The following is a 60,948-nucleotide window of genomic DNA, read 5'->3' on the forward strand; positions in this document are numbered from 1 at the left end:
CGACTGTCAATGACCTAGTACCCCTTAAAAGATGGATCGAATCGACAGAGTGAACTAAGGAACTAGAAAAGTACAATAAGCCAAAAGGCAGCAGTGCTTGGAGATGCTAATTTCCTTCCATCATCATCATTATCAACACCATACCGTGGAATGTCTACTTCGTGCACCTCTCTCGGTGGGAGAATTGCCTTACGGAAGGGATTATACTGCATAAGGACTAGTGCTCTTGATGGGGTCGGCATGTTTCTCTCACTGATTGATAAGAGAAAGTTAAGATGGCAGCGGCCAGTTTAGAGGCCTATAATTTTTCCCAAATCTTGCCTGCTGAGTGACAGGGATACCTTCGCCTTCCTTATTGAGAGATTTACAAATCTTTTTGTGTTTTTGTCTAGCGCTCAAGTTTTTCTTTTTCAAGCCACTTTTTCCAGCTCTAACTTTATCCTGCTATATCTCATGGATGAGTTGGTTGCCCCCTTTTTTTTGCTAGTTGGTCACCCTGTTCTTTTCCTTCTATACCTTCATATCCGAGAACCCATGTGTTTCAACCTTTTTGTGTTTTGCTAGGGCCAAGTCAATAGCATTCCCAGACTAGTTTGAACCTAAACATACTCGTATTTAGTGCCTTTGTATTTGCTGCCTGACTGTCGAATCCGTGCACCTTTTTCCATCGGGCGCTGGGGTAATAGGAGAACCCAAGTCTATTTTTAAAAAAATTATACTATTTTTATGTCATGATCCTCTCGAATTTGCCTGCTAAAGTTCAAATTTAAATATTGTAACCCTTAATAACAATAATTATTCATTTAATATCCTAACTCGTAGATTTTTAATAGAACCTTATGATTTATTTTGGCCCATTTATTGAACTAGACTGATCTGGCAAATGGACCAATGGACGAATTAATTGCTGTGTACTAATAATTATATTATTATAATTGAATCACAAGCAATACAACAAATTAACAATCTATTTATTTTAATTATTAAATCTAGAATGATTTATTCATCAGAATCGCTGGAAGAGGTCATTAAATCAGGTCACCCGGAGGGGGTCATTAAATTATCATCAAATCATTACAAAAGCTTTCATCCTTGGTAATAATTATTTTATTTGGGGTTGTAAGAACTTAATTAATTATCGTTGTTTTAATTTTGACTGATGGAAGTACGGCTTTGACCCTGAAACGATAAAGTTCGTCGGGCTAAGTGATTTTATTTAATTAATTTTTTTTTTTTTTTTTGCAGCCACGACAGAGAACAACCTTTCACGTTCCAGCTCGGCGTCGGCCAAGTAATAAAGGGTTGGGATCAAGGCCTAGAAAATATGTGCGTTGGCGAAAAGAGGAAGTTGACCATCCCACCAGAATTGGCCTACGGTGATAAAGGTGCTGGAAACGTCATCCCAGCCGGTTAGTAACTTCTTTTTATTTATTTTTTGGGGGGGTCATGTAAATCTTTTCTATACAAATTAAATATAATGATTCACAGGTTGTTACAGAAGCTTGTAACGTTTTAATTTTGCAGAATATACAATTGAGGTGAAAAGTTATGCTTGGCACAAGGGGTGAAGTTACTTAGGCGTCTTTTTTTTACTCGTTCATACATTATAAAGTTTACAAGCATATTGAGTCTGGGAAATTTCTTCAGATTTTTCCCTCGCTCAATTAAAACTACTAGAAAAACTTTTTTTCGAAAAAGCCGGGGTCTGTGGAAAACGTTTTGTCTTAACAAATTAGCCATGTTGCGCCAGGTTTAAATCGACAATGTTTTGCCTAATAATTTACCTTCTTGGCCAAGTTTTTGTCTTCCGATTCCTAATTTCTTGAATGATTTTCATACAATGCTGTCGTGACCTTTCTGTGATTATTTCATTTCACATATAAGCTGTAAAGCACAGATAAAGCTCTGCTTTGCAATATAAAACCAGAAAAGGAGAAGATTATTGACGTAATGTGCAGTGGTGTATCATCTCTTAAGAAAACGGAAACAAGATTGCAATGAGAACCGTAGAATCGCAACTTCCAATTGGATCAGGCGAAGGATGGAAAAATTCACAGCAAGTCCACTTAGCAACAAGTTTTCTTCTTCAAGATCCAAAACGGTTCATCAACAAATAGGTGTGTTGTTGACAAGAGATACATCGGTAGCTGAGTGGTCAGATTCTTGGCTAAGTAGATCCCGCGGTCGCGGGTTCGATTCCCACACTGGAAAATAAATTTCGTCAATATGACGAGCCCCCAAAATGGGAGAAAAGATTTGTAACATTGCTACCACTTCAAACAGGCAACTATGCTGGTTACTACTATTCAAGTAACAGTGTAGCGCGCATAGTTGATCAAATCACTTGTTCGAAGGGCATGTAATTTATTTCTAAGATATTACAATTAATTAAGGTTTTTAGTTGAGATAAAAAAGTCAATGGCACGAGCGGGATTCGAACCCACGATCTTCGGCTTGATACGCCGCTGCTCTACCACTTGACACCAACTTCCCATCTCAACCCCACCTTTTGAATTTTTATCTCAACTGAAAACCTGAAATTAATTGTAAGATGTTAATTGGTCAAGCGGACCACGAAACTAGTGAAATTAATAATAAACTTCAATTAATTATTTATGGAAGGTCTTGGTTGAGATGAAAAAGTTAGTGTCACGAGAGGGATTCGACACCAACTTCCCGAGTGGAACGAGGTCACGTTAGCTCAAGTGGTAGAGCAGCGGCGTATCAAGCCGAAGATCGTGGGTTCGAATCCCGCTCGTGCCATTGACTTTTTTATCTCAACTAAAAACCTTAATTAATTGTAATATATTAATTGGTCAAGCGGACCACGAAATTGGTGAATTTAATTTCTAAGATGGTTTAACGTGATTTTATTCTCTAAAAACAAGTATATAATCAATAAACACCAAAAAAATTAAATATAAACAATAAAAAATTAAATAATATTTATTCGGAAATCGTGAGATGCGGTCTAGTGTGAAGTAGGTTTTAAAAAAACATTTTCTTTTTCGTACCAACGTTTCGATCTTTATTGAGATCATCTCCATAGCTCAAAGTGTTTGTTTTCTGCGTAATTGTGTCATTCTTGGGCGTCGTGTGGGCACTCACAACACGACACACAAGAATGACACAATTTCGCAGAAAACAAACACTTTGAGCCCTGAAGATGATCTCAATAAAGATCGAAACGTTGGTACGATAAAGAAAATGTTTTTCTAAAACCTACGTCACATCAGACTGCATCTCACGATTTCCGAATAATCATCGACTAACGGTCACTAATCACCACACATAAATAATATTAATCCATATATGTTTAGCGGTCATAATTGACGATAGCTCAAGTGGTTAGAGCAGCGGCGTATTGAGCTGAAGGTCGTGGTTCGAATCCCGCTCGTGACATTAGCTTTTTCATCTCAACCAAGACCTTAGTTTAAAAAATTAATTGAAATAATTAATATTAAGATGAATAAGGTGATAGCAATGTTCTCAATATATCAACTCTCGGAGTACCGGTGTTTTAAGAAAAAAAATAGCCCTGATTCGAACCCGGGAACTTTACCTTACAGAGATGAGCTCCTGTCAACGTGTTAAACGTTGCGGCCAACGACGCCTCTTCGTTTCTTATTATTCTTATCCATTTTCATATATCTCAGACGACAACTTGTAACAGATATGTTTATGATATATTGGTAGATGCATCATTTTTGCTGGACTGGAATCTATTCATCCGGCCCGGAGGACCATACATTTTAAAACGATTCTCCAATACTTTCACACAAGCAAGCTTTTCGCGTCTTATTCCGAACAAAGGGTTGTTTGCTTCTACTAGAAGAATATTGGCAGGTGTTGACGTCAAAACACAAGCTTAAGGAATTGTTCTGGATTCAGTTTAGCTTTTTGATATAGGTCTCGGCAGCGTCAAGAAAAAACTATAGTCTAACCTCAGCAATTCGTATGTGAGGTGAGAAAGAACTAAAAGACTTTCTGTTCATCCGGCCCGGAGGACCATAAATTATAACATGACTCCCCAGTACTTTCACTTGACCATATTTTTCGGGTTGCTTCTTATCTTACGGGAGAGAGATGGGGGAAGAGAGAGAGTAAGAATAATCAACCTTGACGTAGGTAACTGACGAGATTTTCTGTTCATCCAGACCGGAGGACCGTAAATTATGACATGCTTCTCCAATATTTTCACGTGACCGTATTTTTCGTGGTGCTTCTTATCTGACGAGAAAGAGAAAGATAGATAGATAGAGAGAGAGAATCACTAATTGCAGAAATAGAGTAGAATATTTTTTGCGAGCACAAAGCAGGCAGAATTTTTATATAAATATGTATAGATTTATCAAAAGTACTGTAAATTGTTTAGCATTTTTTTCTCTTTTGCAGGAGCTACTCTCACCTTCGAAGTTGAACTGCTCAACATCGGGGACCACGCGTCCACCACGAACGTCTTCAAGGAAATCGACTCCGACGCCGATTTGATGCTGTCCAGGGAGGAGGTGAGCGAGTACCTCAAGAAGCAGATGATCGTCGCCGGCGAGGGTGAGGAACTGAAGCAGATGTTGGACGGCCACGACAAACTGGTCGAGGAGATCTTCCAGCACGAAGACAAGGACAAGAACGGTTTCATCTCCCACGAAGAGTTCTCGGGTCCCAAGCACGACGAGCTCTAAAAGGAGTGGGAGCTGCAAATAAAACACGCACACAATACAAAGACTAAGAGGAAAACAACACGAAACCTATGTGAATATGTACAAAAATGAATTTTTTTAAAAATAGGGAAGAGACAAAAATAAAATATAAAAAGACTTTTTACTGTGGCTATCACTGAACCCCCCCCCCCCATTGTATACCCGATGCTCAACCAGTACAAGCGAACAAACACCGATGTGTACATATCACCGGCGGGATTTATACATATAATTTTTGTACAGACATTTAAAGAAAAAAATATTTATAAAAATTTGTTGATGTTTTACAAGTTTTAATTGTGTTATAGTTTACAGTTTCGGTTACCTTTTAGTTTCAACTTTTGTTTAAAAACTACTGGTACTCTCATATAATTGAGGCTGCTTTTATTTTCTATATTGTGAAGTAACTCAAAAAGGGAAATTTGTGTAATCCATGTTGTGTTACTTATTTCAATGTGCAATTAATCATATTCGATAAATGTACTGTTTAAACAAGTTTGGAATAATGGTTTATTAATAAAATTTGTTACAAAAAGCGTTAAAATATTTTAAGTTGTACCTATTACCAAAGGCGATCCTCCGATCCTCAATTGAAACCACCATTTTAAAAAGGTAAGATATCAAAGGTAAAGAAAAACCTGAAAATACATTTCTCAATGTGAAATTGGTAAAACAAATTCCTTTTTACCCCCTTGTTTCCATTTGTGAGTTTTTATTAGTGATAATGGCCCAGTTAGAAGAAATATCAACAATCTTGCCATTTTATGGAAGAATACATTTCAGCAGTTTGTCATAGATCCCGGATATCTTAGTCATTGCAAATGTTGTTTTCTGTCGTTTAACTTCTAAACCCTGTGACTTAAGTAAAATGATATTTTCCAATTATATTTTGAACTTTTTTAATATTTCTTTTCTTGATTAAAGGACATCTAGTAAAAGTTTTAAATAATGAATGTAGAGTAAGGATCCTTGAATAATTTTTCAGTTTATCATGACTGCAAAGCTGCTAATGCTCTGATTTCATTGATTTTCCGTCCATCAAGAAACACGATGGCTCATTAACCATGGGTTAAAATTTTTGACTAGTCAGTAGATATAACAGAAATTTACTCAAATCCTTACAAACTGGGTATAAATACAAACGTAATACGTACCCTGACCAGTGTAAATCCCAGCTCATTACACCGCTCTCCAAACCTGAAGGGATCACGAAGTGGATCATTTTACGCATCCCTGTTCTTGGTAGACTCTTAGGCGCCTGCTATAACTATACAGGCAGAAATGCGACTCATCAGTAAACATAACAGCATTCCATTTGGTGTTCTTGCTGCACCATAATCTCCTGAGTTGCTGTAGGTTGGCTCAAAGGGGCATACAATGTGAGGCCAAATTCCCACAAACGATTACAAATCATTTGTTTGATGCCTTGCCAAAACATCTTGTACTTCATTTAGGATCTGGCGGGCACTATCAAAAGGATTCCGTCCTGCAGGAAAGACAATATTTCTTCCTCCCTTGGTGTCATAATGGGCTGAGATCCACTACCACTTGGCACTCTCAAAATTGGGCTAAAGCCCGGGAGACCTCGCTCTGAGAAACGCCAACTGCCTCTGCGATATCCACTCGCCTTGGTGACCTCGATGACTCTTTCTCACAATAATATTGCAAACTTCCGGTTCAAAAAGATGTCTTTCAATGGTTGAAGAGAATACAACTGGATTAAAATGGAGAAAAGGTGTTTGTTTAAAAAAAGAGTAATCTTCATATTTACTTTTCTTAAGTATATTGATTATTAAAAATGAGAATTAACATTTGTTTTTTCTTTTGTATATTCTATTTTGATTTATCACTCTAAAAGAATATATTGGTTAATTTAATAGAATAAAAATAAATTCCAAATATCCCTATTCACTTTTGAGCAGTTTATATTAACAAAGATTGAAACAAGTGTTTCCATACTTTAGTTTGCATTTGTAGACATAGTTGTTGTTTAAACTTTCATCTATTGTATCTGACCTCTGTTAATGGTTTTATTTATTTATTTATTTATTTATTTATTTATTTATTTACAGATCGAAATCCACTATAAAAAAAGACATTTTACAATAACAAAAAATATAAATGATATATGTAAAAATACAAATAATATACATAAAAAGAATAAGGACGTATATACATGGTAATAATATAAATGGTAAATATAAATTATAAATATAAAAATACAATTAAAGAGTAAAAACTTTTTTTTTTTTATTAAATTTATTTATTAAAACTGGTCTTATTAGACCAACCATTAATTTTACAATAATATTATAGAATAAATAAATAAAAAGAGTAAAAACTGAACAACAAAAATGAAAGACATAATTACTAACCAAATAAGGCAGAGGAAACAAAATAAAACTGAAAGACAATTGAAACTACAATAATTAGGTACATATTTAATGAAAATAATGCTCTTTGTAAATATATAATAAGACAAGAGTGCGAGAATTAGTTGAACCAGTAAACGAAATAAATTGTAATAATTTTGTACAGTATGAAATATAAAAGCATTCAACTAAGGTTGTATGATATGGTTTTCACAGATTGCACAGAACTATTGAAGAAGTCAATGCTATTGCAGATGTTGTTACTCTTGATCATCATTCTGTGTAGAGGAGAAGAGAGCATGTAGTTAGAGCTTTGGAATTCAATATAAAATAATTTATAGGTTTTAAGAGAGTGCGAAGGGACATGTAGCTGTAGTTGAAAGAGGAGAGGTCTATCAATGAGATTGTTTAATAATTTAAATACAAAAGCAATATCAAAGCAATCCCTTCTTAGTGCCAGTTCGAAAAGTTTAAATTCAGAGCAGATTCCGGAGGAAGATTGAGTTTGTCGGAAAGTTTTTTAAAAATTTGTTTTGTACAGATTGAAGAATTTTTTGATAATTTAGATAGAATGGGTTCCAAACAGGTGTAACATATTCTAGTATGGGTTGTACAAATGCTTTATAAAGATGGACAAAACATAGAGGATTTTTAAATTCATAGGTGTTCCGGATGATGAAACCTAGCATCTTCATAGATCTATTTTTTATTGAAGAAATATGTTCTTTAAACTTGAGCTTTTGATCAAAAAGTACACCAAGATCCTTTACGACCTCAACTCGCGTTAAAAGATCATGGAGAGTATAGAGATAAATAAAAGGTTGTTTCTTATGAGAGAATGTAATTGTGTAGCATTTGGAAACATTAAGAGCAAGTTTGTTATTAGAGCACCAGGTCAGCACATTATTGATAGAATTTTGTAATTGTAAGCAATCGGAAGAAGTGATTATGGAATAGATTTACAGATCATCAGCAAATAATAAAAATTGAGCAGAAGGGAGAGCAAGATGGATATCATTAATAAATAAGAGAAACAAAACTGGTCCAAGATAAGACCCTTGCGGGACTCCCGAGGAAGCCGCAAAGGGACATGATTTAAATTATTTTATTTTGACTATTTGTTTTCTGTCGGAGAGAAAGCTGGATAACCAATTCAAGATAGTTCTGGTCAAACCATAATCCATTAGTTTCCTTAACAGTATTGTGTGATTTACTTTATCAAAATCTTTAGAAAAATCAGTATACACTGAGTCTAATTGGTGTCCAGAGTTTATTGCATCTAAGATGTAATTTTGAAATGTGAGCAGGTTAGTAACAGTTGATCTATTAGAGCAGAAACCATGTTGCTGAGGTATAATAAAAGATTTAATGTCGTTTTTAAGTTTATTACAAATAATAGAATCAAATATCTTGGAGAACATGGATATTGGTCTGTAATTGAAAACATTAGATCTATCGCCAGCTTTATGTAGAGGAATGACAAAAGTGCTTTTCCAAGTATTGGGGAAAATACCTGTTTTTAACGATTGGTTCATAATATAGTGTAAAGGAGCAATAAGAGCCGCAGAACAATTTTTAACTAATATAGGGGGTATGCAATCGGGACCAGAAGACTTTTTCACGTTGAGTAATGAGATAGAATTTAGTATTTCATTGTGTGAGATATAGTAATTAGAGGTAGAATGAGAAGATGGCATAAGGAGAGAGGTTGTTTCAGGTAGGGAAGTGGGAAGATCAGAACTATGGTCATAGACTTGGGAGAAATATTTAGCAAAGAGATTAGCAATGTCATGGCCATTAGATGAAGATTCATTTCCTAAACGCATGAAAGAGGTCATGGCCTTAGTGTTGACAGAATTCACATAATTCCAAAACTTTTTAGGTTTTCTAATGCTATTGGCATATTTCCGTTTCTTTAATGGAGTACAGTATTCTTTTCAGGGGTGTAGCATTGAGGTCTGGTTCGTGGTTAAGTACGTCATCCTTACATACCTATTGGCTGTTGCGTAGGTTATGTTCTGTTGCCTCCGTCTCCTCTAGACATGGTCAATTTTTTTTACCATTTAATTCCTTAAAGTTAAATAAGAATCTCATTTTTTTCCATTGGATTGTGTTTGCAAGGTCCAAAATGTGTTGGAGGAAGGGGCTATCCTTAATTGGCAGCAACGCTCCTCACCTTTGCTAGTTCGCCAGAACCTGTTCCTTCACATTGACTCCCTGACAGAATCAGGACGCGATGTGAAGAAAGATAGATTAAGTTAAACTAAATTAAATTAATATGATATATATACATTGGACGATAAAGTTAATTTAATTTACATAAGTTCAACAATAAAGTGACCTGGCCAGGGTCAATAGATTAAAGAGAATAGTGACAGACTTATTACAGAGAATTAATCAAACTATACAAAAAACTTGGTTTTAAATGTTTTTCACAGTAGTTAACAATTAAGAGAACAAACACTTCAAATTAAAGTCTTATTAGAAGACATGAGCAGCCGAAAGGAAAGATTTGACCTATGAACAGCAAAATGATGTGCGGTGAAGAATTGCAGGCAATGTGATTCCACAGCGATGAGCGGGCGAAGAGAAAACAAATAACTTTGTAATCCGGCGGGGTACTCGTCAATTGTAACTTCGATCACAAATCGAGATATAAAAAAAAATAATTAAACAAACGCGTTCGTCCACTCTCCAATACTAACTGGCCAGCTGGACCCCCCGAGACCTTTTTTTTGTTTTTCGTCTCCATGGATATTTGAATAAATAAACAAAATTTTAAAAAATGAATAAAATTATCTTCGGCGTAAACATACCGCCCACCAAATTTCAATAGAAATTTCACTAAGAGAAGAGACGTTGCAGAGTGGAAGAACCGGATTGAAAAGATTCAGGGTTCAGGGAGCAGAGGAGATAGACGTGTAACCGGGCACGTATATTCTCCTGAGGGGGTTTTTATGCGCACAACTCGTAACACCCCTTAGCTCATTCCTGGCATATGTCCACTGAATTTGTTGTGTTCTTTGGTAACCCAAGATTTCATTTTTCTTTTTTTAACGTGGCTATAATTTATGCTACAGAATGAATTTGGGCCTATGGTTTGTACCTACGACTACCTTTTTTTATCTGTCTGCTGCCTTGTTGCCTGAAATTCCCTCAGGACCTGGGACCAACTTTAGCATTAGGTTATTTGTAGATGCAAGTTTTTCCAAACTTTTAGTTTTCTTAATTTCACAAATGCCATATTTTACAAATATAAGGAAGTACAGAATCCTTAGGTTTGATGAAAACTGTACACGTAAAAACAAAAATTTCTTTATGCATTTCCACATACAACAGCAAGAAAAAGAAAAAAAGGAGAATTTTCCAGGCGTAAAAATTGTATTTACATCAGATGTATACCTTCAATTCAACAAACAATAAAAATAGCAATTGCAGTTTAATTTAATCTAAAGTATAGGCAATTAAGTTACTTTTAACACAACAGATTATGGCATTGTAGAAAATATGGTAACCAAAAATAAATATTTCCTGTTTAAAAATATGGCTAAAAGTTATAAAATAAAAACTCAACAAATACATGTTTACATTAATTTTATCTAGTCAAAAATTATACAATAAGCAATACATTTAAACAGATAGTATATCCTTTTGGTTTTGAGAAATCTTGGTTTCTGCGTATTTTTCTTTGATAGGAAAAATAGGTGTGCCCATGGACGGAGTGAATGAATGCCTCACAATACGCCTCACCTTTCTTGACCGAAGAAACTTATTCCATGATATGTACATTTCCGCAATTGCGATGAGTAGCGTGAAAGCCAGGGCAGCAAGAAGTCCCAAGATAATACTATTGTCTTCGATGTAGAAGCTCTTAGAGTAGCGTCCCACACGGTTGATGTCGATGATTATTATCTTGCTCGAAGACTGTATCACGAAAACATCCCGTTGCCCGTTGAAAAGGATGCTGTTTATATTTTCTTCGATGGCCATTGGAATATCAAACAGATTATTTGTTTGGTTACTCATAAGACTTGAATTGTACGCAATATCGGCCAGATTCTGAGCCAGTGCTAATGTAAAATTTTCACGCTGCTCACTTTTCAGATCGACCGCTGATTCTACGCATTTTAAAATCTGGTGGATGAAAGCAGACCATTCGCTTGTGTTCGTGTATGAAAGGACGCATAAGTTTTCTACCGGAGCTGAATTTCCGAACCCAATGAATGCTATTAAGAGAACAGCAATGGACACGCGCGTACTATTTGCCATGTTGTACGCTTAAAAGAAACCTGATTTTTTTAAACTTATATAATAATTTTTACATAAATTTCTACATCCTTTGTCTGATGAAAAATGTAAATAAACTACCAAGTGTCAAAACAACTGATTCATTGCTTGTGTCTGTAAATGTACAAAAGAGATTGTAAACCATATGGCCAAACAATTTTGAAACAATTGAACTATTTAATTAATTATATGTAATTTTTTCTTAATAAAATTTTTAGCAAAAATCCCACACCATAGAAGAAATTTAAATTTGAATTCATAAGAATATAATTTTTATAATAGAATATAAATCCTAAATGCATTAAGAGCATGAGCAGGCGCAGTGTAAATTTGTATAACTGGCTAAAATTTTCAAAATACTGACTTTTGGAATTATTTTTCCTAAATGTTCATTTTTCAGCCTTTTGAAATTATAAAGTAAATACAACCGTCATTCCTCACAATAAGGACCAATAAAAGTTTATTAACCAATTTAAAATGGTTTACTTTTTTATAACCATATTCGCAAACTTAGTATAATAATACAATCCTAGAAATAATTACACAAAGTTTGTAATAAGCTCAGGCTCAGTGTGATCTCAGAACTGAAAAATAAATTCTCCACTGACCCGCTGACACAAGCCATTTACGAAAAGGTAGCCAGACTGGGTCGGAGTCGCGAGGTTGTATTCGACTGGAGAAAGAAAATGCAGAACAAGAAGTAAAAGAAAAATTAAAAATATTAGTTACCAAGCTGTTGGATTGAAATGACCAAAAACAAGTTTAAAAAACACACCACACTGTGGCTGTGGTGATTACCTACAGTTACCACGGTAGCCACTAGGTGTCACCAGCATTTCTGGAATAGCCTTGGTTTCCGCTTTGCAGCCAGAATGGAGCAGTTCTGTCCATAAGCAGGGGGTTCTGCAGCTCTGACTTCTGACTCATCTACTCAACTAGCTCGCACTGTACACCTTGGGACTCGTCTCCCCCAACAAGGTCTCAACACTTACTCACTAATGGAGCAAGGACACTCGCAGCAACAGCCTCGACCTCGCCTTCTCACTTCCGCTGTTGGGTCAACCGACAATGGACTGATCATGGCCCCAGACCTCAGCCAATGGCTCTCTTGGTCATGGACCTCTACCAACAGTACACACACAGTCCCGGCCTCATCTACCGGCTTTAGACTTCATAACAACACGAAAATTCCCAGTCACTAAAGTGGCCCTTAATATTATGCAGGCGACCAAGACCCGAGGGGTTAAAAGCCTAGGTATGCCCGTACCCCAAGTGGCCCTTAAAGAAAATATATTAAAAAAAAATTACATCAACAAAACTGAGGATGGGCCACACCCGACACACATGACTATCTTCTGGTCATCAGTCAACAATGCCCGGAATGCGATTAGCCCATGACAGTACTACTAGTAAAGTGTGAGGGGTTATGCTGTGACATACTCTCGGGTCAAAGAAAAACTTTAAAATGCAGCAGTAATTGATCAGGAGAAATTATTCAACGTTTATAAACAGTGAATCTATACGAATATAATCTGCCCATTCCCAGATTATTTTCTCCTACTTTTGTATGAGTTTATGTAAAATGTATTTTATTTTTATGGCGAGAATGAGTATAACAAATATTTCTGAATGTTGATGGCCAACATTTAGTTGTGTGCGTATAAATGAAAAATGGTTGTTTCTTCATAACAGCAGAGGTCATATCAACCCTTGGAGTGTTGGTGTTTTTGAAAAAACCATTTGTGTCAGGTTCAAACCCGGAACCTTACAGTTATGAGCACGTTGACATCTAAACCATTGTGGCCACTGACACCCCCATAAATAGTCTATTTAGTTAACATGAGAAACTGTATTTACCAGCAACAGGGATGGGTTCTGTAGGTATAAATGTTGTATTGCATAACCATACTCAGGAATCGGTGGAAACACCTTAGCTATACACAGCAAATCACTCCTATGGTCTTACATATGAAGACAAGGCCTGCAAGTTCCAAGAATTTAATTCAGTAAGTATAGTGGAGTAGAGACCTAAGATTGTCCCAGACGAGTATGGCTGAAAGGACTCCATGCAGTTGCCCAGTACAAGTATCTTTCCCAGTGTCATTCTAACATTGCAGAAACATATTCCCAGGAAGTCATATAATATTTGGCTGAGGATCGCACCCGAAAGCCAATGTTACTTTTTAGTCAAGAGCCTACCCCCCACATAGCCAAGGGTAAGCTGCTCTCTTCTAAGTTTATGAGCTTTTTTTTCTCATTGTATACTAAAGAAGTTCCCCCTAAGCACTTTACTGCTTACTGTACTCCTTCCTGGATCCATTTTTAGAAGCTTGCAACACACATGCATTCAGCCCCTGTATACCGGTATTCTTCCATCAAAGAAACTCATTTTCACATGGGGTCATCCAACCCAGTACCAGACCTTCCATTAATGAGTGCCATGTCAAATCTTCATTGGAGCCACCCCTTGTGCATCAAAAAGAAAGTCCACGGTCTCTAGCCGAAAGTTTAACACCTTAACCACTCAGCTCCATGGTCCGCAGTCCCCCACCAAAAGGCTTGAAAGATAGCATATAGTTTTATGTTCCACTGTGAAATATATATGAATTCTTGAAATCACTAATAAAAAAAATAAATAAATGTTTCAACACGACATGTGAAAAATAAAAAATAATTTCTTAATTTTAAAAGTGGGGTATTTCAAGTTTTCAACAAACATGTCAAAGTATTTATAAGTATTTATTTTAAATTTAGATTTACAGAAAGAAATATAATTTCACTGAAGAATAACAAAAAGAAAACTGGGTGAAAGGGGTAATTAATTAAACCTAAAATAAATAAAACAATATTGTTAACAAAAATTTTTTTGAACAGTGTCATTCCTCATTACACAAAGGCCGGCATTCTTGACTTTAAATTATGACTCGAGTTCAGAGATCTTATTAATAATCCATTCAAATGAGCCTTTGCTATTTAATTTTGTCATTAAACTACATTAAATCTTAGAAGTAGTCATTCGTCCCAATTTCAATAAGGCTAACAAAATAGAATAAACATTTCGTTTTACTTTTAAAATCTTTGTTGTGTAAGACCAGAACTAAAAACAAAAAAAATATAATAATAATAATAAAGAAAAAAGGCGTAATATTTTCTACTAGATCTTTTAATTATTAATAATAAAGTTGATTAGGGATTTTGAAAATTTGTTTTTACATTTTTTTGGAAAAAAGGTTGAACAAACATCTATAATTTTTTTTTATTCAATTACTTCTTTGCAAGTTGTGCCTACAAAGAAACTTGTTTTATTTTACCTTTATTACTTTGTTATTAATAATAAATAAAATATTTAGATTTACAGCACTTCCTTTTATATAAATGTTCGTATTTATTTACACCATAAATCTTAAATATATATATATTTTTTTTACGAATGATTTGTAAGGCTTAAAATTGTGAAGGCTACATATTAAAATGTACAAAGTACCAACAGAGCTGAACTAACTATAGATGTCTACAACACCGAATTAAAATAAATACTTTCATTCAACCAAATTAAAGACTTAAGGAGGAAGGGAAGGCAAATAAAGGAAAGCGCGGTTTTGTTTTGGTGGTGCTCTGTTTTTTTTTTTTTTGTTTTTTTTTTCGTGTTTTTTTAGGACTATACGTGTACACACCAAAAATAATAAATTATCTTTCTTTCAATTTTATGCTTTCTTTGTTTTTGTTTGGTTTTGCTGGTGTAAGTACACAACAGGTTTCGATCACAGATTAGACAGCCCCAGATTTCACTTTATTTTAAACACCGTTCAAAAAAGACAGAACCAACACTTCCACCTTTCATAGCCTTCTGGACATTCTGTTCAAATATTCTTCTGTTGTTCTGCAGTACTTCAGCAGCTTCCTTGTTTAGCGGGTCTTCAGGATTTGGCTCCTGTAAAAGACAATTATTAAATTGTAATTATTTCAATATATTTTGGCCCCTTTAAAAAAATATATTTCTTTGATAACACTTACCAGAAACAAATACTGTAATCCGTACACAATGGAGTTAACGGTTAGAACAGGCTTCCAATCTTCCCTCAGTATGTTGAGGCATACGTTTCCTTCTAAGTCAATGTTCGGATGGTAAACCTGCGTCTCGCACTTCACCTTAGGTGGATCGTGGGGGTAATTCGGGCCCACTTTAAAGCTAAATGTGAATTTACCCCCTCGGTAGAAGCCCTGGAAATTTCCCATTAGAAATTGCTGATAAACTGAATTTGGAAAAACATAAAGATAAGATAGTGGTTTTAAACAATTGATTGAACATTATGATCATCTTTAAGTGTGTTACAGTCTGAAATTAATTGACAAATAACTCAGTACCTATGATTTCTCATTAAACTCTTTAATACATTGACTGTAGAGTTCCCTATGCAAATATGTCTACTTTTTTCTCATTAAGTCGTCTAACTCTTTTTACTATTTTATATGCTTTGCATGAAGGTATGGTGATATTTTACTTAATACTCCTTTTAAATTCACAGGACTGATGCCTAAGGAGGAGCTGAGTGTTGGTCCAAAAGTATTAAAAAAAGTGGAAAAGTTTAATTTTTAAAAAAATGTATTTCTTGAATAAGTGAGAGAGAGAGAGAGTGAATGTGTGTGTGAGAGAGAGAGAGAAAGTGAGTGAGTGAGTGAATGAGAGTACAAGTGAGTGAAAAAGAGAAAGAAATTAACTTTGAGTGAGTGAGTGAGTGAGAAATATTATAAATGAATGTGTGTGAGAGAGATATTATAAATGAGTATGTGAGGGGGAGTGCGTGCGTGAGTGAGTGAGTGAGTGAGTGAGTGAGTGAGTGAGTGAGTGAGTGAGTGAATGAGTGAGTGAGAAATATTATAAATGAATGTGTGGGAGAGAGATATTATAAATGAGTATGTAAGTGGGAGGGAAAGAGTGAGTGAGTGAGTGAGATAAAAGGAGAGAGCGATTAGTAAGAGGATGTGAGACACTGAGTGAGTGACTGAGCAAGCGAGTGAGTAAGTGAGTGAGAAAGTATAAGTGAGTGGGATGAAAAGGAGTGATTGAATGATAAGAGTGTGAGGCATTGAGTGAGTGAGGAAGAGAAAGAGATTAAGTTTGAATAAGTGAATGGGAAAAATAGAGATTATAAATGAGTGTGTGAATGAGTGAGAGGGAGGGAAAGAGAGTTAGAGGGAAATAGAGTGAGTGAGAGGGAGGGAAAGGATGAGTGAGTTAAAGGGGAGTGAGTAAGTGAGAAGGAAAGAGAGTGTGAGTTAGGGAGAGAGAGAAGTGAGTGATTAATTGAGGTAAAGAGTGAGTGAGCAAATAGTGAGATAGTGAGTGAAAGTGAAAGAGTGAGTGAGTGAGTGAGTGAGTGAGAGTGAGAGAGTGAGAGAGTGAGTGAGTGAGTGAGTGAGTGAGTGAGTGAGAGAGAGAGAGAGAGAGTGAGTGAGAGAGAGAGAGAGAGTGAGTGAGTGAGAGAGAGCGTGAGAGAGAGAGAGAGAGAGAGAGAGAGAGAGAGAGAATGAATGAGTAGGATAAAGTAAGTGACATTGTTCTACATTTTCTTCTGTTAAGTATTAGTGATAAAGAGGAAGAGGCAATGAAGAAAGCCAGAGCATTATACGATTTCCAAATAAAAATTTTTGTTTCTGAACCAGGCAAACCTCTTAGATGACGGTGCTTGGTTAGGTTGCTTTTAAAGTTTTCTTGTTTATAATTATTATTTACACATAAGTAGCCTTAAATACAATTTACTTTACATACCTCATCAGGGCATATTATTAATTTAAAAGTAAGAAGGTCATCTGGATCTGGAAATTCTGTACTGCAAGTTTTCGGCAGGTTTAATTCATTTAAGTCTGTAACAAACAAAAAAATATTATTAATTAGTTAAATGGAATAGGTAAAGCATGTAAAGAAGACAAGTCATGTACAACACGATACAAATCTTATATTACATACAATTTTATCTTAAAATGACAGATTTTAAACTAAAATCATCTATGTGTAATAAAATTTGATTGTAAATATGATGTTTATAACACAAGAATGAGTTGAGTCCTGAAAAGTCTCTAAACAACATATTGCAGGCATTTCTCTGAAATAAATTTTGAGAGATTAAGAATTACAACTCTCCTGCGATAAAAGATATGACATGGTCAACAACAACAACAAAAATGTAAATTTCCATTAAATCAATTCAAATACAATTTAAAATGTTACTTAAATTGCTGTAAAATAAAAAATATATAATGGTAAACCATAGTACATATTTATATATCATAGATATTATGGAACAGTGGTTGTTCAGTAACATATTTTTGGACCTTAACAAAAGACTCTAACAGACAAGTAGACAGTTGATGGGGTTGAAATATATGTTACTGAGGATTGCCTCGAAATACATGTAAAAAGAAAAGCAAACTAATATCATCAAAACTAAATAAAAATGGAGAAATTAAATATGTTAGTGTTGCAAAATAATGAGACACATAAATGTAATTTTTATGGGAGTCATTCCCATGCTCATTTTTAAAACAAAACAAAAAAAATCACCCATGGTGGGATATGGTATAAATCTATGTTAGAAATAAGTAATAATAGCCTGAGGCTCATTAGAGACTTAAAACAAAAAAATATTGATGATGGGATGTGGTGGGATTGGAGTAAAACTATAATAAGAATTGAGAAATATTTTATTTGTGAACCAAACAGATTCAGTTAAAAATTATGCGTGTGGAAATGATTAAGTTCTTTCAAGATTATGACTTGTCACCGAGCCATTTGCTCAGTAACAAATTTTTGAGCCTCAACAGAAGACAGCAGTCGATGGGGCAGAAATGTTGCTGATGAGGAAACAGAATGCCTCGAAATGCGTGTAAAATGAAAAGTACATGAATATCACCAAAATTACATAAAAATGGAGGTGCAAAATAACGCGTCACTGACATACAAGTGTAATCTTTATGGGAAAGTCATCCCATGGCTCATGGGCAGCTTAAAACAAAAAAAATCAACTATGATGGGATATGGTGTAAATCTATGCCAGGAATGAGAAATAGTTTATTTCTTAAACAAACAGATCCGATTATAAGTTGAAAAATATTAAAATAAGTGAAGATGATTAAGTTCTTTCACGATCTGACTTGTGATTGTGCCTCCTGTTCAAGCAAAATATTTTTGAGCCTTAACAAAATACTTTTAACCGACAGAGAGACAGTGATGACGCTGTTATATATGTCACTGAGTATGAAACTGAATACACGAAATGCATGAAAAAGAAAAGCACACTAATATCACCAAAACTACATAAAATGGAGATGCCAAATGCGTTATGGATGCAAAATAATGATTCACTAAAATATGAATGTAGTTTTTATGGGAAAGTCATTTCACGGTTCATTAGAGGTTTAAAGCAAAACAAAAAAGTCACCCATAGGATATGATGTAAATCTATGTTAGAAATGAAAACTAGTTTATTTCTGAACCCAATAGATAATTTTTTACAAACAGTCTGAGGCTCATTAGTGGTTTAAAACAAAAACATATTATGATGGGATATGGTGGTATTGGAGTAAATCTATACTAGGAATGAGACATAGTTTATTTCTGAACCAAACAGATCCTTTTATAAGTTGAAAAATATGAAAATGAGTGTGGAGATGATTAAGAACTTCCTCAAATCTGAGTTGTGACTGAGCCTCTTTTTTAACAATATATTTTTGAGCCTCACAGAAGAAGGGGCTGAAATATATGTTACTGAGGATTGCCTCTAAATACATGTAAAAAGAAAAGCAAAAAATATCACCAAAACTACATAAAAATGGAGAACCTAAATGTGTTAGTGTTACAAAATAATGAGTCACTGACATATACATGTAATTTTTATGGGAATATCATTCCCATGCTCTTAGGAGGTTTAAAATGAAACAACAAAAAATCACCTATGATGGAATATGGTGGGAATGGAGTAAATCTACATTAACAATGAATTTTATTTGTAAACCAAACAGATACATGTTTAAGTTAAAAAATATGATAATGAGTGTGAAAATGATTAAGTTCTTGCACGATTATCAGTTCTCACTGAGCCTTTTGTTCATTAACGAATTTTTGAGCCTCAACAGAAGACAAGCAACAGCAGTTGATGAGGCTGAATATATGTTGCTCATGAGGATGCAAAATGGCTCAAAGTGCATGTAAAAGGAAAAGCACACTAATATCAACAAAACCACATAAATTGGAGATGCTAAATACGTTAGAGATGTAAAATAATGAGTCCGGGTCATACAAGTTTCAATTTTATGGGAAAGTCATCTTGTGACTCATTAGAGGTTTAAAGCAAAACAAAAGAGTCACCCATGGTGGGATATGGTGCAAATCTATGTTAGAAAAGAGAAATGTTTTATTTCTGAACCAAATAGATAATTTTTTACATACAGTCTGACTCTCATTAGAGGTTTAAAACAAAACAAAAAATATCAATGATGGGATATGGTGGGATTGGAGTAAATCTATACTAGTTACGAGAAATAGTTTATTTTGTAAACAAACAGATCTTTTTACATGTTGCAAAATATGAAAACGAGTGAAGGTTCTTCCACAATCTGAGTTGTGATTGTGCCTCCTGTCCAAGTAAAATATTTTTGAGCTTCAACAAAACACTCTTATAAGACAGATAGACAGTTGATGAGGCTAAAATATATGATGCAGATGATGCAGAATGGCTCAAAATGTGTGTAAAATGAAAAGCACACTAATACCACCAACATCACATAAAAATGGAGATGCTAAAAACGTTAGGGATGAAAAATAATTAATCACTATCATATGAGTTTGATTTATATGGGAATGGATAGTCTAAGCTTGGGAATACGAACTAGTTTATTTCTGAACCAAAAATATAATTTTTACATGCAGCCTGAGGCTCATTAGAGGTTTGAAACACAACAACAAAAAATCACAGATAGTGGGATATGCTGGAATTGGAGTAAATCTATACTAAGAATGCAGCATTTATGCATTGCATTAAGTTAAAAAACATGAGTGTGGAGATGATTAAGTTCTTTCACGATTATGAGTTGTCACTGAGCCTTTTGTTCATTAACACATTTTTGAGCCTCAACAGAAGATTCTAAGAGATAAGTAAGGCTGAAATATATGTGTGGTGTTTAGTGGCCGTTCCTTGATGATTATTTGGAGATCGTGAGATGTGGTTTGGTGTGACATTTTCTTTATCATTCCAATGTTTCGATCTTTACTGAGATCATCTTCAGGGCCTAGGATTTATAAACATTATTTAAATTTTACAAATACATGTAGGATGTGAAAAAATAATGTTTATAAATCCCAGGCCCTGAAGATGATCTCAATAAAGATCAAAAGTTTGGAACGATAAAGGAAGTGTTTTTCTAAAACCTATATCACACCAGACCGCATCTCGCGACCACCAAATAATAATCAAGCTGAAATATATGTTTCTGATGAGGAAGCAGAATGGCTTGAAATGCGTGTAAAATGAAAAGCATACTAATATCACCAAAATCACATAAAAATGGAGACGCAAAATAATGAGTCACTGACATACGAGTGTAATCCTTATGGGAAAGTCATTCCCATGCTCACAGGAGGTTTAAAACACAACAAATCACTGATGATGGGATATGGTGCGACTGGAGTAAATCTATACTAAGAATGAGAAAAATTTTACGTGTGAACCAAACAGATACATTTATAATTTAAAAGATATGACAATAAATGTGGAAATGATTAACATATTTTTGAGCCACGACAGAAGACAGGTAGTAGTTGATGAGGCTAAAATATATGTTGCTGATGAGGAAGCAGAATGCCTTGAAATATGTGAATAATGAAAATCACACTAATATCACCAAAATCACATAAAAATGGAGATTCTAAAAGAGTTAGGGATAAAAAATAATGAGTCGGGGACATACGAGCTTGTATTTTATGGGAAAGTCATTCTCAGGCTCATTAGAGGTTTAAAACAAACAGGAAAATCACCCATGATGGGATATGGCGTAAACCTATGCTTAGTTATAAAAATAGTTTATTTCTGAACCAAACAATCTATTTACATGTTTCAAAATTATGCAAATGAATGCGGAAATGATGAAGTTGTATACCTTTCGTGATTCTGAGTTGTGCTGCGGATGCCTTCTTTTGGTTGCCGACTTTCGGCGTAGCCTCACCATCTTTCTTCTGTTGTTTCAACGAAAAGAGTTTTATCATATCGGTGAAAATTGAGGCGCGTTTTTGGACAGTCCGCGAGGTTGATGGGGCGCGTCAAAAATTGCGTTTTGGCCGATTTCGGTCTGCGGGTTTGAAAAACGGAGAGAAATTTTCAGGAGTGATACGAAACGGAAATATTCATTTAGCTTGTATGTGGTTTGTTTGGGTCTAGTCTAAAAATCCGACCGTTCTAAGGGGCGAACGGGAAAAGCTATTGTCTTTTTTTTTTTAAAAATGATCACAGTCTGGAATTTCGTGCGCCTCGGGGCTTCACTCCTGGGGTCCCTAACGCGTTTTATCTCTCTCCGGAGAGAAGGCCTGTGTGGGAAATTAAAAAAAAAAAAACTAACTAATCGGACGAACTTAATATTTGAGAGCCAAACGATTGTAGAAGTTACAACATAGAAGCGAACCTCTTGTCTGCTACAATCGGATCATATGGTCCCACTTACGCACAGGGCATTACAAACCGAGTTTATTTTTAAAAGAGAACCCGCTTGGAATTTCAAGCCGAGGATGTCTCTCCATCCAGGTATTTTGTAATTTGAAGGGAAATAAATTTCGACTTTTTAAACGGAAAATCTCTTTTACGGGAAATCGCTCTGGGTAGAGAATTTTCAATGGGGTACACGTTTTCTCTGGATCGAAGAGGCGGTAAAACGACACCGTTCAAAACGGAAAGGCCTCGGTTTAGAATCACATTTTCACATTTTTACATAAATTAAACAAAAATATTGGCCTATTTACTACAGATTTACCTCCTTTATTGTATCATCATCCATCACTTAATTTAAACAATTTAAAAAAGAAAATATTATAAATTATCACGACTTGAAATTTTTAAAACCTCTAGCAGTAGTCTGGTGACAGTTTCTAAAGGTGATTCAAAACAAGGACGGCAATAATTAAATATTTATTGTACCTTTTCACATATATCTGCGTATTAATTTTTGTTTGTTTAGTTTATTTTTATTTAATGTAACCGAGATCGCAATAAAATTCGCACTTCTAGTTTATTATGTTATTTATAAATGAAACGCATTCAGGGAGAAAAACAAGAAAAAACATGTTTATTATAGAAATTGCATTCATTTATTTCCTTCGTTATTGCTATCATAATAATCATTTAATTTAAACAATTTACAAAATAAAATGTTATAAATTATCAAGGACTTGAAATTTTCAAAATGTCTACCAGTAGTCTGATGACAGGTTCTAAAGGTGATTCAAAACAATGACAGGTTTAATTAAATCTTTATTGTACATATGTACATATATCTGCGTATTTATTTTTGTGTTTTGTTTATTTTTATTTAGTGTAACTGAGATCGCAATAAAATTTGCACTTCTAGTTTATTATGTTATTTATAAATGAAACACATTTAGAGGGAATATTAAAAAAAAAAGTTGTTTATTATAGAAATAGCATTTGTTTATTTCCTCCATTATTGTTGTCACAATAGTCATTTAATTTATACAATTTAAAAATAAAATATGATAAAGTTTCAGTACGACTTGAAATGTTAAAAAAAAAAATCAATGTCCTTTCTGGTAACAGATTCTAATGGCAATTGAAAAACAAGGACAGCAATAATTAAATCTTTCTTGTATTTCCGTGTATTTATTTATTAATTATTTCATTTTTCTTATTTATTATAACCGAGACTCCCAATAAAATTTGCACATTTTGTTACTTATTTACAAATGAAATGCATTCAAGGAAAACATCAAGGAAAAAATATAAATCAATTGCTAATTTTCTTTTTTTTTTTTGCGTTATGATCTAGCGTATTAGCCATGGTGACAATTCTTATTTGTGTGTTCAAATTGGGGGGGGGGGGGTTAGAGGCGACGGTGGGAATCGAACCCACGACCGCGGCGAGAGAGTCTCTCATGCTAACCACTCGGCTACCGCGGTCCCCAATTGCTAATTTTAAACTTATGTTGAGGTGAGCGGCCCCAGAAAAAAAGTCCCAATGCTTCGATCAAAACATTTATTGACGTTTCGGAAGGCCATTTTTCTGTCGGTCTGGGACGCCGGAAAAGGTGTTACTGACACAAAAAACAATGATTATGTACCTGATGAAAGACTTGAGCTGTCCGAAACGTCAATAAATTTTTGATCGAAGCATTGGGACTTTTTTGCTGGGGCCACTCACCTCAACATAAGTTTAAAATTAGAAAAAAATATATTGTTTGTTGTAGAAATTGCATTTATTTATGTTTTTGTTATTGTTGTCATAATAATAATTATATTTAAACAAAGTACAATATAAAATATGTTAAATTAACAGTATGATTTGAAATTTAAAAAAAAAATTCAGAGTTCTGACTGGTAACATATTCTAAAGGTGATTCAAAAACAAGGAAAGCAATAATTAAATCTTTATTGGACCTATTTATATCAGTACATTTATGTTTATATGTTTCAATTTTTTATTGTAAGCAAGATTGCAATAAAATTCACCCTTCTACTTTCTTATGTCATTTATAATTGTATTTATTTATTATTTTATCATCATTATCATTTATTTATTTATTTTTTGTTGTTGTCATAATAATCATTTAATTTAAACAATTTCAAAAATAAAATATAAAATAACAGTTACGATAAATAACGATTTAATTTTTTTTTCAATTTCAGAGTTCTGTCTGTTAACAGATACTAAAGGTGATTGAAAAACAAGGAAAGTAATAATTAAATCTTTCTTCAGTGTATTTATTTATTCTTTCATTTTCCTTACTTATTGTAACTGAAATTCGCAACAGAATTTGCACTTATGTTTTTTTAAAGTTATTTATAAATAAAATACATCCAAGGAAAAAACACTTTTAATATAGAAATTGAATTTACAACTCTGTACAAGCGCATTCATGTGTTATATGTGTAGATGTGGGCTTATATAAATCCAACTAGTAGTATGTATATGATATGTTATGTATAAAGGAAAAAAATGCGTGTCCAGAAGTAGAGAAAAAATATAAATGTTACATGAACCAGACCTCTATATATTGTTCTTTTTATAAAAAATACAGTACTTTTTGATTGATTGAATGATTGATTTTGGAGACAATTCGGTTCCATTCTTCAAGGCACCTTTAAAAAAAAAATAAACATAACAAGCCAACGAGGCAGATTTATTTATTTTAATGCTAATCTGACAGATATATTTTTAATTAAAATGTATACCTTTTCAACTAATTTTTATCTCGAATTAAACAGTACATTTTTATCTCGAATTAAACAGTTTATGCTTATACATACATTAAAATATCTTTAAGGAAAAATGTTCCTTGGGTTAATAGTAGAGTTTTGTACCGTCAATAGCGGTATAGTAGACTTGTTGAATTTAATTTCGCTTTTTAATTTTTAATATTAAAAAAATTACTTGAAGGTAAATAAAAAGACAGAAAAATACCTAACTTAAGATAGTTTACTCTAATATGTTTGTTAAATTATATAATTGATGTTTTCTCGCGCCAATCGATTCCTTATTTCGTCTTAACTCTTTCAGTTTGTACATGGTAGGCCTGAAGTCTTCGGACCGGTAATTTTTGGATAGGCAGATTCTCCCTTCCGATTTTTACGTACCGCTGCCAATTTGGTTTTTGTTTATGAAAAGGCCTGGTTGTTGTACTCTGACGCTGTTTGCTTTGACGTCTGTGGGAGGTAAGAATTTGAAGTTTGTAATATGGTGTTCTTTACGTAAAACGAGTCGAATTTCAGTCGGTTTCTTCCAATGACAAAGATCGAGAAAAAAGCACGTGGTTCTAAGCTCACTTGGTGAAGTCGAGAAAGATGGTTTTTGGTGTACGGACCAACAAAAATAACAAATCACTTGAACCCATGGTTTATTCCTTTCTCTAGGATCCCTTTTAACATAAAGTACACCTGTACATCATTTGCATGTCATTCCCTGTCAAAATTATGGGAAAAAAGTATGGAGTTGGTCCTGTTTTTGTTGGATTAGCTTATACGTGCATGTTTTCATTTTGGACGCGATCGCCAATTATGGGTTATGCGTACAGAGTGAGACAAGGTGCGCCAAAGCATTCGAATTGTTCGTATTTGTTTTCTGCCCGAAATTACACAAAATCATCTCAAAACTGCCAAAATGGTTATTAATCTCTTTTATTGGAAGATGTGTTAGTGTTCTCCAACAAGATTGTAACTGAACCAATAACTTTTGAATAGTCATTTTGAAGATCTGAATGCCTGTACCTAATGTTTTAACCCACGGTTTCAATTCATTCACTTTATTAATTTGATTGTCATTTATGATCAATGTGAGGCGAAACACTCGGAAAAGTCACTCAAAAAGAAATTCTTTGGTTTACAATTGCTGTCAACTGGTACCGAAGCATTGATACGATCATTGTGCTTGTTAGTATAAAGCGCAATTGTAGGTTCTCGTGAATTATTGTCGATGGTACGTCTTCACTTTGGACACAATTGTTGGTTATGCACACTGGGTTATGCAAAAGTTGCACCAAAAGCATTTGAATTGTAGTTTAGTATGATGTATGTCAATACTGTATGTTCTAAAATTACACAAAATAACTTCTCAAATCCTACAGAATGTGTCATTTATGTTAATTAATATTTCTTTTATTGGAAGATGTTCACTAACAAGATTGTAACGGAAACAAAAGCTTTTGAATCAGTCATTTTGAAGATCTGAATACCTGTACCTAATGCATTGATTCACCGTTTCAATTCATTCACTTTATTAATTTGATTGTCATTTATGATCAATGTGAGGCGAAACACTCGGAAAAGTCACTCAAAAAGATATTCTTTTGTTTGCAACTGCTGTCATTGGGACCGAAGTCTTGAAATGATCATTGTGTCCATTTGCATAAAGCGCAACTGTAAGTTTTCAATGATTGTCGATGATATATGTTTTCACTTTGGACACATTCATGGGTTATACTCATTGGGTGGAGACACACCAAAAATTGCGCCAAAGCACTTCAATAATTTAGTTGTACAATGTGAGTCAAATCTCAACTCTGCCACAATGTTTTATGTTAACTAATATTTCTTTGATTGTAAGTTGTGATCTTGTTCGCCAACAAGATTGTGACTGAAATGAGTTTTTGAATCAGTCATTTTGAGAACCAAAGCCTGTACCAAAGGAATTGATTGACGGTTTAATTTAATTTATTATTTAATTGTCATTTGTGGTCAATATGGAGTGATGTAGGGTATCACATACACAAAAAATAGAAAAATAAACTAAGAACTCTACCAAAAGACTTGATTAACAATTTCAGTTCATTGAAATTAGACAAGTTCAGTTTTTTCTTATTTTATTTTAAATTATGGTCAATGTGAGAATACACTCATAAAAGGCACTCAAAAAGAAAGTCTTTGTTTACAATTGTTGTCATAATGTTCCAAAGAATTTTAACCATTGTTATGTTCAATAGCGAAAAGTACAACTGTAAAATTCGTAGGATTGGATAATTGTCGTATTTAATGAGAGTATTTCAACTATGAGGTTTATATGAACCCTCAGGGTGTTGAAAAAGTTTGTTTTTGAAAAAAAGCCCATCTATAAGCATGTCAGACCCAGGATCCCTTACAGCGATAAGCACCGTGCCAACGCTTAAAACATTGCGACCACCAATGCAGTGAAAACATACCCTGCCAAAAACCAGTGTTTGGACAATGCAGGTTGGAGAACTGAAAATAGTGTACCAAAGAACTTGATTGACACTTTCAAGTTAGGCAAATTCAATTTTATTTTACATAATGATAGGTGAATGATCACTGCCATTGTCATTTATAGTTAATGTGAGCCAGAACACTTGGTAAAGGCACTCTAAAAAAAGTTTTTGTTTGAACTTTCATTTTCTTCTTCTGATTAAAGTATTTAAGTTTCATTTTCAGATTCTAAAATACGATTTGGCTGCTGTGTGACCCCCTACATGTTTAATTCTGGATTATCGAATGTCAAAGCGTTTGCTTCGAATAGTTCTTATTCACATCACATTCACTATACTCATAAAAGTTTTATTATTCGACCATACATGACAGCGACTGAATCTATCTAATAGATATATAAATAAAGGCAACAAAAACAAAAATATCTTAAATATGAAGTAGTTTGAACGTGAACAATGCAATTTTACCGAGGTGAAAAATTAGAAATACGATAGGATAGGTGGAGGGTTGGGAAAGGTATGGGAAGTTTTAAAAAAATAGAGCAACCGAAGGGACATGGATGTAGCCAGATGGTTTACCTGAAAAAGGAATATGCCATAGAAGTTTGATAGAGGCCAGATTTTGAACAGAAGGGGAGAAAAGAATGATTTGTTGAGGAAGATGATCATGAAGATAAGTTGAAAAAAAAACTAAAAATAACACTGGGAGTGAATTGCAGGAAAAGCCCCAACGGTTTTCTTCCGGCCCGCGGAAAATCTGGGTCGTTCACGAGTCCCACATCCGCTGTTTTCCTATAAAAAAAAAGAGAGAAAGAGATCTTTCATGTCATAAATCTCATGCAAAAGCTTGAAAAAAGAACTTGCACATCCAACTCATTAATTATTGTCATTACAATCCTTATTAGTACAAGACCTAAAATGGACATGGAACGGTGGCAGTGTTAAAGGTCCAAATTATGTATCCAGCCAAACCTCTAGGTCTCACACATCAATTTCCCAAGAGGAGATCCGTACAATAGAAACCTACCCAAAGAAAATCATCGAAAAAAGGGTGCAGAGTGCAAACATCTCATCCCTACTGCACCAAAGGATTTAGACTATTTCAACTCAAAACTGGTCTAGGTTTGGTACTGAAAGGTATTTATATGTAAGTATTCTATTGTCAACAGAACAAAGAAGGCCTTAGACTTCGCCTTTAACTTACAGCATTATGGGAATGACAGACATACATATCTTCGTACAACAGAATTCTGTGAACAAGGCAGGTTCAAAAAGGGACTGCACATATATACATATTCTCAGACAGCTAAGCAGAACTTGAGGCTTTAGACACCTCTACTTTCAACTTAAATCTAGTCTAGGAAAGTTACTGAAGATACACCATATGTAAGTCGCCTCAGACAGCCGAGCAGCAGGTTTTGGATTGCTCCACTTTCGACCCAAAGCTGGTATGGGAATGGTGTGGGAGGTCTCCATTCACTATCGAGGTGCCTGCTGTACATTGGGTATGACCTTGACCTGTGAGGGTCCTGCTAAGACTTGCAAAAATAAAATAAAAAAATAAGGTCTGACAATGTTTATATTTTACGAGATAACTTGTCACCAGTCCTGTTCAGATTAATGTCCAACTACCCACTTTGCATTGACATGATCATGGGGTCAGACCACGTAAATATTTCTTTTTCCCAATTGTTTTTATATAAAATTGTAAAGGCAATGCTAAAATTTTGAATCCAGTCATCTCAGTCACCACAATCCCTCTTGAGAAGTGCAGGACATTAGGTAAAGTGGGGTAGCATGATGCATGCTGACATTGAGACTTGAACCAAAGCTTCGCTCCAGTTGACAAAAATACTATTGTTAAATTCATATCTGTTTAAGAACAGATAACTTTATTTTAATTTGAAATTATATTTATGATTATACAACTGAACAAGTTATAAGAATAAGGTTAATCTCATTAAAGCATTTAACATATTCAATTTGACGAGAATTTTAGCACTACCAAGGTTTGGTTATTACCAATGCGTGTCTTTTCTTATTTATTCATTTTTTTTAAATTTAGTACATAATTACAAATTTGAGTGACCAACCAGAAAGTCTTTAGATTGTTTAAATTGTTGTAAAAGTTTCAGTGAAATGAGAAGCGGAAAAAAGTTTTTAAAAACCACTCATTTAGACAGGATAATGACAAAATAGATTTTGATGGCCCAAATAAGTTAATACAAAGATTATACACATTTATGGACCAGAAATCATAGGAAAATCACAGCACTTAATGGACTATCACAGATATCTTAAAAATCACAGCTCAGACTCAAAGCAGAATATTCTTTACACACTAATGCTTCCAGCGCCAATTACTCTGCATAGGGCATTCCTGCTGGCAGTACTTCTGCTGAAGAAGGGTAGCGTTCTTGACTTCACCTCCATGGCAATGGTCTTCATTTTGGCCATCTCGTAGAGGCACTCTATCCTTGTCCATCTTGGGCAGGAGGTGACACACCTCAAAAACTTATTTGGGATCACTTGTAACATGTTGAGGTTTGTCCGGATTCTTCAAGCATGGGCTTAACAATACTGCTGTGGAGGAGCTTTTTGTTAAAAGTGCTCATCATCTTCTTATAGGTTGGATACGTTTAATTGGTAAAGGAAAAATTGCGAATATAGGATCTTTTTTAGGGAGTTTGTTTTCATTTCATTACTTCCAGTTTTTCCTTGTTAATACTGTATAGAGTACTTTGTCTATACATGGTTTTTGTACTATAATAAAAATCATTAAAATATAAAATTAAATTTGGAACATATTTTTCATTACAAGTTTTATTGTTACTATTTGATCTGAACCGTTAAATGAAAAGAATAAATATTTAATGTTCTAACATTCTTGCTTTGCAGAAATTTGGTTAAAATGCCCAAAATTGTTTTAACATATTTTTGTATTTGTTTTTAGATTTAAAGAATTCTTTTCATAATGAACGGATTGGGAAGAGGAAGGCTGATGGAGGAGAACTTCGACCCAATGGCAGAGGACTACAATGACGAGTCTTTCAACTCGTATTCACAAGGACCTGGGGCTGCTGTCAAGCAAACCTGCCAAGTTGAACGACGAAGGTAAAACCATTCAATAGTCAAATAGGATAGTTCTACTCACAAACTGTTTTTTAGCAGTTATCTTGATTTTAAGCATTTGACATAAAAGAGATCTGCATAAGACTCTTTTCATTCTGATGATGAGTGTTTAAATGCACGAAATCTGGATAACTGCCAAAAACATACTGGTCAGATCTATATGTAAAAATTCCAATATAATTTTTTTGGAAATTTTGTTTGACATAAAGTAAAAAAAAAAAAAAAAAAAAAATACAACAAAGTAAAGAATGTGGAAATAGTTATGGGAGGGCAGGATATTATGGCATGTGAATTTCATGCCCAGTTGAACATAAAGCCCTATAAAAAATATAATAAAATGTAAAAGCTCTTTATAAAATTGCTAATATTAAGAATGAAGAACAGTCAGAGGGCAAATTTATTTTTATATGCAAATATTTCCCATTAGTGGACACTACTTAAGAAAAGGATTTTATCAACTTATTAGAAGTGTCCACTGTTGAATGCTAGATTTCATATTTGTATTGTCTTTCTATATTGCCTTGGATTACCTGTCTAGCACGACGGTTGCTGAATTTATAATAATTTTAAACAATCGGAACCATTGTGATATGTGATATATATTTTAATTATAAAAGTGTACGTTGCAGCTTAGGCCTGACTTTATTGGACACCATCACCAGTTTAGTCAGTTGACTTTTTCTCTGACAAAATTTTTTTTTTCCTTCGCGTTCATCTCCGATTCGGTTTTTCACAGTCACATCACAATCGGGGAACTGACTTTGGGAAGTTTGAATTGAGAGTTTAATGGGAAGCACCAAAGACATTCGAGAGGGTTGTTTGTTTGTGCATAACAAATATGAGATTTAGTGGTAGATGATTTTGATATTCTTCAGTTGATCATTTATCAGACCTACAACGAATAAAACTAGGATGGTTTTAGTCACTTGTCAAAAAAAAGTTTGATTGCTGAGCTTTTGACTATACTATCACCATTATCAATGCTATATAAATTATGCTATTATCATTAATATTAATTATGTTATTATCACTTTCAATGCTGTATAAACAATATTTTTTATTTCTGAACCAACAGTTTCGAAATCCCTGAATTTGAACCCAGTATTCTTCTTGTGCTATTTTAGTTTAAAGACACTAGTTGCTAACCCGTATAAAAAATATATAATCAATAAGATCAGTAAGAATTTTCAAGATGTTAGGATGGCAAGAAGTCTATAACAATGTGGAAACTTATCAGATTTTATGACAAAGTTTGCTGTCCTTCAAGCCTAATCAAAGAAAAAAAATCTGGTAAACTGTACAATTTTTACATGTGTGTGCATAAGGTTTTGTGTCCACTGGGACCAGAAAAGTGCGAAAAGTTGCGAATTAGCGTTTGTCAGAAAACGCGTGAACGATCCAACTCACAGAAATGAGTTAAACCTCGTTCACTAGGTTCATTTTTGTTGGTTTTCTTGCGTAATGTTGAGAAAGCGAATCGATCCAGTTCATTTTGGATTTTGATGCGAGTTCGGACAAATCAATCACACTCTCGGACTCCGTATGATGGTTTGCAAGAAATTAATCATTTTACTTTTTTGCAAGAAGACATCTGTGGGACCAGAGAGAAACATAAGGAATGTACAGAAGAAATTGTGGGAGTAGATTTCAAATTTTTCTTTAAAAAAAATACTGTTCACCCACATTTTTCAACGTCTTTGCTCTCATAAAAATAACGGTGAATCCAAAGCCAAAAATTCTGAGTCTGACAAATTGAATGCCATTTTGATCTACACTTTAAGATGTTCGGACGAATACTGAGTCATTGGACAAGGGCTAGATGCAAGATTTTGTATGAAGGTAATTCACGCGAATCTGCTGTACATTTTCAGTAGTACACTTTCAGAAGAGAAAGAAAGCTGAAAAAAAATGTGTTAAACAATGTGAAGCTAGTCAATCTACTGCCAAATATGCAATTATTGTTTGGATGAAGTAATTCACAGGAGGATAAAGAACGCTCCTATAATTGGCCATGATAACTAGGTTTTTTAATATAATAAATAATAATTTAGTTATAACACCCAGCTGGAGAAATGTGTCACAAGACAGAAATTCCAGTAACCCACTGTATTTAATGTACACTGATGGACAAATTTAACACATACTCAATTTATTTTGTTTAAAATTAAATCCATTTTCTTTCTACATTAGTTGCATGTAATTAACAGCTATCGTAGTAAAAATAAACTGTAAATAATGCATTGTACTGATTAACCCCATTTGCACAAAAAAATAGCATTACGCCCTTGCTTTCTGCAATGCTTAAAGATCACTTTTAGTTAATATTTTTCCTTCATTGATTTCATTTGATATTCTTATTCTTAAACCTTTTTGAATGGCTCCAGACAGGCATTTGAGTGAATATGACAGGGACAGAGTCATAACAACATGTAGTCCTCCGAATTGTTTCTATTTCCTCCAAACTGTAAGACTTATGTACCCTGCCTAGTGGTCCTGGGTTCAAATCTCAGCATAGCCTATAGAATTTTAATTGTGAATAATATGGAGAGAAAGTATTGTATAGTGGTTTGACAACTCATCCGGAACACCCAATGGACAGTTAGATATTTAAGCCCTTTATGACAGGAATTTGTCACTGAAAAGCGCATAATGACAAATAGTATAGAGTTGAGTTGAAGTAAGAACTTAGATATTCCACATGACATATCGGGAACCTTGGGGCATTTATCACTGATCCATAACCTCAGCCATAAATATTTTAAATTGTATTTGTTATTCCTTTTTACTGGCTTAAATAAAAAGGCTAGATGAGAAATAATTCGTACTTGTATCTTGTACTAAGTGATGTAATTTATTAGCATGAATGGTGGGGCTTCTTCCCCAATTACTCTTAGTAATGACAGTATGAATGCTAACTGGATTGATTTGTTTTTAGATGAATATACTTTCATTATATGTGTAAAGTTTGTCTGTATACCATATATAAATTTTTATCATTGACTGACAAGGCCTAGAAGTTGGCAAGATCATAGATTTGAATATAACTGGGCAGCAATATCAGAAAAGTGATTCAAAAGGAATACAATGCGAGAAGGAAAATAATAGAATTTCAAAGAATAGAGCTGGCGATGATTATTGTAGTTGGCCAGCCTTAAAACTCCCACATGTAAGGTTCCTGGGGTAGCATTTCTTTGGCCACTCGCATCGAATAAGTTGTGCAAGGAAGATCTCTACCTTCATAGAGCTACTTAATAGACATAATCAAAGATCATGTAGTGCCATTTGCCACTCGCATTGATTGAGAGATTCTTGTTAATGCAGGATAATGCCAGGCCCCATAGAGCATATTGTGGATGACTACCTGAATGATGTTGGAATTGACTGCTTGCTGTGGCCAGCTCAAAGTCCAGATTTGAACCCAATTGAACACATTCGAGACCAACTTAAGCGACAAGTACAACAGCGAATCTCATGTCCTAACACCCTAGAAGAGTTGGTAACAGCTTTTCTTGATGAATAGGAAAGAATTCTTTAGGATTCATGCCAGAGGTGGAAATACTCAGAATTAAACGGGACTAAAAGTTTTTAAATTTATTTTTGTCTTTACCCAATTTTTTTTTTAATCTAACCAACCCATTATTAAATTTAAGGGTGGTGTGTTAATTTTGTCCATCAGTGTGTACGTGCATAAATAAACATTTATTTTCTTCTTCATGCAGGCAAAGGGAACCAACTCCATATTTGAAACTTCACGTTAGCAACATCCCTAATGCTCTGACAGAAGTAAGTACTTAATGTGATTTTAGCGTTAATTGCATTTATTAACAAAAAAACCTTTCTTTATCAGAAAGCAGTGCGATGTATATTTGAGGTTTATGGCGAGGTCATTAGTGTTTATGTACATAATCGACCGCCAACTTCCAAATGGGCATTTGTAGAATATGAACATATCGAGTAAGTATGTTTATTCTTCTTTTCGTTTTTGTTGTACTTCCTTTTTTTTATGAACAGTTTAGTTCTTATTTATATGCCAATTTGAATGTCGTTAAATATATTTTAATTCTACGTTTTAGCCTCCTCTGTCATTTTCAAATAGTTTACAAGGATTGCACTTTCAGTATTTATTTATTTTTTTAATTTTCTTAGCGAAGCCCAAAGGGCTATTGCAGGCATAAACCGCAAACCTCCACACTTCCTGTCAGTGAAGTTTTCAAAAGAAACTTCAGAAAAGGTTGAAAAAGATTCTGCAGATTCTTCTATGGTCACCACGAATACTTCTTTTGATAAACAGCCAGATAAAGTGTTGTAAGTTTTATATTGTACAATGTAAATTTTAAAAAAAATTGAATCTTTTGTTTGTAAGTGTTAAGACACAATCTGGTCGGGGACGCCTTCCGCCTATGACTGGGCTGCGTCCAAAGTCGTTTAAATGCAACATGACAAATATAGAGAAATACTATAATCAAGAACTCCAGCCCGACAATTACGATGAAGGCCAGTTCAATCTGTTCGACGCGCCGGATTCGGTCACATTGGCCAATGAAGCTATCGCGATGACTATCAATCATCCCACCAAGCCACAAGGAGTTATGGGCCGAGGATTTAGTGCACCTTCGAATAATAAATTCATTCATCCTATGTAAGCAAAAGTTATATAATAAAAATAATAAAAAAATCTAGAACTTTTTAATTATTATGATTTTGTTTTGTTAACGAATCATATTTTTTCCAGGGACACATATAGAATTCCAAAGCGTACTCCAGAGGAAGAACAAAAAATTATGGACTATGTTGATAAGCAGACTAAATATTGCGAGGTATTTACATAGGCTTATGATCAAAATATTAGTTATTCTATGTTTGTAAATATTTATTCATTGTAAGGCCAAAGTTCGCTTTTCAATAAGAAGGATTTAGTGAATATTTGATTTTGCATTCTTGTTCTTAAAATGGAAGCTAAGGTGATTAATCACTTATTTTATGTTTTAACATCTTACAATTAAGGTTTTCAGTTGAGATAAAAAAGTCAATGGCATGAGGGATTCGAACCCACGATCTTCGGCTTGATACGCCGCTGTTCTACCACTTGAGCTATCGTGACCTCGTTTTAAATTGTAATGATAAGTGTTTGACATCACCTACCCCTTGTATATATAATACTTACAATACAATAAACAATTTCTAGAAATGATAATGATGATGATAGTCTTACATTTCATGTAATGATTTAAAATTTTCTTTTCATACTTGTGATGATAATGACTTGCTTACAGTGTCAGATATCTTGGTGTGACATTGGACTTGAATTTGAGATTTAATTTAAATACTCATTGTTTGGTTTCCCGTCTGAGAAATCTCTTTTATAAATCTAGAATTTTACGCAACTTTTATAAATCTAGAATTTTACGCAACTTTTTGAAAATTGAAGTCTTAAGGGCAATATATTTTTCTCTTGCACAATCCATAATAGCCTATGGTATTGTTTCATCGGGAGGTACTAATAAATGGTACACTAATACTCTGGGTGTAACTATAAACTCGCTTCTTAAAATCATTTTACGTAAACTGTATAGGTATAATCCGAAACAATTATACAGTGAATTTAAAGCACTGAATCTATACCAAATCTTTCATAAATGTTCATGTTTGTACATATATAAAAATAAAATGAGGGAAAATTCGAAAGGTGGGTTGAGGAGGGAAGTTAGTGTCCGAATGGATCGAAGTCACAATAGCTCAAGTGGTAGAACAACGGTGTATCAAGCCGAAGATCGTGGGTTCGAATCCCACTCGTGCCATTGACTTTTTTATCTCTTTTTTTTACCACGAAACTAGTGAATTTATGTTTTAATATTAATCATAACAATTAACGTGTTTGGTGCTAATGGTTGGTGGTAGTATTTTTATTCAGAGTCATTAGACTGATTCTTTTGACGTTATTCCCTTGGGATGAGTCTGTTTCTTGCACATCATAAAGGAGGATTTTTTAACAAATGTTTAGTTCTTATAATCAAATTAATAACAGTTTATTTTTATATTTATACAAAATTGTACTTGCCATAAGTGGACGCCACTCAGGAATAAGATTTTGTCTATTTATCAGAAGTGTCTGTTTAGAAAATATATTAGGCACATCGAGAAAGAAAAAATAAATTGAATTCTTATGTGTACACTTTCTCATGTATTTATGATTTTTACCCTTTCTATAACAAAACAAAACAAAACAAAAAAAATCGTCTTTGAATTAGTATGCACAATCACAATCAGAAATTTGACTTGAAGGCAAGAAGGGCGTTTGTGGTGTTGAGTGGGGCGTGAAATTTCCCGAACCTATTGTTTGTAACAATACATAAGTCATCTGTTATTTGTGGAATCTTGGGGTTTTTCTTTTTTAATTAATTAAATTTATTTATTTATTTTGTCATGAGGTGCTAAAGGTCGCCTATGGACACGTTTAGGTGGGACAAATGCCCCCTTCCATCACAGAAGGTAGGTCAATTAAATTTCGGGCTAATAAGCACTCGGCTCCTGATCTCTGCAGCGGACTGATCCTAGCTTCTCTAACTGGTTAAACCGTAAGTGCTTTTTGTCTCCACCGATTAAGCTCCTCCGTTCGCTCAATTTTCAATTCTTAATTGGGGGGACCGCGGTAGCCGAGTGGTTAGCATGAGAGACTCTCACGCCGCGGTCGTGGGTTCGATTCCCACCATCGCCTCTGGCCCTTTTTTCACGATAACCCCCCCGATTTGAACACACATATAAGAATTGTCACCATGGCTAATATGCATAGTTCATAACGCAAAAAAATAAATAAATAAATAAAATAAAAATATTAATTGTCACAAGAAAGTTTGAGGCCTATTTATTTTTAGTTTGTATAAATTTTACCATTGAAGTAATAAATTTATTTTTGGTCAAGAAGGTTTTGTTTTACTTTTGCTTTTCATTTTACTTCTCTTTATTTTAATTCCCCCACGCTTTCATCACAGCGCGCTCTGCTGATTTCGCTGTATGTGGGCTTTGGAAACTGCGAGCCATTTCTTGGACTTAAGGTAAGTTTAAATAACCGAAGTCCATCGCAGGATAGAGCAAAGCTGACACCTGACAGCAGAGTGCGCTTTGATGAAAGCGTGGGGGAATTAAAATAAAGAGAAGTAAAATGAAAAGCAAAAGTAAAACAAAACCTTCTTGACCAAAAATAAATTTATTACTTCAATGGTAAAATTTATACAAACTAAAAATAAATAGGCCTCAAACTTGCTTGTGGCAATTAATAATTGAAAATTGAATGAACAGAGGAGCTTAATCGTTGGAGACAAAAAGCACTTACGGTTTAACCAGTTAGAGAAGCTAGGCTGCAGAGATCAGGAGCCGAGTGCTTATTAGCCTGAAATTTAATTGACCTACCTTCTGTGATGGAAGGGGGCATTTGTCCCACCTAAATATGTCCATAGGTGACCCCTAGCGCCTTGTGACAATTTTTAATGTCTTTATGTATTATGCATATTAGCCAATGCCAGACAATATATTAGGCATATTCGTATTGGGAGGAAGGGTATTGTGAAAAAGGGCCAGAGGCGATGGCAGGAATTGAACCCACGACCGTGGGGTCTACGAGCCGAGAGTCTTTCACGCTAACCACTGGGCTACCATGGTCCCCCAAATTTGTTTTTAATAGCCTAGTTTTTCATATGTATGCCATTGTATGTCTGTCATGAATGAATAATATTTTTTGGTCGGGAGGGGGGCGGGTTAAAAATTCCAGGTGCGACAATGGGAATTGAACCTGTTACAGATTCCTCCTCGGACCATTGACAACTAACCCAGTCTCCAGGTACATGGGCGTGTGAAAAGTGGAAATCCTTTTCTCTAAAATAAATAAAAAGAAAATAATCATCGGGCGCCACACTGTTTTTCTCTTTTTGGAAAACAGTGAAATGTCAGAGTGAAATAAGAAAAAACAAAGAAACAAACAAGAAAAAAAATAACAATGGCTTGTATATTTAAAAAGAAGAAAAAAAAAGGGAGAGAGAGGAAGAGAGAGAGAGGGTGAGGGGGAAAATAACAAAACCAGCTCTCTTCAGAAAATAACCTTGTCCTGGTCCTTACGTCACAGCATGGTTCTCCTTTCGCATATACGAACTCTCCAAGAAGAAAAGTCCCCAGATTAAAAAATAAATAAAAAAATATTAAAAAAGGAAGCCCGTGACATTACAGGGAGCCACTGACGCATTCCATTCCTTGCCTATGTCCCTGCTGAGCCCTGGCTGGGCCTCTTTCGGCGTCCAAAGACCGCCCGTGTGTCTTCGGCCTCTTCCCGGCCTCACTCAACCTTGCCGAGGACACCCATGTCTCCGGCCAAATCTGGTCACTGCCCCCCGTGCAAAAAAAAAATTCCTTTCTTATTTCCCACTCGTAACAAATCCAAGAATGTGGGATCTATGAGCTGAGAATCAGACATGCTAAGCACTCTATTATCATAGGTCCCTTAGTTGTTTTATTTATTTATTTTATTTGGTGACCTCTAAACAGACTTTTGAGTGGAAAACTGAAAAAAAAAAAAAAAGAGTTATGGTTGTGGTATGAGTGCAGAGCATTAGGTTGGTTAGAGCGTGCAAAGCTGCAATGCCACAGCCACACTGTCCAGCAGGTTTTCGGTCATTTTTTTCATAGCATTTCCCTCTAAGCCGCCATTAGCAATAATAGGAATAGTAACATTTTGCTTAGCTGTTCGCATACAGTCATATTCAGCTACACCATTAAATAAGCAGGCATGAGTTCTGCCCTAAATAGTTACACCTTGTACACCACAACGTTCAGCCAGTTGGGCTATTTTATACAGTTCCATTCTTCAGGTGACAAACCAGTGTGAACCTTTTAATGTAACAGAAACATCAACCGTATTCACAACAGCCAATAGAATTTTTTTTATCTGCTTTGGATGGATAGTGCAATAACTAAACTTGCTAATTTACGATTCACTTTGCTACTTTATTTGGCATTACATAACATATCTGTAAAATGCATTATGCCTATCAAAAATCGGAAACAAACCATGATTCAATGTATGTATGTTAATATACAGTAATCGAATTACCACCTAATAGAGAAGCCATTTACACAAAAATTTTACAGCCTCGCTTTTTTATTATTTTTGTAGATTTGTTATTATATATTGACTTTGAACACCATATTTGCATTCTTCCTGCTTACAATTTTATTTATGGGGTTCAGAACTAATTAAAAACTTATATTGATTTTCCTGTAATAAATATATAAAGTATCTGTACATGGATGAACCCAATAATGCTTACTTTGTAAATGTGCTCTTTGTACACGAGGTGAACACAACGAGACCTGGTCACTGAACGGCAAAAACCACATGTGTGGATCAGGCCTAATTGTCATTACAAGTACTTTTTTTTAGTAAAGTAATAGATAAAATAATGCTGGCGACAAAAAGACAGGGTCTGTACGGACAGAAGTGTTGGCTGCAGTGATAACAATCATATCCTTGATTGAAATAATTTTTGTCCTTTCATGGATTGTGTAGTAATAATTTATAAACTAAAAGAAATTATTTTCCCTTTACAGGTGGCTGAATACCCTCCAGATATTGTTTTACCCGTAAACCATGGGAACTGTCAGTATTGTCATAAACCATCAATGCATGTCTGTTCTGTGTGCAAGGCTTGGTACTGCAGTTTTACCTGCATCAGACTTGACTGGCCCAAGCATAAACTGGAATGCACTATGTAAGCATTAATTTTTTTTTATTTAATTTTTTGGCAATGACAATGAAAAATTATTATGTAGGAAGACGGTGGTGTTTACTCAAGACGGCAACATGTTATACAAGAGTGAAGACATTTCAGATTTCATCAACCAAAAGAATTCATTTCAGAGAGAAAACAATTTTGGACGAAACCACCCTGCCAATCAAAACAATGAAAATCGTCGTCAAGATAACAGGCGCAATCAGCCGAACGACATGAAAAGGCAGAGTGCCAACTATCACCAAAGTAAGAATCGCAGCAGCCTCAGTGAACACCAGAGCGATACAGATAGCACCAGAACGAGTGACATGGAAGGTAGACAGAACCCAAATAATAGTTTTAAGAAGAAAAGTCAAAATGGCGCTCGAGGAATGTTTAAGAATAACCATCCGAAAACAGCAAACAAACACGGTTTCGGCAATAGAAACCAACCGGCCGAGCCAACTGTTGTTATTAAAAAGCCTGACTCAGACAAGGATGTGAGTTTTGCATGTAGATCGATAAATGTAAGATCTCTTTTCACATTGTTTTCAAATTCAATTTTTCTAGGATTACCAAAAGGCACCATCACCTGCACAAAAAAAGACCTTACCGATTCCCACAAATCTCTTTACTGAGGTAAGTACTATTTAATTTTAAGACTTCATTTTCCTAGATTATTATTAAATAATATTTATTTCTCACTGTTTTAATACATAAAAGTCACAGGACACTAAATACGAGGGTTTATCAAAAATAAATGGGTCTCATTAAAACAAAATCTAACTTTATTTTATTAAGCTTAACTTATATTATTTTTCTACATGTTCTCCTGCCTCAGAATTGCATTACCCCCATCAGATTGGGAATTTATATTGCATCGATCATAAAAACTCTTGGGATTTTCTCGTAGTCACTGAAGTACAAATGTTTCCATAGCTTTGTTGAGTTGAAATGCTGGCCTCCGAGTGCTTCCAAAAAATTAGGAAGTGCTAAGTGCTTAAAAAAAACACTGAAGAGTTTTAATGTTTCCTATCCTATTGCATCTAGTTTTTGCTTCATGGCATTTAGCCGTATGAGGCTTGGTGTAATCATAAATGATTGTTTCTCCCTTTTTCTTTGAAATGATTATTTTGCAACATCCAATAATTCACAATAACATTGTGACATTTTCATTATGGATGGCTGGGTCTCAAACTTTCTAAAAAAAATATGCCCTCCCAGTGCACAAAGAGAATTATCTGACTAAATGACTGAAAATTACACCATGTTGACTGAAAAATTTTCTATCGGTGAATGGCATGCTGCTACAAAAAAATAACTCTAATACCTCTCCTGGACTCGACGAAATATACTAATCAATGCCGGCACATTTACCATCGATATGTCAATCAAGCCTTCTAAATCTCTTGAACGATTTTTGGGAAAAAGATCAGTTTCCCAAACAATGGAAGAACACATTGATAATTCCAATACTGAAATCTGGAAAGCCTCAAACAGATATCTACTCATACTGTCCTATATATCTTACTTCCTGTCTGGTTAAGACATTCGAAAGAATGGTAAAGGCATGACTAGAATGATGCCTAGAAGGCAATAAAAAACTGCCCAACCCACAAATGGGTTTCAGAAAAGAACGCTCAATCACAGAATACTAGTCACAGACGTACAACTAGGCTTCACGAATAACCAAAGCACTCTAGCACTTGTTTTTGGACATATCAGCTGCCTTTGATTCCGTCGATCTGTTCATTCTGGCAGAAAAAATGCAAAAGATGGGTTTACCTAATAAATTTATTAACAACTTAATAACGCTCGTCTCAGAGAGGAACATATATGTCCAAATAAATGACATCACTCTTGAACTGAGGAAAGGTAGTTTTGCCTTGTATAAGGGAATGACCTATAAAACATTATTTCCACTTGTGAAAATGAAACCGTGGTTTAACAAACTAGACATGGCAAAAAAAGACATAACCACCATACATCGGTTAAGAACAAACCATGGCAACTGCGCAGTGTATCTTCACAAGATTGGCATAAAACAATACCCTAATTGTGACACATGCGGAGTAAAAGAGGACCTAACGCACATAATGTTTCACTGCAGCCAACATTCGTCGGCCAGAAATAAATTCTACCAGGATTTGGAGAAAGGAGTAGAACACCCAATTACAGAAACTAGAGCTCTATTCAAGAATCTCAGTGTATAACTTGATAATAAAATTTTTAAATGATGTCTGAAAATATAATTTGAACTGTTTAAAAAGTATTTTTTGTAACATGGCTATGTAATTGTTTGATCTAAATTAAAAAAAAAAAAAAAAATTATGCATTGTCAATCATGGAGAAAGTCAACATGAAAAGCGGCCTCAATGTTGGCCTCGGTCATATGCTTTGGTCGGTGATAATGACTTCTGTTCTTGATTTTTTCACATCTTTTTGTGCCAAGCGAACACGGCTTCTTGACAGGGTGCTGGCCTTGTACTGTGCCTTTAGTCACCCCAAAATTTTGGTTGGCTTCACTCCCTCCTCGGCAAAACCTTTATAATAATTATGCCACACACAATACACCACAACCATGAACCAAACACAATAGAATCAAGCTTAAGATTGATGCACAACACATAAAAATGACAAAACTCAACTTACTGGAGAATTACAATTAATTAAGGTTTTTATCTCAACTAAAAATCGTAATTAATTGTAATATATTAATTGGTCAAGCGGGCCATGAAATTAGTGAATCTACTGGAGAATATTTATTTAGAAATTGTGAGATGCAGTCTGGTGTGATGTAGGTTTCAGAAAAACATTTTCTTTATCGTGCCAATGTTTTGATCTTTATTAAGATCATCTTCAGGGTCTGGATTTACAAACATTGTTTACATATAACAATTACATTTTGGATGTGGAAAAGTGAATTTATACAATGCAAAATATATTTTTTATATTCAATCAAAGTATTTCTACTCACTCAAAGTGTGTAATTGTGCCATTCTTGCGTGTCGTGTCGAGAGTGCCAGTGAGATTTTGCTATTTTGTGTTTATATATGTTGCATTTTGAAGGGGTGGAGAAGGATGTCGGTATAGAGTAAAGCGACATATCTATGATTGCAAAAAACCTAAGCAAAATCCTACAGCACTTGCTACCACCATCTTGAACACCAATACAATTTCGACTTCAAAAATCCAAAAGTATTACACACAGAACAAAACAAACATAAATGTAATTTCTTAAAAATGGTTTATATCAACAGAGATAAACACAGCATCAATTACAGAACAGATACATATAAACTCAGTCGCAGCTATGCCAATATCATCCAAATTCAATATAGATAACATACCTATATCCTTACATTACATTCCACACATCAAATATTTTTCACATAGTTTAATTTCCCAACAATTTAGCTTTCCTTTTCCTATTTTATCCCTTTCTATACAATCCTGAAAGGATAATCTGGCCGAACCATTACCAACACATTTTTTCCCTTTGTCGGCTCTTTTCACCTCAAAGAACAGGCTTTATACATACCTTATACAAAAATGTCTTTTCTATACCGACATCCTTCCCTCCCTTCAAAATCCAATGTATATAAACACAAAATAGCAAAATCTCACTGGCACTCTTGACACGACACGACACACAAGAATGGCACAATTACACAGAAGACAAACACTTTGAGTGAGTAGAAATACTTTGATTGAATATATAAAAAATTTGCATTGTATAAATTCACTTTTCCACATCCAAAATGTAATTGTTTTATGTAAACAATGTTTCTAAATCCAGGCCCTGAAGATGATCTCAATAAAGATCGAAACATTGGCACGATAAAGAAAATGTTTTTCTGAAACCTACATCACACCAGACCGCATCTCACGATTTCTAAATAAATATCAATTAACGGTCACTAATCACCATACATTTCTACTGGAGAATTTTGAGATATACTAATAAATAAATGTTAAAAAAGGAAAACATAAACACATAAAATCACATTCACACACTACCTTCACAACATTAAAAACACAGCAAAAAAACAACAACATAACAAAATAAGTTTTTGAGGTTTGTCACCTCCTGCCCAAGATCGACCAGGATTGAGCGCCCCCTTAGGATAGCCAAAATTGACAAAAGAAGGCCATTGCCGCGGAGGTGAAGTCAAGAACGCTACGCTTCTTCACTAGATGTCCTTGCCAGGAATGCCCCATGCAGAGTAATAGCTGGAAAACTTTTCCACTTCTCAAAACCCTCACTGCAACTATTTACCACACAAGTTAAACAATTTAAAGACTTTCTGGCTGTAGTTAAAGTGGTCCTGCCACTATCACTCAAATTTGTAATTGTGTACTAAATTAATAAATAAATAAAGGGGAGAATTGGTGACTGTTTTGCCTTTTCCTTACAATCTAACTACACACCTCCTTTCAGTTCTAAACCCTCTGATGTTTTTAAGAAAATCAGTCCCATTTGTACTTGATTCGCCCTCATGTTTAACAATAAGCCTAACAAAATTAACAATCTGCAAGGATTGTAAAAACACATTTATATAACAATAGGAGATGATTATTCTTTTATTTTTTTTAAATGAACAGGTGTACATTTCAAATATAGAAGGATCGACATATTGGGTTTACAAGAAAGAGAATCTCGTAGAACAGGAGAGAATTACAACTAAATTGATGGAATACTGCAATGACCCAAAAGTCGTTTCTGATCCTAACTTGATGACAAAATGCTGTGCACCGTTTGCTGGAGCTTGGTACTTTAGTTTCTTATATTTTCTTTCTTTAGAATATTTCTGTAATAATGGATTTAAATGCAGGTACAGAGCGAAGATTTTGAGCAAAAGTGATAAATCTGCAAAAGTCCTCTTTATCGACTTTGGAAATGAATGTGAAATTCAATTGAATGAGATGAAACGCGTTCCAAAGGATCTTATCTCAATAAAGCCTTTGGTATGTTTACTATTATATTTAATTTAAGACTTGTATTTTAACATATTTTTTCCAGTCTTTTAAAATTAAGTTTGTTGAGGGAACACCCAACACGGAAACTTTTGAAGTGGATCAGCTTATAAGCATCAAAGCTGTCAAAATGGTATGTTTCATATTTATAATTTTTTTTTTAATTTGTTAACATTTTTCATCCTTTTAGGAAAATGATCATTGTGAAGTTCAAATTAAGGGTGGGCCAGGACCAAAACTAGAGTCTGAAGCAATTGTTCCTTCTGACGATGCTTCGTTCAAGAAAAATCTCCCAATTTCATCTGTTAACTTTGTACCTGTAAGTATTTGAAATTTAAAGCATTTTAAGAAATTGAAATATTTTATTCCTTCCTAGGTTAAAATAGTAGTGACCGAACAGCCCGATGAATATTGGGTCGTTCTCGAAGACGATTTCATAAATCTGTGCAAGATTGGCTGTTCACTAAATGTTCACAGTTCCGTCACTATCGCCGAGCCAGTACTCAATGAAACATACGTTGTTAAATATGATTCAGTATGGTAAGATTATAATGTCTTTTTTTTTTTCATTATATATAATCTCTGTCTCTTCAGGTGTCGGGCTAAAGTTACCAATCTCAATCCGCTGACTGTCTTCTACATAGATTACGGCAACTCTGATATCGTCAAACTAGAAGAACTACATCCAATGCCGATTAACCTTAAGAATATTCCACCAATGGTAAATCTTATGGAATAATTGAAATAACAACATTTACAACAATTTTTTTTTTTCAGGCCATCAAAATCAAACTAGCTAAAGGAACTCCTTCTGAATATACGGGCCTGGAGAATACAAACATCCTCAATGTGAAAGCAGTTAAAGCAGTTAGTCCTCTAAATATTTAATCTAGCAATTTCATAGATTTTTATATGTTGACACAACTGTTTACAATGCTTTTCTAGGGACTAAGGAAAAAGAGCACTAACTCAACCCCCTGGGGGGGGGGGACAACTAAAAGTGAAAATAATTATTTCAAAATGAAGTTAAAGTATTTAAATAGAAAAATTCCACCCCCAATTTTTTGTTTTAAACTTATAAAAGTTTGAACAAAAATCTATCAAGTATCAGTTAGATAAACATCTCAAATTAATTTGCATTATAAATTTCTGACGGTTCGTAGCCAGTGGTAAGGTGACAAAATTCGATTCTTCCAGTCAGTTGTTTAATCAGAATTCACAGAATTTGGCTCACCACTATTATTATTATTTTTAATACATTATTGAACCCCTACTCTTCTTAAATGTATCAAACCGTTGAAGCAGCAAAGTCTGTGATTCCCAAGGCGCTTGCCACTTATTGGTATATTAGAGCTCCTGACTTGGATCAACCAATTTTTTAGAATGTTCTTCATATTTTATGGATTATTTATTTTTTTATGGTTCTTTATGAGCTGAAACAAATTTACCTATATATATGTATAAAATCTTATGTAAAGTTGGTACTTTTATGTTCTTGGTTGCAGAGCTCGATCAAACTTTATTATTATTTTTTTTAAATAATGTTTTCAAAATTTTATAAACAGATTCGAGAAAAATAAAATACTGAAAAGGTTATTAGATCAATACACAAGTTATTAAATCAAGAAATTAATTTATTATTTTACTATGTTAAAAACAAATAGGATTATTTGGGAACAACGGAAAATTAAACTGTGCAACTCACCTAAAGGAAAATAAGTGACAGACCCAACTAATGACAATAGCCAGATCAATATGAGAGGTGTGTGGTGATGGACCTGTAGTTTGGTCGTTATTGATGATTATAGTCTGATCGTCCTCACCATTTTAGGTAGGACGTCCAGTAGAGCCATTTTCGGCCGAATAGGGCCGGATGATCCAAAAGCAAAGAAACGAATGAGCATTAGAATCAATTCGTTCGGTCGTGTTGGGCTGTGTACTGCCAAAGCACTTTCCGATCCAAATAAAGTTGGATTTTCCAGTCCTATTCGGCCGAATGGTTACTTTGACTTCAACTGTCAACCACGTGACATCAAACGATCACCATTGGTTAACGCTGTTCTTTGCTTTTTCCTTGCCTTTTCGTTTCGTTTTTTTCTATGGATTGCGAAAAATTGATGTGTGGTTGAGGAGCGGCTCTTGGGACATGCGTGATCCACTCTATCATTGGAGAGATGTCCAGCGTAAACTGTGATCGAGGCTTTAGAAATGGAACTTCCAATATTTTTGTTTATTTCTTTCATTCCATTTGTATGTAAACTAAGAATTTTCGAGCAGCAACAAATCTTCTACATCCATTTGGGCTGTGTCGTGAACTGACAAAAATCAGCTACAGTGGACGACGGCGTTCGGCTATATTGCCGGTCGTCAGTTTGGTCAAATAGTTCAGCTGTTGAACGGCCGTCGTAGTTCGATTCCAATGGACGAGCAGCCTTAGTCTCAGACACGTTTCAGCCTCTTGCCATCTTCACATGTATCACCGAATATGAAGATCAAAGAAGTAAAGGTAAACAGATTCCCTCTAGAAGTTTGTTAGGTGATAAGCCTGTAGTTCGGTCATTCTTGATAATTGTGGTCTGCCAACCTCACTGTTTTGGTCTCAGACGTTTTTCAGCCTTTCATCATCTTCACAGGCATCACTGAGTATGAAGATCATAGAAGTGAGGGTAGGCAGAACAAAATGATTTCCCTCTAGAAGTCTGTCTGGTGATAGGGCTGTACTTCGGTCATTCTTGATAATTGTGGTCTGCCAACCTCACTGTTTTGGTCTTAGACGTTTTTCAGCTTCTTGCATCTTCACAGAATTATTATTGAATATCAAGACCAAAAAAAAAGCAAAGGTAGGCAGACCAAAATGATTTCCCTCTAGAAGTCTGTCCGGTGATAGGTCTGTAGTTTGGTCATTCTTGATAATTGTGGTCTGCCAACCTCCTGTTTTGGTCTCAGGCACGTTTCAACTTCTCGCCATCTTCACAGACTTAATACTGAACATGATCATAGAAGTGAGAGTAGGCAGACCAAAATGATTTCCCTCTAGAAGTCTGTTAGGTGATAGGTTTGTAGTTCGGTCATTCTTGATAATTGTGGTCTGCCAACCTCCTGTTTTGGTCTCAGGCACGTTTCAACTTCTCGCCATCTTCACAGACTTAATACTGAACATGATCATAGAAGTGAGAGTAGGCAGACCAAAATAATTTCCCTCTAGATGACCGTTAGGTGATAAGCCTTCAAGTTCAGTCATTCTTGATAATTGTGGTCTGACCGTCCTAGCTGTTTTGGTCTCAGACACGTTTTAGCATCTCGCCATCTTCACAGAATTATCATTGAATAACACACAGTAAAGACACATCAGCACAGAAAACAAACACTTATAGCCTTGAAGATGATCTCAGTAAAGATCGAAACGTCTGCACGATAAATAAAAAGATTTTTAAACCTACGTCACATCAGACCGCATCTCACGATCACCAAATAATAATGAATACTTAACATAAGACTAATGACTGAAATCTGTTTAGACCATCAAAACTCAACTAACGCTCAAAAGATCTCAGGCAAATAGTCAAAGCTCCTTACTACATCACTAATCCTTTATCCATAACCTCATATTGGCTGGTTTTTCTTAACCTTAGTCCTTTGGATAACATGTCAGTGTTGCGACTGGAGAAAAAAAAACATAATCATGCTTATATAATACGTATTTTTATTTACATTTTTTAAACTGCTTTCAGGTGCACAATGGTATGGTTATTGTCCATGTAGCTGGTGTCATTTATCCAGATCTGTCCGAGGAACCTGAAGCTGCTATACCAAGGAGGCCAAACAGTGATCAAACTGTGAAGAAGTAATTTTTTTTTAATGGTTTCAATCAATGACAATCATGAGACCTTTTTTCAGCACAAAACATCCATTTTAATTGTTGTTTTTTTTTTTTAAATATGTTTTTACAGCTTTGTATTAATTTACAGGCTGACTTTGTTCCTTTACAGTTTTTAAATTAGCATTAAATAAACTTAATTTGTTCATTTTGAATTCATTCTTATCCTAATTTCATTCATTTGTCATTTTTTAATCTGGTTTATTACTTCAATTACAAAAATGGATTAAGATGCAAGTGTGTAGCCAATAATTTATCAAATGGAAGTTAAGGTGGTGGTTTCATAGTTGTATTTTACAACTAAAAGGTAAAGGGTACTTCTTGACTTGTTAATCAGCCTGTGCGGTTCAATGAACATTAAAAATGTAACACTAAAAAACATTGGAGGCTGGGTGTTGGTCTGCAAGTCTGTGAACTCATGCTGAACCGGCATTGGGCCTTAATTGGGTCTGTCTTCTCTCACAGGTTTATTGAACTCCTCAAATATGTTTGCAAGTTCTCACCGAAGATGCCGGTTCAGCATGAGACTAAATAAATTTAAAGAGTTTTGAATTATCGCTTCTACATTTTATACTTAGTGTAAGAATTAAAAAAAAAAAAAAATGGACTCTGTTCAAATAATGTTTTTAAATTTACAGAAGAATGAACCATGTAATTTACCTCACCGAGGATAATGCTACAAATGTCATGATTGAAGTGCGTAAAGTAATGAATGAAAATTGCATCACCGGGTCTATCGTGTTGAACGTTGATGAACATAACATGAACATTTTGAAGTACATGACAAACGACAAAATACATAAACTTCTTTCAAATTCCAAACCGAATCTCAACTTTAAGTAAGTGCAAATATATTTAAGAAGAATTACACTGAAATTTTAGCGATGTAAAGGTGTATTTTTTAAATTATTTTTATTAATTAATTTTTTATAACAATATGTCATTGTTATACAAACAATTTTTTCTAGGCCCTCATTAGGCGATGTAGTTAGTGCTAAAATTGGCCGAGATTGGTACAGAGGTTACATTATGGTGAAGCACCCTGGTAAAATTAAAGTTGCTTTGACTGATTACGGGCTTGTCGTAGTCCCAGATGCACTCTCACCCCTTCCACAAGAGGTCAAGTCGATTGCAGAATCAAGTGTGAGATGTATATTTTCAACACCTGTACCAAAAATGTCAGAACTTGTAAGTATTAAACAAAAAAAATTATCGATCTACTGATTTTAAAAATCGGATTTTTGTCTTTAAGATTGGAGAAAAGTTCAAGCTCTGTAACATTAAGAAGGAAGTCGGAAAGTTGATAGGAGAGCTGGACAAATACGGTAATGTTGAAATATTCCCATGGGAGCCTCTTGTCGAAGACGCAGGCCTCAATGCTGTAAAATTGGCGTCAGGGAGCAAAGTGTACCTTTCTTCTTTCCATTCCCCGCATGCGCTTTACGTCCGGTCAGCGGAACACAGCGATTTGCTCGCACTCAGTGAACTCCTCCAGGATGTAGCGGGCCATTGTCAAAAAAGTACCATCACAATTTATTTTGTACTTTATTGTTGTAAAAATATTGTTTGAAATATTTTCAGCGCCCAGTCTTGATAGAAAACCTTGGTGCGGTGAATTTCTATGCTGCAGATTTTCTGAAGACGGGAATTACTACCGAGCACAGGTTTTCAGAAAAATTGGCGACAAATATCAAGTCAACTTTGTCGATTATGGAAACATTGAAACAGTTTCACTTCAAGACATGAAACCATTGACAGATTCATTAAAGGCCGTAAGTTTAAAAATTTAAATCAAACGCCACATTTTTTTACTTTTTATGAATTTTTCCAGGTACCGTCTTTCGCGGTAAAAGTTGGCCTTAAGGGCATCCCAGGTTCTATTTTCAACAGGGATGCCATTCACATATTGAATGAAATTGCTTTAAACGAAGTCCCTCTTCACCTCGTAAGTTTGTTTGATTTTATTTTAAAAATTGAAATATTTCGTTTTTGTATTTATATTGCAGACATACAGCAAATCGCTTGGTGAAGTCACATTAACTATGGATACTTTGAAAGACGGTTCTGAAGTCAACGAAATGATCCACAAAGCCATGCTTCCGACATGGCTGTCGAAGAATACTAAAAACTACAGTGAGTCCAGGGATTTGAATCTTGTAGAAAAAAAATAAATAAATAAATTTCTTTCAGCTGCTCCTTTTATGGTAACAGACGTAAGACATGAGAAATGGGAAATCGGACAAAAGTTGAAGTTAATGGTTGTAGTCGCATCATCACACAAACAGTTATTGGTGATCAATGAAGAGTCACCTGTGTTTGGGACAATAATGACTGTTGTTACTCCAAAAATAAATGAATACTGCAATCAAGGGGATGAAGGTGCATACAACCCACGGCTAAATGAAATATGCTTAGCTAAATACAAAGGTATGTTCAAGTCTAGTGTCAATTACAGTAAAATATTGATATTTCGTATGCTGATCGTTTACCCCAATATATCGTAAGAAAGTGCTGGTCCCTAGAAAAGATCTCATTAAATCTTATGAAACCAATGCATTTTGGCCCCCCTTGGATTAACGTATTTTTTTCTGCCTTCAAGGTCAACAAACCATCTAATTTTTATTGTAGCATTGAAATCCTGATTAAATGTATGAATGGAATGGTAGGGGTTTCCTTAAGGTGGCCATTCACGATCGCTTCTAGCAGTCCAAACGGAGCGATGCCGTACCAAAAACCATGTCAATGGCAAAACTGAACTGGCGTGCCCGGCTGTGCCGAATATTCGACGGGTCCAAACTCCATCGCGCCACTACAAATATCTACCGCGCGTTAATGAATGGGAAAACCTGGTGTGAATGGTGGAATATTGGAGCGCTGGCTTGGTCGTGAATGGGAAAACCCGCGTTTTTTTGGCGCAGTCTTCATCTTTCTGTCACTGAGCAAACATCTCCGTCCTACATTCTTAAAAAGTCAAAAACGTTTATTCTTTATTGGCAATGTGTACAATCGTTTTCATCCTGTTTTTATTCTTTCGAGGAGAATAACAATGGAGGGCCGGGAGTCATTTATTGGCAATGACATCGAATTGAGATTTTATTGTTGAAGTGATTGAATTGTATAAATGTTTACCGTGTTTATGGAAAGTGGTGGACAATGATTACCACGATAGAAATAAAAGAAATTCGGTCCTCAACCAGTTGGTCAACCTTTTCAAAACAAAGGATACAAATGCAACGAGAGATGCGGTATTGATAACCCTTAAACGCTGAGCAGAAATCGTAGAAGAGAACTTAAAGTTTTTGGTAGTTCATCCCTGTAGCGAGAAAAGGTAATGTGGCTGCCAACCTTTTATGTAGAGTAAATATAAATAAGACGTTAATCTTCTTCTTCTTTTTTTTCTCTCTCTCTCTCTCTCTTTTTTTTTTTTTTTTTTTTTTTTGAAGGTTGAAATGAAAAAGCTAGCGTCACGAGGGGATTCGAATCCATGACCTTCGTCTAAATACGCCGCTGTGCTAACTACTTGAGCTATCGTGACTTCGATTCACTCGGACACCAACTCCCCATCTCAACAACCTATCGAATTTTCCTTCTTTTTGCCATTTTTTGGTGTCCGAGAGGATCGAAGCACGATAGCTCAAGTGGTAGAGCAGCGGTGCATTTATCCGAAGGTCATGGATTCAAAAACCTCTCGTGACGCTGACTTTTTCATTTCAACCAAAACCTTACAAAAAAATTTTAATTAATTGAAAGAATTAATTTGGTCAATAGAACACTAAATATAATGAATAAATAAGACGTTTCATCTATCCAATAGTTCTTCGAATCAGCGGGTTCAAGGGAAAGATCTTTCATCAAATCTTCTGTTCAGGAGCCACTTCTTACACCATTTCCTCTTCGGTTTTTTGCTTTTAATATATAAATAAACAGCAGCATAGCACAATTAAAGGTTGAAATGAAAAAATAGTGTCACAAGGGGATTCGAATCCATGAACTTCGTCTAAATATGCCGCTGTGCTAACTACTTGAGCTATCGTGACTTCGATCCACTCGGACACCAACTCCCCATCTCAACCTACAACCTTTTGAATTTTCCTTCTTTTTGCCATTTTTTGGTATCCGAGAGGATCGAAGTCACGATAGCTCAAGTGGTAGAGCAGCGGTGCATTTATCCGAAGGTCATGGATTCAAATCCCGCTCGTGACCCTGACTTTTTCATTTCAACCAAAACCTTACAAAAAATATTAATTAATTGAAAGAATTAATTTGGTCAATAGAACACTAAATATAATGAATAAATAAGACGTTTCATCTATCCAATAGTTCTTCGAATCAGTGGGTTCAAGGGAAAGATCTTTCATCAAATTGATATGGGTATTACGGCGGTTCAGGAGCCACTTCTTACACCATTTCCTCTTCGGTTTTTTGCTTATAATATATAAACAAATAGCAGCGTGGCACAAGAGATCGTCATCCATTTTGAGAAGGTAATTCACTAGATGACGTTCAGAGCGATTGGCAGTAGAGCAGTCGTAAAAGCCCCCTCAAATTTCAGGCACTCCAAATGGAGCTTGGCACAGTTCCATTTGGAGTAATCATGAATGGCCACCTTAAGAATGGACCGAATTCCATGTCACATAAACCACAAGGGTCAATTGTGAATTCTGGTTGTTTCCAGGATTTTGTTTGTTATACCTGATGGCACTGACTCAAGATAAACCATATTGCTTGAGTTGGGTTTCCTCTGCGCGAAAAGTACTCGCAAAACTTGTCTTGCGTTGTGGATAGCCGGAACTGTGAAACTTAGGCGCAGAATGTTTCATGGTGAGCCGATTTGCTGTTGGTTTTTTAGAGCGCATCAAAACATTTTACATTGTTTCTCTCTGTGTAAACACACTTGTCCCGAGTATGAGAATGAACCCGGACGGCTGCATTCGACTTATCCGAATGATCACAGCTACTGATTTTTGTGGGATGCTAAAGATAAAACTCATCATAACAAGAACGAGAGAGGATGCTTGGGAGGAAATGAGCATCAAAATGGGCCAAAGACAAAAGGTACAGCAAAAAGTATCGCCATGATAGCACATGCTGATTCAGCAATCTATAAACAGCTTGTCTCACGCAAACTGATGGCTCACCTTGTGTGAACATGGAAATGGTTAAACTGAGATCTCTCGTTTAGTGGTTTTTTTTTGCACAATGGAAATCCAGATTTAGTGCAATGAAGCATGTAAAAAGTAACAGGGACAACGATTAACAAAAAACTTGTGTCTTCCTAAAGGAGGATATATCAGCCTTGGAACTAGAAAATAAAACCCAAGCCCTCGTCGGATGTCATCTCATGTCAGAAAATAAAGAAAACCCTGTTACTTACAAGGACTTCGTTAATTTTGATGATGACGTTGCAGTTAATAGCATGCTTAACGATAATGAAATTTTAACTGAAACAGACATCGTGGATGACGAAGAAGAGAAACCTGAAGAAATTCCAAGTATCGGTTTTAAAAAGGCCAAGAAATTGATCTATCACGCATGTTGTTTTTTCGCGGGTTCAAACATGGTTGAAAACTCAGGGTGATTTACACTATTGAATTAGCGATATGCAGAACATGTTTAAATAATTTTTGAATGCAAACAAAAAAAGATCAGTATTTTCAAAAATACATGTTTTTATCCTCTGTCCCCATGAAGATATGGTATATCGGGGTTTAACTGTAATGCAAATAATTTAAACAAATATTTCTTTTTTAGATGAAGAGACAGCGGATGTGAGCTGGTACAGAGCAATATGTACACAGCCTCAAGTCAATTCGTCGCATATATTCTTCATCGATTTCGGCAATTACGGGGAAGTCTACCACAAAGACATAAGAAAAATGCCTCCAGATTTTATGGACGAACCAGCCGTATTGAAATCATGTAGAGTTTATGGTATGTCCGCTTTATATCAGCTTTCAATATAAGGTTTTCAGGCGTAAGGTATCAATCAAAATTTAGTACTTACCGATCATCTTGTTCTGCCTAAACTCGCCGGGCGGTCTTTCAGATGAGTTTCGGCATTTTGCCATATTCATTGTTGGGTCTGGTTGAGTTTTTTGAAGTCTAGTCTTAATATTTAAGATTTTGGGATGGATGATAGAAAATCAAACAAGACTCAACTCACAGTAAACAATGGCAGATCCAACACTTCCTAAAGTATTATTAGTATTTTCTTTTTTTAGAAATTATAAATGGGGTGTGTGGAGTTCAATCCTTTTTTTTTTCCTTAATTTGGTTTTTTAACTTTTTTTTTTTAATAAATACAATGGATAGCAGATTTATTATTAATTATTGGTTATAGTTTAAAGAGTTTATTAGATATAGTTTAGAGTGAGACCTTCCATTGATGAGTGTCATGCCTATTTCTTTCAATTGTGGCCACCGGTCCCCTTAGGTGTCAGAAAAAAAAGTCCAGGGGTGACAGTGGGGATTGAACCCACGACTGCGTGATCTATTAACCGAGAGTCTGACGCCTTAACCACTCGGCTACCATTGGCCCTTCTCAGCCTGCAAAGGTGGAAGTATATGGTTTTCGACATAAAGAAGGCAAATCTGGTTTCTTCGGCTCTTCCACCCACAACGTTTATTACTACATTACCCCTCAGACCTCTGCTAGGTCTCCCCCCCCCCCAAAAAAAAAGAAGCATCCTGATGAGCTTGAAATCTGTATAGTTGTAAACATCAAATCTGTGAGTAGAACTATCTTTAAAAAAAAATAAAATAAAATAAAAGCTGTTCCTCATTTCTAGAATTTATCAATTTTTTGCTCCTGCTATAATACATAGGAATACCACATAGAAGTTTTTTAATTGAATACCATTCCATAGAACTCTTGATGGAATTTATTTAGAAATCGTGAGATGCGGTCTGGTGTGATGTAGGTTTCAGAAAAACATTTTCTTTATCATGCCAACATTTTGATCTTTATTGAGATCATCTTCAGGCTCAAAGTGTTTGTCTTCTGTGTAATTGTGTGCCCACTTCGGGCACTCTCAACACGACACGCAAGAATGACACAATTGCATAAAAGATATTTTTAATTACAAAACACATAAAAAAATTTATACGTGTATAAAAATATATATAAATATATTAACAGCTAGGTAAATTCAGGACTCAACGCAGTAAATATGCATAAAAATTTATATACATTTTAATTACAATTTAAAAATGTATGTAATTTAACATAAATTGAAGGTTTATTTTCTATTTTATTTTTTCCTTTTTACACATTTTTCAACTAGTATATGTAAATAAATTCTTTAAAAAATGCTTAACTAAAGGTTTTCTATTTTAATTTTTTTGTTGTACTTGGTGTTGTTTAAAAAAAAAGTATATATGTGCATATTTATGTTATTTGACATATAAATCTGGTCTGGTTGAATAAGAACATGCTATTTGACGAGAGCATGTTTCTTAACTGTGTCCCTAGTAAACTCTGTTTTGATTGTCCAAAACCGGATTTGGAAACATGATGGAACATTGGAGCGTGATAGGCGCATGCATCTGTCAATTTGCTAACGGTTTTGTCGGGTGATGAAACAAACCTGGGGTTCTGCCAAACACCCAATGCCTACATATTCTCGATGTTCCATTTAACGAAACAACACACAAATATTCGGAAGTTTCCTTTATCCGCGAATTAACATGACCCGTTACCTAAAATTTAATAAACATCTCGCTATCACTGAAAATCCATTAATTGAAAAACATCCCTTCTACCGTATTCCAATCCTGATCACTGATTTAAGAGACGATGGCCTAGAGATCTTCCAAAAACTGAGAGTGAGTGAAAATCTGAAAAAATTCTTGTAAATCCAACTGCTAATGTTTTTCAAGTTTTGGTAGTTTTTCTAGTCTTTATAATTTTTTTTCTTTTCTTTTTTTTTATATTGCTGTTAATATAAAACAGTGTTGTTAGCCCATATGGGGTAGTTGTAATATGCGCTGATCAAAAAAAAAAGTTAACCAAAGCTATAAGACATGCCTTTTCTCACATTAACTGTAAAAATTAAAGCAATTTTTTAAAAAATAATCTTAGGTATTAAATGTACTTAAATTTATATTTTGTAATCCACTAAGGACATTTTTGTGAGATTTGGCTGAATTTCTTTGTTTTTATTTCACTTAGAGATACAGTGTTCCACCCTGTATTTCAGTCCATTAAGCTTTGCCTGTCTGTTAACCAGGTTTATCTGATAATCTTCCGGACAACACAAAAGAATTGATCAAATCAAGCTTAGAGAACAACAGTATCAGTGCGACCGTTATCGAAGACTACGAGGATGGTAGCGGAGTCGTTTTCGTACCTGAGGTCAACAAGATTTTGCAACAGAACGGCCTGCCACTTATCAACCCTCAACCCGTTATCTCGGAGGCAGCCGTGTCATGATCTCGTATCACGTTTTACCATTACTTTTATTCTAATTATTAATTTTTTTTTACATAAATGTTTTATATTTAATAAATATTTGTTTCTATAGTTGTTGTGGGCTGCTTGCTACATCACAAAATTCCGGTAAAGCAGTTCCAAGTTTAACAATTCAATTTTTAACAAATGTTTTATTTTGTTTTATAAAATTGTAATAAGTTTTTGGTTTCTAAGAACAAAACAAAAGAATAATAATTCAAAAAATATATATATAAAAGTTGTTTTGTTCTGTACATTATTGAGCAAAAAAATATTAACGTTTCTTGGAGAACATTTTTTTTTTCTTTTTCATAATTGTACAATAAAATTTTATATTGTTTTTAATTATTTTTTTTTTATATTAACAAATGTGTTTTTAAGCATAACAATAGCATAGCAATAAATTTTTACTGTTCATTGTTATATATACATTACATACTCAACATTAATTATATTTCTTTGAAAGTACTTTCGTTGCATTGCTTGTGTAATGAGTGACTATCATTTCTAGTCATTTACAAAAAGGGTTTTAGGAGGAAGGCATATTGAAATTCGCCTATCGCCTTGTTGGCGAGAACTAACAAATGTGTAATTATCGAAAACACTAATTTTAACATGATATAAATGAATAAAAAATTATTACGTTTTTAAATTGTGCGAATATATTGTAACGGGATGACCTGTAGCCCGGTTGGCTATGATTATCGTGATTTGCTTTTTCGCTAGGTTTGTCTAAAAGATAAGGCGAGGATAACTGGAGACTAGCAATATAATTGTGTTTAGTAAAAAAATATACTCTGAATCAGATCATTATTGGACTTTTTGAACAACCTTTGAGCTATTTCTATTGTGGTTATGCTTCACGAACTGTAACTTTGGAAATGAAATGTTTGCCACTCCTGCATTTTAACTAATACAAGGTCAATTTTGTTTAATAGTCTTTGAGTCGAAATATTAACTTTAGTCACTTTACTTGTTACATCCAAATGAATTTTTCAAAAAATTTTTTTAAATTTAGACTTAAAAAAACATATCTCATAACTGATATGTCATTATTTCATACAACCCTACGATTTTGGTAATGAGTTTTTAGTGTTGATATACATATAAAAGGGACGTTTCTAAAGGTCTACAGGAAAATGAAATAATGAATTCTAACTGTGTACATACTTCAAGAGGGCCTGAATGCCAGCACCCGACGACCCTTGATCTCAATTGAAATGTAAATTTCAATATCTAAGGATAGCACCAGATAATATGTGTATAAAAATGTAAATAGTTTTGTATTAAGTCGGTAAAATATCTCACATTAAATACTATTTTAATTTGTAAATGTTGTTTGTTTTAATACCTCATTTAATTTCATCTATATAATATTTTTCACACTTTTATTCTCTCTGTCTGACTGGGTCTGTCTCTTTATCTAGCTTTCTCTCTTTCTATCTACCTATCTTTTCTGTCTTTCTCACTCTCTCTTTCCATTTTTATATCTATCTCCTCTCCCTCTCATTCACTCCCCCCTCTCTTTCTCTATCTTTTTCTTTCTTTCTTTTCTAACTTTATCTATCTTTCTTTCTTTTCTGAATTTCTCTATCTCTTTACTTTTTTTATATATCCCCTCTCTCTATATCTATCTATCTTCTTTTCTGACTTTCTTTGTCTATTGCTTTCCTTTTTTATATTTATCTCCCCCCTTTCAATATCTACCTTCCTTTTTTTTTTTCGACTTTCTCAAACTATCTCTTCCTTTTTTTATATCTCCTCTCTCTCATCTGTCTATCTACCTTTCTTTTCTGACTATCTCTCTTTTTTATATATCTCTTCTCTCACATCTCTCTATCTTTTTTTCTGACTTTCTTTATCTATCTTCTTTCTCTATCTCTTTCCCTTTTCTCTCTCTCAATCACTCATCTATTCATTCATTATTGCTTTGTTTGTTTCACTTTTTCCCATTTTGTGTTTGTATACAGAATTTAGTTTGTAAGAATGGGCTTCGGCGTTGAACAAAAGATTTTTTTTACTCAGCCATCTCTCGACTTAGGGAGACCCCCCTACCGATCGACCATGGACGAATATTTGTAATTTGATCCTTATCGATCATCTTGGTCTATCCTTACTGGTTTGGTCTATCAGATGCGTTTCACCATCATCAATGTATCAAATTATTTGCATTTAAAACTATGAACATGAAAAGTATGAATGAGTTGTATAATATGTATTAGTTTTTTTTATATTACGCAGTCTGAAAAGGGGTTCCCATTTGCTAGTATATTAATAAATATATTACCATTATCTATTATATTCTCATAAACAGTGAAGAAATTAAAATTAAGATTGCTCATTTTTTGGGATAAATAATTGATCAAAGATTTCTGAAAATAATAAGAAATAATTTATCAAAGATTGCTGAAAATTAATAAGAAATAATATATCAAAGATTGCTGAAAATAATTAATGAGAAATAATTTACAAAGATTGCTGAAAATAATTAATGAGAAATAATTTATCAAAGATGATTGAAAATTAATAAGAAATAATTTATCAAAGATTGCTGAAAATGATTAATAAGAAATAATTTACAAAGATTGCTGAAAATAATTAATGAGAAATCATTTATCAGATTATTGAAAATTTATAAGAAATAATTTATCAAAGATTATTGAAAATTAATAAGAAATAATTTATCAAAGATTGCTGAAAATAGTTAATAAGAAATAATTGATCAAAGATTACTGAAAATAATTTATCAACGAAAAACTTTCTAACACAGACTCCTTAGATCTTAAGTTCCTAATTTTGTAAAAGTGCATTTAAAGATGGGGGCTGACATACAAAAAAAAAATTCAAAACCACCTGCATCCCAAGGGTTTATAATCGTAGTTTAAATTCCTTTGTTTAAAAAAAGTCAATAAATACATTTAAAAAAAAACCTTTGGGGTTGTTGCTCAGGCAGTATGTATTCAACATTGCTGTTTGACTTAAACAGATCATACTGGTATTGGGTTGTCAAGCAATCTGGAAAGACCAAAGTAAACTGTTCGGAAAATATTCACTTGTTAATCTGCCTTTTGGCCAATTTTGCCATCTACCTTTCCATCATTTTTGTTTCTCAGAAGACTTTCACTTCCTTCAGATCCATTTGTCCGTACCATGTCTAGTTCTAGTTGCTCGTACTGCTACATTGGATAAGTTCATACTGTTTTATATTAGCTGGAGCATTAACTGTTTGAAGAATTTCATTATATTTTTTATGTATTATTTAGTGTCAAAAACCAAGCAGTTGGCCCGTGAGGTAATATACTATACCGGCATATGCTTTTGTAGACCTTACAGTGCCTTAAGCCCCATACCCCATTTTGCTTTTATGATTCAACTTAGCCTTGCTTAGGTACACCTAATTATTTCATCCAAATCAACACTCGGGTGTTTTATGCTCAGCTTGATTCGATTTTCCTCAATTTGGATTATTTG

General features: G+C 34.5%; 2 protein-coding genes across 3 annotated transcripts; one reads left to right on the forward strand and one right to left on the reverse strand.

Annotated features, from left to right (window-relative positions):
• Nucleotides 1-14,972: 14,972 nt before the first annotated feature.
• On the reverse strand, nucleotides 14,973-22,369 carry LOC106673842 (NEDD8-conjugating enzyme Ubc12). The gene is made up of 4 exons (XM_014406170.2): nucleotides 21,512-22,369; nucleotides 17,130-17,224; nucleotides 15,374-15,580; nucleotides 14,973-15,290 (listed from the first exon to the last, which is right to left on the reverse strand). The coding sequence occupies exons 1-4, from the start codon at nucleotides 21,615-21,617 to the stop codon at nucleotides 15,150-15,152; spliced, it is 549 nt and encodes a 182-aa protein (XP_014261656.1). The 5' UTR covers nucleotides 21,618-22,369; the 3' UTR covers nucleotides 14,973-15,149.
• A 2,750-nt stretch (nucleotides 22,370-25,119) lies between these two features.
• Nucleotides 25,120-58,284, forward strand: LOC106673878 (tudor domain-containing protein 1). 2 transcript variants are annotated; one of them, XM_014406250.2, is made up of 27 exons: nucleotides 25,120-25,287; nucleotides 30,241-30,401; nucleotides 34,139-34,202; nucleotides 34,267-34,373; nucleotides 34,566-34,724; nucleotides 34,783-35,058; nucleotides 35,152-35,236; nucleotides 40,014-40,174; nucleotides 40,236-40,674; nucleotides 40,745-40,813; nucleotides 44,780-44,946; nucleotides 45,010-45,142; nucleotides 45,198-45,284; nucleotides 45,342-45,470; nucleotides 45,528-45,691; nucleotides 45,746-45,872; nucleotides 45,929-46,018; nucleotides 48,883-48,995; nucleotides 49,667-49,867; nucleotides 49,997-50,216; nucleotides 50,281-50,548; nucleotides 50,610-50,800; nucleotides 50,860-50,973; nucleotides 51,035-51,161; nucleotides 51,219-51,455; nucleotides 54,780-54,959; nucleotides 57,257-58,284. In XM_014406250.2, exons 2-27 carry the CDS (start codon nucleotides 30,262-30,264, stop codon nucleotides 57,457-57,459), a joined length of 4,251 nt encoding a protein of 1,416 aa, XP_014261736.1. In that variant the 5' UTR covers nucleotides 25,120-25,287; nucleotides 30,241-30,261; the 3' UTR covers nucleotides 57,460-58,284. The 2 variants fall into 2 exon arrangements, with proteins under 2 accessions (XP_014261736.1, XP_014261737.1); XM_014406251.2 differs by lacking the exons at nucleotides 25,120-25,287; nucleotides 30,241-30,401; nucleotides 34,139-34,202; ... (2 more) ...; nucleotides 34,783-35,058; nucleotides 35,152-35,236 and adding an exon at nucleotides 35,307-35,380.
• Nucleotides 58,285-60,948: the final 2,664 nt, after the last annotated feature.

Source organism: Cimex lectularius, unplaced genomic scaffold (genome assembly GCF_000648675.2).
Source record: "Cimex lectularius strain Harlan isolate CLEC.00 unplaced genomic scaffold, Clec_2.1 scaffold15, whole genome shotgun sequence".
Taxonomy (NCBI): domain Eukaryota; kingdom Metazoa; phylum Arthropoda; class Insecta; order Hemiptera; family Cimicidae; genus Cimex; species Cimex lectularius.

Coding starts and splice junctions, on each gene's coding strand:
- LOC106673842 (XM_014406170.2), bottom strand. CDS start 21,617: ATGATAAAACTCTTTTCGTTGAAACAACAGAAGAAAGATGGTGAGGCT. Junction 17,225..21,511: donor ACAACTCAGAATCACGAAAG/GTATACAACTTC, acceptor TGTTTGTTACAG/ACTTAAATGAATTAAACCTG. Junction 15,291..15,373: donor GATTACAGTATTTGTTTCTG/GTAAGTGTTATC, acceptor TGTCTTTTACAG/GAGCCAAATCCTGAAGACCC.
- LOC106673878 (XM_014406250.2), top strand. CDS start 30,262: ATGAACGGATTGGGAAGAGGAAGGCTGATGGAGGAGAACTTCGACCCA. Junction 40,175..40,235: donor CATAAACTGGAATGCACTAT/GTAAGCATTAAT, acceptor ATTATTATGTAG/GAAGACGGTGGTGTTTACTC. Junction 40,675..40,744: donor AGCCTGACTCAGACAAGGAT/GTGAGTTTTGCA, acceptor CAATTTTTCTAG/GATTACCAAAAGGCACCATC.